Raw genomic sequence first — 72,089 nt, 5'->3', positions numbered from 1 at the left:
GAACCAACCCCAAATGTCCAAAAATGATAGACTGGATTATGAAAATGTGGCACATATACACCATGAAATACTATGCAGCCATAAAAAAGGATGAGTTCATGTCCTTTGTAGGGACATGGATGAAGCTGGAAACCATCATTCTGAGCAAACTATCGCAAGGACAGAAAACCAAACACCGCATGTTCTCACTCATAGGTTGGAATTGAACAATGGGAACACTTGGACACAGGCCCCCATCACACACTGGGGCCTGTCGTGGGGTTGGGGGAGAGGGGAGGGATAGCATTAGGAGATATACCTAATGTAAATGACAAGTTAATGGGTGCAGCACACCAACATGGCACATGTATACATATGTTAACAAACCTGCATGTTGTGCACATGTACCCCAGAACTGAAAGTATAATTTAAAAATAATAGTAATAATAAAAAAGAAATTTACTTAATAAGAAACAAATATTTACTCATGTAGCTGTAATTTCTGATGCTTTTCATTCCTTTGAATAGAGGTAGATTTCACTGGGTATCATTTCCTTCTGCCTGAAGAATTTCCATTAACATTTCTTTGTGGTATGGTTCTGGTACTGATTTCTTTTAGCTTTTGCATGTCTGAAAAGCTCTTTATTTTGCCTTCATTTGTGAAAATCTGATTTCCCTGAGTACGAATACTATAGAATTACTTCAGTACTTTTATTTTCTTTCCAAATTACAGAAAAGCTATACTTGTTTTCTTGATTGCATTTCTTTCAATGAGGAATATGCTTTCATTCTTATCTCATTCTTTGTTAGTTTGTAACTCATGTGCTCCACATCTGGATGCATTTAATGCTGTCCATCAGTAGTCTTAAACAATCTGACTTTAATGTGCCTTGTAATTTTTTCATGTTTGAGTTTATCGAGATTTTTGGAATTGTGAATTCCATGAAATTTGTAAATATTCAGCCATTGTGTACTCAATATTTGTTGTTTTTTGTTTGTTTGTTTGTTTTTTGAGACTGAGTCTCACTGTATTGCCTAGGCTGGAGTGAAGTAGCACAATCTCGGCTCACTGCAATCTCCGCCTCGCAGGTTCAAGCAATTCTCATGCCTCAGCCTCCCAAGTAGCTGGTATTACAGGCACCCACTACTACGCCCAGCTAATTTTTGTATTTTTATTAGAAACAGCGTTTCACCATGTTGGCCAGGCTAGTCTTGAACTCCTGACCTCAAATGATCCACCCACCTCAGCCTCCCAAAGTGCTGGGATTACAGGTGTGAGCCACTGCACCTGGCCCTCATTTTTATTATTCTCCTCTTTACTACTTTTTGGGAACTCCAATCTTACATATATTAAGCTGCTTGCAGTTTATCTAGCTTACTGATTCCCTCTTCATCATTTTCAGTCTTTTTTTAAATCTGTGTGTGACATGTTGGATAGTTTCAGTTGCTATGATTTTTATTCATGAATCTTTTCCTTTGCGATGTTTAATCTGCTGTTAATCTAATCCAATGAATTTTTATATCAGATATTGTATTTTTACCTTTAGAAGTTTTATTTTAGTGTTTGTATCTTCCATGTCTCTCCTTAATGTATATAGCTTTTCATCTACCTTAAGCAAATGGAGTAGTTACAATAGCATTTTTAAACCATTCATAATTGAAGTGATTATTGATATAGATGGAGTGATATCTACTATGTTTGTCATTGTTTTCTGCTCATTGAATTTGCGGTTTGTTATTTCCTACTCTTTTTCTGTCTTCTTTTTAATTGATCATTTTATATGATTCCATTTTATTTCCTTTCTTAGAATAGTAATTATACTTCTCTTAAAAAGGTTATTAATGGTTGCTCTACAGTTTACAATATACGATTCTCAGTCCACTTTCAGATGTCATTATATTACTTTGTGTACAGTATAGGTACCTCATACAGAGTATTCTCAACTTCTCTCTCGTGTCCCTCGTAATACTGCTATCATTAATTGCACTTATCCATATTTGATAATCATGCAATACATTGTAATACTATTATTTTTAAATGTTATGCTTTACATAGATTAAGAATAAGAAAAATAAAAGATTTAATTTTAATACCATTTATTCCCTCTCCAGTGCATTGCTAGGCATTCTTCATTTCTGTTACTATATTTTTATTTCTAGAGTTTTCTTTCTTATTGCGGTAAAATATGCATAATATAAAATTTATCATTTTAACGATTTTTAAATATTCAATTCAGTGGCATTAAGTGTATTCACATTATTGTGCAATTATCATAACTATCCACCTTCAGAACTTTTGTATCATCCCAAAACTGCCCATTAAACAATAACTCCACATTCCTCCAACCCTTTCCCCAGGCCTTGGTAACCACTCTTCTACTTTTTGTCTCTGAATTTGACTATTCATGTATCTCATGTAAGTGTAATCATACAATATTTGTCCTTTTATGTCTCATTTATTTCACTTAGCATAATGTTTTCAAGGTTCATTTATGTTGTGGGCCGAATTGTATATCTCTAAAATTCACAGGTTGAAGTCCTGATCCCCAGTACCTCATAATGTGATATTTGAAGAAAGAACGTTTGAAGCAGTAATCAAGGTAAAATGAGGTCATACAGATGGATATGAAGCTAATATGAGTGGTGTCATATTGAAGAGATTAGGACACAGACACACACAAAGGAAAGACCACGTGAAGACAGACGGAAAAGACAAATACCAATAAACCTTGAAGAGTCCAGGCACAGTCTGTAATTCTAGCACTTTGAGAGGCCAAGGGCAGGTGGATCATGAGGTCAGGAGATCGAGACCATCCTGGCTAACACGGTGAAACCCTGTCTCTACTAAAAAAATACAAAAAAAATAGCCTGGGCATGGTGGTGAGCACCTGTAGTCCCAGTACTCGGGAGACTGAGGCAGGAAAATGGCGTGAACCTGGGAGGCAGAGCTTGCAGTGAGCCGAGATCGTGCCTGGGCGACAGAGGGAGACCCCATCTCAAAAAAACAAAACAAACAATCAAAAAAACCTTGGAAAGAGGCCTCAGAAGAAACAACCTTGTTGACGCACATGATTTTGGACTTGCAGCTCCAGACTATGGTAAAATAAATTTCAGTTGTTTAAGCTGTACAATCTGTGGTACTTTGTGATGGCAGCCATATCAAGATAATTCTTTTTAAGGCTGAATGATATTCTATTGAATGTTTATCCATTTATTCATTGATGGTCATTTGCATGGTTTTCATCTTTTGGCTATTGTGAATAATGCTATTACGAGTATCAGTGTACACACATCTGTTGAGTCTCTGCTTTCAATTCCTTTGAATATATATCTGGAGGTAGAATTGGTGAATCATATGATATTCTATGTTTAATTTTTGAGGAACCACCATACTGTCTTTTGTGGCAGCTGCACTATCAATTTTTCCATTCTCATCAAAAATGTGCCATCAATTTTTTCATATCCTTGCCAACATGTATGATTGTGTGTGTGCATGTGCACATGTATATTGGCCATCCTAGTGGGTATGATGTGGTTTTCATTGTGGCTTTGATTTGCATTTTCTTAATGATCGTTTTATGTTCTTACAGGTCATTTGCATATCTTCTTTGGAGAAATGTCTATTCAAGTCCTTTGCTCACTTTTAAGTTGGATATTTGAGAGTTTTTTGTTGCTGTTGAGTTGTATGAGTTTTTTATATATTCTGATATTAATCCTAACCCAATTTTAGTATTTCTTTTATTTTTCCTTTCTTAGAGTTTCCATCTCTTTTTTTATATCACCTATCTGTTCTTGCATGTGGTCTGCTTTTTCCATTAGAGTCCTTAATATATTAATCACAATTAATCTACATTTTCTGTCTGGAAAATTCCAATAGTTGTATCATACTTCAGTCTGCTTCTGATAGTGTTTTGTTGTGACTTTTTTTCTTGTCATTTGTCATGCCTTGTAATTTTTTTCTTGTCTGTATTGGGTAATATGGACTGGGGTAAATAGACCTGCAACGTGGGGATTTATAGCTAGGAATTAAGCTATGTTTAGTATTTTCTCTACCTATACATCTAAAACGCTGCAAATTTCTCTGCTGCCCACCTTTTTTGTCTCCTCTTGACTTTGGGCTTCCCGAGTTACTGCTCTCCAGAGACAGTCTGTTTCTTGGAACTCTTTTGGCTATAATTCACTGTAATGCTATGGGATTGTGTTGGGATAGAGGTGCGGTCTAGGGGAGAGAGAGTGCTCTGTAATCTTCCATTTAAATCTCAGTTTTTTATGTGGCTATGTCCCAGGACTGTGAAATTTACAAGTATTTCTGACTCTTCTCCAATGGTGTATAGCTTTTCTTATCCCCAGCCCTCAATCCTTTCCCAGGCTACAAAATCTTCCATCTATTTTTTTGAAGCTCTGAATTCTGTTTTTCCTCCTTAGGTGATACAAGAAGGCTGAAATTGGCTGGAGTGGGAAGAATTTCCTTCCACCAACCAGGATAAAGCTCTTACAAAATATTTTCTCCTGGTGAGTATGCTTTTTTTGGAGAAGTTTCTAGGTGTATTTTATAGTGATTCCTCTTCCCCTTTCCAGCTATAACCATGAGAGATCTTTCTTAAATCTCCACCCTGAGCCCTGTTGGAGTTCCTACAAGTAAAACCTATTAAAGTGTTAGGGCCATCCTAAAACTGGGGCCCTTAGAACTAAGAAGTTTCTCCTACTCAAAGTAATCGAAGCAGGCCCCCTTCACAGGCAGGAACTGGAGTGCACAGAGGCACTGGCAGGGGCAAACTCCACTCACTTGGCCTGCCATGCTCCACCCCCATGGGAGGGGAGCATGCAGGAGACTGGGTGCCGGAGCTGGAGCTAGCGCTATTGGACATCGGCAAGCACGAACTCCATACCAGCCCCCGACAGCATCTACAGGAGGGTGCCCACAACCCCTGATGCCCCAGAAGGAGTGTTACAGTGCCCTTTTAGCTTTGCCATCAATGGATGACTTAAGTGTTAACAGCTCAGTGGAGGCTCAGTGAGACAGCCTTTATACCTGCACTCATGCCCCTGACTTCTTGTCTGGCATCCAGGAGGAATGGAGCCGCACAAATGAATTAAGGATGGTAAATGTGGGGGATTTTATTGCCGATGAAAGTGGATCTGAGCAGGAAGGGGAGCTGGAAAGGGGACAGAGTGGGAAGGTATTCCTCCACTGAAGTCCAGCCATCCCAGGCCAGACTTCTCCTTCTGGCCTATGCGGTCAAGCTGTCCCTCTGAAGTCAAACTGCTTCTTTTCAACATCAAACCATAGTTTCTAAAGTCCAGCTGCTGCTTCTCTTCTCCTCTCTCTGCTGGCTGAGCCTGGGTTTTTCTTTTTTTTTTAATTGAGATGGAGTCTCGCTTTTGTCACCCAAGCTGGAGTGCAGTGGCATGATCTTGGCTCACTGCAACCTCTTCCTGCTGGGTTCAGGTGATTCTCCTGCCTCAGCCTCACAAGTAGCTGGGACTACAGACGGTGTGTGCCACCAAGCCTGGCTAATTTTTTGTATTTTTAGTAGAGACAGGGATTTGCTGTGTTAGCCAGGATGGTCTCAATCTCCTGACCTCGTGATCCACTGCCTCGGCCTCCGAAAGTGCTGGGATTACAAGCGTGAGCCACCGTGCCTAGCTGACCTCGTGACCCACTGCCTCGGCCTCCGAAAGTGCTGGGATTACAAGCGTGAGCCACCGTGCCTAGCTGAGCCTGGGGTTTTTATGGGCACAGAATGGGGTGGTGAGGCAGGCCATGGGTGGTTTTGGAAAAGGCAACATTCGAGTGGGAAAACAGGGATGTAAGTTCTCACTTTGGACCATGGTATTAGGCTTTTTGGCTTCAGGGTGGGGTTTTTGCCAAGGACTCACCCTCTCCAGCCCAGAATTTCTCTGCCTCCTGTCCCTATCACATTCACACTAAGCCTCCAATAATGCATCAAAATTACCACTGAAGAGTTTCTACCAGCTTATGGTTTTTGTGGCCTCTGCTCTAGGTAAGCAGGTCTCCGTTGTGTATCTCTAGAAGTGCTTATCTCTCTAGATTTTTGGGTAACAGTTTGCCCTGTGACCTCAGTTCTGTGATGGCTTTAAAGAAAAGCTTTGTTTCTTCTGGCTCTACTTGTTGTAAGAACTGAAGTGACAACTTGCAATCTATTTACACATTGTTGCTCAAGCAAGAAGTTTGACAGTAACTTTCTAAGAGTTCTTCTCTACTAATTCTATCATCTGTGTTAATTATGAGTCTTCTGTCATGATTGATTTTATCCTCATTATGGATCACATTTTTCTCCCTTGAATTCTTGGTAATTTTTCACTAGATATCACACATTTTGAATTTTGGTATCTGAATATTTTTATTTAAATATTCTCCAGTGAAACAACTATAACTGGTTTAAATTATCTTAAAAATAACAATCTTTTAAAGTCTCTGAAAATCAACTTAAGAGGATACAGAAAGTGAAAAATGTCTTCATAAAATTCTCAGTAAGAATAGTGAGAATTGGAGACTTGGGCCCTGACCTGCTCCCTCTCTCTACTCCCTCTCCACTGCTCAGTGTAACACAATCTCTACTCTGGATAGGTATGGCCACAAAGATGGAGTTCTCTCTATACTCAGCTTTCAGTCAAGAGCTATGATGGCTCCTTTGGAGGCTAAGGCCACCAGCATAGCTCATTCTCCCAACTCCTTAGCACAGAGGCTAAATTCCAGGTGAGTGTAGCCAAGAGGTCAGGAGCTTCCTTCTATCCCCCACTCAGAGGCTCCTCTGTCTCCCACTCAAAGGCTCCATTTCATGCATGGCAGGGTGAGAATGCTTGACACCTTCACCCCAGCTTGCTCAGAGGGAAAGATTCCAGACCAGAGAGGTGAGCTGAGAAGTTCAGAGACTACTGCCCTCACCAGCACCTTCCACCCACAAAAACAGCAGTGTCACTTTGAGAAAAATGGGCCACTGTCTCCAGCCCCAGCTCTAGAGAAGTGGCAAAGAGATTTTTTTCCTGGGGGAGAGGTTATAAAAACAGAGAGCTCTGATGCTCTTCCCAAAGGTTCTGACTTTATTTAAAACAGAGTTGGGGGAGTTCCACTCTAAGGGAACTCTTGAAAACAATGGAGATTTTGTTGGTAAGCAGTTAAGAGGAGGTTTGCAGCTCCATGATAATAAGCCAAACTACAGGCCAGCTAGTTAGGAAGACCAGGTAAAGACCCCTCCTGGGGTCAGAACAAACTTCAAAATCTACCCCTGAAAAGGAACCCAAATTTAATTGGATTAAACATGGGGAACTTCTGGCCCAGGATACTATCATGCACAAGAAAGAAATCAGCTGGAAATTAGTGAACATTAACAGCTGGGTATGACCAACAGAGTCAGACAGCTTAACAGAGAGAACAGGAAAAGAGGCATCCTACCTGAGTTCTGCTAAAACTACTGTCTTCCCAAGGTGACTGTGCCAGTGCCCAAAGCTGTGCCCTCTGAGGAGTGACATTAGAGGCTTGCTACTGTTGGGGAATAGATTTCACCAAAATAGTCCATCCAAGTCACTCAATAACCAAGCAAACAACAAAACAACCAAGCCCCGTGATCAGGGGAATTCGTATCCAGAGTTGCTAAAATGTATTATTTAAAATATCCAATTTTCAACAAAAAAATGGTAAGACATGCAAGAAAATAGAAAAGTATTACCTATAGGTAGGAAAAGAGAAGCAGATAATATAAACTGCTAATGAGAAGGCCCAGATGTGGGATTTGGCAGACAAAGACTTCAAAGCAGTTATAAATTTTGTTCAGAGAACTAACAGTTACCAGAGACTGGGAAGGGTAGTGGGAGGGTGGGGTGAGGGTTGGGATGGTTAATGAGTACAAAACAAAATAGTTAGAAAGAATAAATAAGACCTACTATTTGGTAGCACAACAGAGTGAGTACAGTCAATAATAACTTAATAGCATATTTTAAAATAACCCATTTCCCATTTGCCCCAAGAATACTGCACTGGCAGTGAGCTGTAACTTTCTTTTTTCCTAAATGCAAAATGGGTTAAAGAGTGTAACTGGATTGTTTGTAACTCAAAGGATAAATGCTTGAGAGGATAGATACCTCATTCTCCATGATGTGCTTATTTCACATTGCATGCCTGTATCAAAACATCTCATGCACCCCATAAATATACACACCTACTAGGTGCCCACAAAAATTAAAAATTTTAAAATGTTCAGAGAACTAAAAGTAACCAGGTTTAAAGAGGTATAGAAAGATATGATGACAATGGCTTATGAAAAAGAGGATATCAATAAAGAGAAATTATAAAAAGAATCAAAAATTCTTGAGTTGAAATATACATTAACTGAATCAAAGTTTCACTTGAGTGTCTCAACAGCAGATTTGAACTGGCAGAAGAAAGAATCAGAAAACTTAAAAGATAAGTGGATAGAGAGTATGCAATCCAACAAACAGAAATGAAGAGGACCTCAGCAGAAGGTGGGACACCATTAAACACACCAATATATGCATGAAAAGATTACCAGAAGGACAAGAGAGAGAGAGCAAAAAGCAGAAAAATGTATTTAAAGATATAATATCTGAAAACTTCCCAAATCTGAGAATAAACATTAAACATCTACAAAATTCAACAAACCCCAAGTAGGATATACACAAAATGCTTCACACCAAGACACATCATAGTAAAAATGTTGAATGCTACATGGAGAAAATTTTGAAAGAAGTAAGAGAAAAATGGCTTATCGTATATAAGACAACTCCAGTAAGAGTAACATCTAAATTTTCATTGGAGGTTCTAGTAACTAAGTGTTAAGTATTGCTTACTCTTGGTATAGTTAAATGAGTATTGATTGTTCTGAATGAAGTTAATCAGATATTGACAGAACTTGATACATTTTCTGGGGTTAGCTTCAAGTACCCAATGACTGAATGCTTCTGATATTATCAAAGGACCAGTACAAAATATTCTGTATCAGTTTATCCTGTTTGTTACATTTCTTCAGATGAAGTGACTCACTTGACTGCCCATGCAGTGTGATGCTGTGGAAAGAAATATTGTATTCCATATTAACCTCAAAGTAATGGTTTGATAAACAATTGAAATGAGTAATTAAAATATTTGCTTAAAAATAGGAGATCTGACAAAGGATTGGAGAGCCGAGAGCTGATCTACGAATCTCCAGTATAGTGTTTTTTAACTCATCATGAGAGGACTAAGGATGGGTCTTGGTTGGATAAATGGGTATGTTTTTGTGGTGGCATTGGAGAAGGTAGAAAATAAAAGGGAATTTATATACAACTATTCTCTACTTCACAACAATTTTGTTGTTTCCAATGCTGGATCTGGAAGTCCCTATAATGGGGCTAAAATTAAGGTCCAAGTGTCTGGTAATATTACAAAACCAGACAGTATGCCCACTTTGACTAATGACAAGAATTCCAAAGAGATTAATGGGGTGGATGATACTCTGTCTGCATCTCGGCAAGTTGGGACTGCCTATGCAAATGTTGTGCTGCCTATTGGGTGGAATAGCCATTATTTCTCTGTACTTATCCAATCCATCCCCATATGTGTGCGAATGGACAAATGAAGCAGTTCTGGCATGTCTCATCTTGCTACTGTCACTATAGCCAAATGAGTTACTGACTTCAGGAGGAAAGGTTTGTTTTAAAATTAATGATAAATGAGAGAAAAGTGAATCAGGCTGAGTGAAGAGAGCCAGTAAGTGTGTGTTACAAAAGGGAAAAATCAAAGATAATTTTGATGTCCTAAGAGAGGTTTACAACAAGTGAATAACATGCTCTCTTAGCTTTGACTCAGATGTCCCCTAGGGCAAAAGACTGCCAAAATGTCTCCACTTTAAAAAAATGAAGAAGCTGTAAAATGACTAATCTAATAAATATACTTCCACTATTGATCTATGTCCTTCTAATCAATAAGCAGACTGGAGCTCAGGCCATGACTATGTGAAACAATACTAATGTGGCTGTCTCATATGGTTCGTTTCATAGAGAATTCAATTAGTATAAATGTATACTAATAGAAGTATAAATCTCAATTGATGTATATCATACAATACAGATAGCTGAAGATCAGGGAGAAAAAAATGTACAAAATATGTAGCACTTCCTGTTGGCATTACAGGATGGTTTAAATTCACAACCCCTCAGGGGTGATTACAATTCTTTCAAATCTGTATGTGTGTTTTGATTGCCTATTGATTATATGCTGTTGAAAGCCAAATGATTCCGTCAAGCTAAGACTGATTGTTTTGTTGTAAAAGGCTCTGACCAAAAATTATGGGGGTGGAGTGGAATGCTGTAAAAGGTAAGCCCAGCAGACCTGGAATTAGTGTGAACTGAAGTGTTTGCATATCACTGAACATTGGTCAAGGAATAAAACATACTGATTAATAGTGCTGCTTTTCATCCATGAGTCCAAGATGTTTGGGAGCAGTTTTTAACAGTGCATAAGCAGTGTTTACCGTTAACAGTGAGACATGATTTATGCCTGGTCTCATTGGAACCTTCAGAGTCCTCTGCTGTTGGGGCTTGTTGCCTAGCAAGAATATGCCTATGTGTCCAGCAGGGTATAAGAGACGCCAGCAGAGAATCCATTTTGGGGTTTCTGATGTGTTTTGTGCACATGTTGAATCCTTATGTGATTGTGAAATTGTGTCCATACAACACTTGCACAAGGAAAAATGGAGTTCGTGTATGGCCCTTACCCAGACCCCTTGCTGTTACGCAGCCTTTGGCTGTGATGTAAATACTGACTTTAGTGGTATTGCTATGTTGTACCCGTTCCCTTAATAAATGGTAGATATTTAAGCACTGTCATTTTGGGCCTTGTGAGCCTTCATTAGCAATTGACTCTTGTTTAACTGCCACTGTTAAAGTACCACATTTTTTTGTAATGTGGCAGTTCTGTAGTTTTAGGCCTTGTGGCCATTTCTCAAGGTGTCACTTGCTTCACTGCCTAGGGAGTTACCTGTCCATAACTGACAGAGAAAACGTAGCTTCTGAGGCCTTCACTTTAGCGTATCCTTTTCTGAGCCCAAACATGATCATGAAGTAGAAAAGCACAATAGGGAAAAACTAGTGAAATCTGAAAAAAAAAGTGTCTAGTTAATAATGTTATCAATGTTTCTTAGTTATAAAAACATACCATAGTAATATGCTAATAGGGGAAACTGGGTGAGGAGTATATACAAACTATCATTGTAATTTTTCTGTAAATACATTCTCAAATAATTTTTTTAAAAAAGAGTACTCCTTTTCATCTATACTTTTCTGAAAATTAAGCATGCAGAAAGGCATGCTTTTTGACCCTCAATTCCCTTGGGCACTGTGCAGTAAGCTCAAGTAGCATCATGGTATCAGAGACTAAGGAGAATAAAAAAGAAGGAAACATATTTCCATAACAGATGGCACCTTTCTGCCAGGAGCAGTAAGTATCTGAGGAGGTAAGCAGCGCCAGGGCCAGTCCCACACCAACTCCTTCATCATTCCTCCCTTTTTCCTCATGAGCTGCCCAAAGTAGTCCCTCAGTGTCTGATGTGCCAGCCCTGGAGGTGCTGATATGGTCCTCGTCCGAAGGTGGGCTCTTCTTTTATGGCTCATCTTTGCAGTGATGCTACTCAATTAACTGTTAACAACAGTGTCAAGGAGACACCTGTCCTCTAACTAATTCTAAAGATGCCATCATTCTCCCTCACACTATCCTTGCCCACAATATAACAAGGGATGGGCATTAGAGACATTTTTCTTGGGTCAACTGATTTATTGTCCTCATGCTTAACCTATCAGATCAAACTTGCAGAAAGCAAGATGATCAGGGCTGGGAAAAATTGTTACTGGTCTAGGTTTTAAAAATGATTTTGTCTACTTTCTTTTCTGTGCTCATCAAACCATAGGCTAAAGTGATGGCACATTAACTAAATGCTTTCTTGGCTAAGATTATGCCACACTATATTGTTTTACCAAAAGTGAGTCTGCTTTCTCGTACCAGGACTGTACTTCTGGGACAAAGTAGCCCTTTTCATTCCAATTCCAAAACCTGCTGTCTTCGTTTGGTAGAAATACCACTGGTTTGCAATGCAGTGTGAGGAGGCATCATGATGTTGGAGGAAAATATTCCAAACAGGATGCTGAGGCTATATGCATACAACGGAGGAGAGGAGACCACTTGCTTTATAATCATCCTGTGCAAAATGAGCAAGTGGAGTGGGGTAAAATAAAAATAAAGGCAAACAAAAAGTATGTAAGAATCACCCTGTCCTCCCCAGCAACCCCCCTCCAAACACACAAACACACAAGGTGACTGGGGAAATCTCAGCTATCTCCAAGGTCCTAGAAGAATAGGCAAGACTAGTTTTAGGACAAAACTAATTAATATCTAGACATAGCAGGCAGGCCAAAATCTAACAGCATTGAGGGAAGCCAACAGAGGACACAGTCACTCAGAAAAGGAAGTGAACATGCCCAGTGCAGATTTGGCTGTTGGCGCCCACTAGAACTCACCAGTGAGTTATAACGTTTATATACAGACTAAAAGATCTTCCACAGAGCTCGGACTATTCACATTTATTCATATTCTCCATAGAATTCAAATTATTCCATTTTTAACTTCACATTCTACAGTGAGTTTTTCTATAGGTAAATATTTTCTTATATATGTTCTATAAAATTTTTGATATTACAAAACAGAAGCTTGGTACATCAGTTCTAGGTGAATATTTTATCTCCAATTCTAAAACTGACATATTTCCTCAGAAAAAAATACCTAGGAAAAATGTCATTTATTCAAAATATGAAATTTTATTATAATTGATGTTTAATGCAATTCACTTTAAGAAGGCTTTTGTGGTTTTCCCTAAAATTTGTTTTAATGAAGGCTCCTGATCATCCTGGATGTTGACAAGTTTTCTTCTTCATGTGACGTCTCTGATGCACAATAAACTGATTAGTTTTTTTAAAACTGATTATACTCATAGGGTTTCATCTCACTCTAACGGAAAGTTTAAGCTAAACTATATCCATTTAACTAATTAGCCAAATTTGTAAGAGCTTAACAGACTATAAACTTAACTCTTGCTTTAAAGCAACAAAAACAAAACCCTGGTGAAGACCTGGAAGTGAATTCTGTTCGTTTTTCAGACTCTAGCGTCCTTGACCTTGTGCTCTATGGTTTTTAACACACAGGACCCAAGTTTGCTGCAGAAATAACCTCCAAATCCATCTTATGAACCAGGAAGACTGTGAGGTGGTTTTTTTTAAGGGCCAAGAGTAAATGTAATATATATCATTAGCACCACATCCCATGGTCAGCCCCACCTGAATAAATGGCATATTGGGATTTTTTGACAAGCTATGAGCCTAATGAAAAAGGAAAATGGATAAGGGAAACAAGTTCCCAGCCTATGTCACATGAGTTTCTGCACTATGTGTTACGTGGTAAGGTATGCATTCCCTTAGGACTTCCCAAATCCATTACATGCTAGGGTTTTCTCTCTGGTATGCATTCTGGTGTGATGTACCCTAAGAGCTGCCTTACGGACAAAAGTTTTCCCACATTCATCACATTCATAGGGTTTCTCCCCTGTGTGAATTCTCTGGTGTACTCTGAGAGTTGAATTCTGGGCAAAAGCTTTCCCACATTCATTACACTCATAGGGTTTCTCCCCTGTGTGAATTCTCTGGTGTGCACTAAGGTGTGATTTCTGGGAGAACATTTTCCCACAATCATTACATTCGTAGGATTTCTCCCCTGTGTGAATTCTTTGATGTACTCTGAGGGTTGAATTGTGGGCAAATGGCTTCCCACATACATTACATTCGTAGGGTTTCTCCCCTGTATGAACTCTCTGATGTGCACTAACATACGACTTCTCAGAGAAGGTTTTCCCACATTCACTACATTCATAGGGTTTCTCCCCTGAGCGAGTTCTAAGATGTGCTCTGAGATGTGATGTCTTGGAGAAAGTCTTCCCACATTCATTACATTCATAGGGTTTCTCCCCTGTGTGAATCCTGTGATGTGCCCTGAGGGCTGAATTATCAGCAAACGTTTTCCCACATTCATTACACTCATAGGGTTTTTCCCCAGTATGAATTCTCTGATGTGCACAGAGGTGTGTTCTTTGGGAGAAAGTTTTCCCACATTCATTACATTCATAGGGTTTCTCCCCTGTGTGAATTCTTTGATGCACTATGAGGGCTGCCTTATAGACAAAAGTTTTCCCACATATGTTACATTCATACGGTTTTTCCCCTGTGTGAATTCTCTCATGTCCACTGAGGTATGATTTCTGGGAGAAAGTTTTCCCACACTTGCTACATTCATAGGGTTTCTCCCCTGTGTGAATTCTCCGATGTGTACTGAGGCGTGTCTTCTGGAAAAAAGTTTTTCCACATTCACTACATTCATAGAGTTTCTCCCCTGTGTGGATGTTCTGATGTGCTCTAAGGGCTGAATTATGGGCAAACGTTTTCTCACATTCATTACATTCATAGGGTTTCTCCCCCGTGTGAATTCTCTGATGTATTTTGAGGGCTGAATTATGGGCAAAAGTTTTCTCACAGTCACTACATTCATAGGGTTTTCTACCTGTGTGAATTCTCTGATGTGCTCTCAGGGCTGAATTGTAGGTGAAAGATCTCCCACATTCACTACATTCATAGGGTTTCTCCCCTGTGTGAATTCTTTGATGTGCCTTGAGAACAGAAATATGGGCAAAAGACCTTCCACATTCATTACATTCATAAGGTTTCTCCCCCGTGTGAATTCTATGATGTGCTCTGAGGGCTGAATTATGGGCAAAAGTTTTCTCACAGTCACTGCATTCATAGGGCTTCTCACCTGTGTGAATTCTTTGATGTGCTCTCAGGGCTGAGTTATAGGTAAAAGATTTCCCACAGTCATTACACTCATAGGGTTTCTCCCCTGTGTGAACTCTCTGATGTACACTGAGGTGTGTCTTGTAAGAGAAAGTTTTCTCACATTCAACGCATTCATAGGGTTTTTCACCTGTGTGAATTCTCTGATGTGCTCTGAGATGTGATGTCTTGGAGAAAGTTTTCCCACATTCAATACATTCATAGGGTTTCTCCCCCATGAGAATTCTCTGATGTCCTTTGAGATGTGATGTCTTCCCATATTCACTGCCACCACAGAGTTCCATCTCTGCATCTGTTTTCTGCTGTCCTATGAGGGGTGACTTGTAAGATCTCCCACAGCCATTGTTATCACAAGGTTTCTCTTTTGTGTGAATTCTCAGATGTTTACTGAGGTTTGAATTCTGACAGAAAGCTTTCCCGCATTCATTACATTCATAAAGTCTGAATCCCACATAAGTTCCAGGATGCTGAATAGGAAGTGAACTTGAACAAAAGGATTTTGCACATTCCTCATATTGGTAAGTTTTCTCTCCTGAGTGGGGCCTCTGATGCTGAATGAGGTGTGCTTTCTGGTAAAAGGATTTTCTGCATTTCCCATGTTCATCCAAAAGGTAGAATTTATCTTGTGTATGAATCCTCTGATGTGCTGTAAAGTCTAATTTCTGGTAGAGGGCATTTGTACATTCATTATGTTCACCAAATTTATCTCCAGCTTGTGTTTTCTGATGTACTATATGGGCTGAGCTCTGGCTAAAATTTTCTTCACAATTATTGCTTTCAAAAGCACTCCATCCCATAATAGTTCTCTGAGATTGAGTGAGGGGTGACTTCCTACTGAAATTAATCCCCCTTTCATTACACTCATAGTGTGTCATAGCCATGTGAACTTTATTGTATTCAACAGCAGTGGTTTTGTCACAGGATGTCCCATATTCATTAAGATCAGAGCATTTCCCCCTTGTGGCAGTTCTCATGTGGTTAAATAAAGTGGTTTTATCAAAGTTTTTTCTAAATTCATCATCCTTACAGGACTTTTCTCCTGTTAGAAAACTCTGAGGTGTAATACAAATTGTCTTATCATGTAAACCTTGTCCAGATCCATCACATTCAAAAGATTCCTCCAAAGTTTGAAATTTCCAATGCTGATCTTTCTTATAACTGAAAGCTTTCGCATTTTCACCATGTTCATAAGATTTCTCTCCAGCATGAGCTTTCTCATGCTTAATATCAAGCTGCAATTTCTCACACACATTCATGTATTCAGTCTTCTTTCTTGAATATTTTCTCTCACTTATAATTAATTCAGAAGCAATTGGCAAATTCATTCTACGTGAGTCACATTTACAGGATATTTTTTCTGAGAACTCTGGAGCTATTTCCAGATTAAATGGTTTTTCTAAAACTTTCTGTCCTTCTTTACTCAATGTTTTGTCAGCATCATTGATGAATATTTCTTGCCACAGAGGTTTTTCTTGTTTTTCCCAGATCCCTTTGATGTGATCAACTTTAAAATATCCTAAAATGAGAAAAATTGAAAATATACTATAAATCTTACATTTCTCATGGAGAAGAACTTATACTGATATTTTGATTTTGGTTTTGGTTTTTGAGATAGGGTATTGCTATGTCACCCAGGCTGGAGTGCAGTGGTGTGATCATAGCTCACTGCAGCCTTGAACTCCTAGGCTCAAGTGATCCTCCCACTTCAGCCTCCCTACTAGGTGGGACTATAGGGATATGCCACCATGTCCTGTTAATTTTTTTTATATTTAGTGGAGACAGGGTCTTGCTACATTGCCCAGGCTGATCTTAAACTCCTGAGCTCAAGCGATCCTCCCGCCTTGACCTCCCACAGTGCTGGGATTACAGGTATGAGCCACTGTGCTTGGCCCATGTTTTGTTATGTATTTTATTCTATTGTTTCTGGTCATGTTTCCAAATATTAAATAATTCATGCACACAGACAGATTCTCTCCTCATCCATGCTGTTTATAAAACAGGAATTATTTCCGGGGCCAGTCAAGGTGGAGTAGTAACCCCTTTCCTCCCACCTTCCCTCTTACAATTAAAAATCCCTAGAGAAAAAAACAAAACAACAAAAAAAATTAACAAATATACAAAGACTACAAAATGGAAAGAAAGTGGACTTCAGGACTTAAGAAATGACACAGTATGGAATTCCAAGGCTATTCTATATCCTAGACTGGGTGCTGAAGAAACCTACAATCCTGCACTGATGGGCACAGACAAAAAGAGCACAAAGAAAAGCCTGCTTCTTCCAGCCAGAGGTCTGAGAAAATGGTGGTCTAACAGAACAGGAAACACTTTTGATGTTTTCTCATGCTCAGGCCAAACCAAAATGATACACTCCTGTGGTTCCATGGAGACTGAGCAGGGAGCTAATGTTCCCTGCCATAGATACACAGGATCTGCATGCTCTTATATGTTTTCTTCCATGAGCCATGAAGAATCCTGAGAAAGTTCCATTCTTGGCATATGCTGGGAGATGGTCACAGCAGCCACTACCAAAATTCTGCCTGGAACCAAATTATCATCTATTTATGGAACAAATGTCTTAATCTGCAAGGGCAAGAATATAATAAGTTGTTTTAGGGCACTGACAGGAACTCATAGCAGCTATGGGAAGGAAAGAAGAAAAAAAGCACAGAAGTAAGAGCAGAGGCAGGAATACACAGTAGGCCCAATACTCAAGCAGAAGAGATAAGATAAAGTAGCACTTGTGATAACCATGGCTTCAAACCTGAAGACACAATGCATTCAACAGCTGAATTCACATTCTTCTCAAATGCACATGGAACAATAATCAAAACAGACTATATTCTAGACTGTAAGACAAACCTTCACAAATATAGAAGAAATAAATTATACAGAGGATGATCTTAGGCCACAGAGAAATTATACCAGAAATCAGTAAACACAAATTTATCTGGAGAAATACAAAAGAACTGTAAGTTATACATTCCTAATTAACCCATGGGTGAAAGAAGAATTCTCAAATGAGATATTTTGAAGTGAATGTAAACAAAACAACTTAGAATACAGAAATTTGTGGATGCAGCTAAGGCAGTATACAGAGATAAATTTGGGGTTGAAATTTTTTTGGCCGGATGGGGTGGCTCACACCTGTAATCCCAGCACTTTGAGAAGCTGAGGCATGTGGATCACAAGGTCAGGAGTTTGAGACCAGCCTGACCAACGTGGTGAAACCCCTTCTCTACTAAAAATACAAAAGTTAGCCAAGCATGGTGGTGCACACCTGTAATCCCAGCTACTCAGGAGGCTGGGGCAGGAGAATTGCTTGAACTTGGGAGGTGGAGGTTGCAGTGAGCTGAGACTGCGCCACGGCACTCCAGCCTGGGTGACAGAGTGAGACTCTATCTTTAAAAAAATTATATTTGAAAAGAAAGATCTCCAGTCAGATGCTTGTTTCCCCCTTAGGAAACTAAATAAAGACAGGACATTAAGCTGAAAGAAAGTAGAAGGATGACAAAAGAGTCAAACCAAAAGCTTAATTTTTTTAAAAGTTTTTTTTAATGATAAAAACCATCAGAGAGAAAAAAAGAGAAGACACAAATTATCAATACCAAAAATTCAAGAGAGGACTAACTACTAACAGACATTCACGAGATAATACAACAACATTAACAATAACTCTGTCTTAGTTCGGGCTCCTGCAACAAATTACCATAGACTAAATGGCTTAAAGAATACACATTTATTTTTCCCAGTGAAGGAGACTGGAAGTCTGAGATTAGGGTGCCAACATGACTGTGTTCTTGTGAAGACGTCTTCTGGTTTACAGACCACTCACTTCTTGTTATATCCTTACATGGTGAAAAGTGAAGTAGCTAGCTCTGACACCGTTTTGTAACAGCATTCTAATCTCTCTTTTTTTTTTTTAACTATAACGGCAAACTAACTTTATTTGGACAATCTAAGTGGAAAGAAGGGACAGGTGAATGTGTATTATAACCACAGAGAATATATTCTATGTCAAATGTTAAAACATAATGGCAGAATAATCTAAAAGACATTTTTTTCTAAATGAGCTGTCAGTGAAAAGGATATTTACGACAACATATTAACTTACTTCATTATGATGGAGGATATGTTAACTGAATGTCTAATTTACTCAAATTTTAACTATGTTTGCATATGTAAATAAGGCTTAAGAATGTAATGAAATCTTCCTCTATGTATGTGTGTGTGTGTGTGTGTGTGTGTGTGTGTGTGTGTGTGTGTGCGCGTGTGCAGTTCCAAAGAACAACTTCTGGACCAAATGGTTTTAACTAGTAAATTTTACCAAACATCCAAGGAAGAAATAATATCAATCCTACACAATGTCTTCTAGAAAATAAAAGATGGAATATTTCCCAAATCATTTTATAAGGCCTGCCTCATCCTCATAGCAAGATTAGGCAAATACTATTCAAGAAAAGAAACTTTCAGACCAATATCTCCCATAACATAAATGCAAAAATGTCCCAAAAAGTACACCAAAATATATAAACATAGATAATATATCAGTGAAATTTACCTCAAAAATGCCAAACAGTTACTACACTGCAATACTATGAAAACTATAGTTTTTATGCTGCATTTCAGGTCAATGTAATCTACCAGTAGTCTGAAGAACTAAAATCACACAATACACCAATGCCAAAAATTTTAACAAAATTCAAAATCCATTTATTAATTTAATAAAAGTAATCTATAAAAAGCCTATAACTAACATTATACTCAAGACAGACTGAATGTTTTCCCTCTAAGATCAGGAAAAAGACAAAGATGCCCACTACCAGTAGCTTTACACAAGATTGCACTGGAAGGACCGGCCAGTGCAAAAAGGTAAGAATAAAAACACAAAGATATAGAGTAAATTTACACAGAAAATAATTTAAAATCAAAAAAGTTCCTTGAACTAATAAAGTGTTTTTAGCAAGGGCAGAATCTAAGGCCAATATACAAATCTATGCCTACAAACATACAATGACGAATTGGAATTTCAAATCACAGAAACAATATTTATCACAGCACCAAAACAAAATTAAAAACAAAAATTTAAAAAGCCTCATTATCTGTGCTCTAAAAACTAAAAGACATTGATGAAAGAAATCAAAGAAATAGTAAATAAATCAGTAGGGATATTTTGTGTATGGACTGGAAGACTGTACGTTGTTAAGATGTCAGTTCTCCTAAGCTCTACAGATTCAATGCCACTCCAGTTTAAATGCCAACATGTTTCCTTTGTAAAGATTATGAACCTCACTTAAAAATTTATACAGAAGATGAAAACTGGAGAAGTACTTGACTTCAAAACTTAATAAGCTAGAGTAATCAAGTTAATGTGGTATTGGCATAAGCAAAGACATGTAGATGAATGAAAAGGAATAGAAACTACAAAAATAGACCCACAAATGTACAGCCATCTGTTTTCTAAGAAAGGTGGAAATGCTATTCAGTGGAGAAGTAACAGTCTTTTCAAAAAGTGATGCTGGAATAACTGGACTCCCTGTTCCAAAAACATTAAACTTGACACAGAACTCATACTTTCTATAGAATTTAACACAAAATGGATTATCAACTAAGTGTAAAAACTGAAGCTGCAAAATTTCTAGAAGAAAATAGGATTCCTAAATCTGTTACTTTGAGTTTCAAAGTTTCTAGACAGAACAACAAAAGCAGGTTCTGTAAAAGAAAATTAGTAAGTTGGACTTTATCAAAATTAATATTCAGTTTTAGTGAGCCTCCTCTGAAGTTATACTAGCGGGAGTGAGGTGCAGCATCACTGCCTGCTACGTGGGGATGGAAGTCCAGTTCCCCACTGATCTGATGCCCTGGGGGTGGAAGAGGAGGCTTCTACTTTTTTTTTTTTCCTTCTTTTTGAGACAGTCTCTCTCTTGTTGCCCAGGCTGGAATGGAGTGGCGTAATCTCGGCTCACTGCAACCTCTGCCTCCTGGGTTCAAGCGATTCTCCTGCCTCAGCCTCCTGAGTAGCTTGGATTACAGGCACCTGCCACCACGCCTGGCTAATTTTTGTACTTTTAGTAGAGATGGGGTTTTGCAACATTGGTCAGGCTGGTCTCGAACTCCTGACCTCAGGTGATCCGCCCGCCTCGGCCTCCCAAAATGCTAGGATTACAGGTGTGAGCCACTGTGCCTAGCTGAGGCTTCTACATTAACTCTGGGCATGGGTGAAAGATCAGGAGCCCCACAAGGACTCTGATAACACTAACCACCTTGTATTTTGTCAGATGCCAAGACCCCTAGTGCATCTTCATTCTTCTTTCCACCCTTCAGTAGTGTGATCTTGGCTCACTATAACCTCCACCTCCCAGGTTCAAGCAATTCTCATGCCTCAGCGTCCCAAGCAGCTGGGATTACAGGCACGAGCCACCATGATTGGCTAATTTTTTTGTATTTTTAGTAGAGACAGAGTTTTGCCATGTTGGCTAGGCTCATCTCAAACTCCTGGCCTCAAGTGATCTGCCTGCCTCAGCCTCCCAAGGTTCGGAGATTACAAGTGTGAGCCACTGTGCCTGGCTAGATATTGCATTTTTTACAAACTGAAGGTTTGTGGCAACCCTGAGTTGGGCAAGTCTGTTGGTGCCATTTTTCCAACAGCAAGTGTTCACTTTGTGTCTGACTCAGCAGTTTTTAGCAAACAAATATTTTAATTAAGGCATGCATACTGTTTTTTAGACATGTTATTGCACATCTAAAAGACTAAAGTATAGTGTAAACATAAAACTTTTATAAGCCCTAGGAAAACAAACATTGTGTGTAACCTGCTTTATTGTGAAATTCGCTTCACTGTAGTGGTCTGGAACAGAAACTGCAATATCTCTGAGGCATGCCTCTATATACAGATATTTAGCTGCACTTCGTGGGTAGAGTAGAAAGGAATACATTTACTCCATCCTTCCCCTGGGTAATGCATTCTGCATTTTATTAAATCCTTCCCTAAGAAGAGTCATTAACCTATTCTATATGATCTTCTAGAATATTTCTACTTTTGCTTTGATAATTAGGTCTTAAGCCAACTGAATTCGACTTTTTGTTTTGTTTTGATCTATATGGATACCTTAAGATCCTTTCCTCATTGTTCTCCAGTGTCGTCTATCTAAGATGTCTATCAAGTATATGTCTTCTTTTCTCTCTCTTTTTTTTTTTTTTGTTTTTGAGATGGGGTCTTGCTCTGTCGCCCAGGCTGGAGTGAAGTGGTGGAATCTCGGCTCAATGCAAGCTCTGCCTCCTGGGTTCACGCCATTCTCCTGCCTCAGCCTCCCAAGTAGCTGGGACTACAGGTGCCTGCCATCACGCCTGGCTGATTTTTTTGTATTTTCAGTAGAGACGGGTCTCCATCTCCTGACCTTGTGATCCACCCACCTTGGCCTCCCAAAGTGCTGGGATTACAGGCATGAGCCACCAAGCCTGGCCTCATATTTTTTTCTTGAACTTTCTACTCTGTTTCACTAATTTACTAAATCATCCCACCCCCCAGCTCCATGCTACTTGGCTACACAGCACTTTACATAAAGCCTCAATATCTGGTAGAGCAGCAAATCCTCCTGTATCACTCGTTTTTATGAATGGGATTGTGTTTGGTATAGCATTACCTCTTTACAAATGTATCCCGACTTGAATTTATTATATAGGTGTTTCCTCTCTTTTATCTTTGATAGGGTTAGCTGAAGTTTAATTCATTTTATTTTTCTTGTAAGAAACATTCCATTTGTTTTCCATTTTATTAATTTCTAATGTTACTTTTAAATTCTTCTGTTTTCACTGTTGTATTTTTGATGCTGTTCTTGCTTAATTTATTGAGACTACGAACTTCCTTCTGTCCACTACTTTAGCTACACCTGATGGTTTCTAACTGGCAGTTACAATTATTTCATTACAGAAATCAAATCCAAAATTGCATTACACTTTTTTGTATATTGTTTAAAAGATATACTTTAAAATTTTTTCAAGTGGATTTTTTTCATTTTATTATTAATTTCTAGATTTACCAAACTAGGTTCAGAGAATACTGTTTGTGTTTATTCTAATTTGTTAGATTTATTGAGGTTTTCTCTTTAGACTAATAGTATACTCTATTTTATCATTATTCCATTAAACCATGAAAGTTTTGTTTTTTGCATTAGCATACATATACACAAATGTATGGTTCACTTTAATACAAATGTAATTTATACCCTCTCTAGGCATATTTATTTAATGTCCATTGTACCTACTGTTTAATCAGATGAGACATATTATGATGTCCTAATTCTAATGAGTTTTAAGTTCTTAGAATTCCATTATTTTATGTTTTAGAAACATTGATATTATATTATTTGGTGCAGTCATTCAAATCCTTAAAGGTTTTCATTTCCCTGTCCTCTTGAATGAGAGCTTTTCCTACTTTAATGAATTTCTTGCCTGAATTCAAATCTGAATGATATAGAACATGAAACCTACATTATTTTATCTTTATTGACTCAACAACTTTACTGATTTTTTTTTTTATTTTTTGAGACGGAGTCTCACTCTTTCACTCAGGCCGGAGTGCAGTGGCGCTATCTTGGCTCACTGCAAGCTCTGCCTCCCGGGTTCACACCATTCTCCTGCCTCAGCCTCCCAAGTAGCTGGGACTACAGGCGCCCGGCTAATTTTTTGTATTTTTAGTAGAGATGGGGTTTCACCATGTTAGCCAGGATGGTCTCGATCTCCTGACCTCGTGATCCGTCCACCTTGGCCTCCCAAAGTGCTGGGATTACAGGCATGAGCCACCGCGCCCGGCCCAACTTTACTGATCTTTTATAATGATCTTTCTATGTTACTTATTTAGGGATATCCTTTTTAGACAATCAATATGATCCAATAATTTACATTTAGTGACTGAGCAACATACTTGATCTAAATTATGTCAATCTTTATGTGACGCTATGTGTTGGTACGGCTTCAAACAAAAACCTTAATTGTGCTTCACTTCTAATAAGATGATTTTACTTTTTTATTCTAAAAATGACATTGAAAACTCTAACTTTTTAAGATTTCTGGAATCATTTATTCGTACAAAGGCTAATAGGCATATAAAAAGATGCCTGATATCATTAGTGACCAGGGAAATTGTTATAGACTTATTTGTGTCCTTCCCAAATTCTTATCTTGAAGCGCTAACCCCCAGTGTAACTGTATTTGCAGACAAGGCCTTCAAGGAGGCAAAAAGGGTAAAAATGAGGTCACAGGGAAGGACCCTAATCCAGTAGTACTGATACCTTTATAAGAAGAGGAAGAAACACCAGAGTATTCTCTCTCTCCCACTGCATGTGCACAGAGGAAAGGCCACATGAACACACAGGAAGAAAGTGGCTGTCTTCAAGCCAGGGAGAGACGCTTCACCAGAAACCAACTTATTAGTACTTTCATCTTGGACTCCCAGCCTCCAGAATCATGAGAATTTCTGTTGTTTAAGCTACCCAGCCTACGGTATTTTATTATGATAGCCCTAGCTGACTAACACAGAAATGTGCATCAAAACCACAGTGAGATATCACTTCACATCCACTGGGGTGGCTAGAATCAAAAAGTCAAATAATAACAAGTATTGGTGAGGATGTGGAGAAATCAGAACCGCCATATGCTGTTGTTAGGAATGGAAAAATGCTGCATTTAGAAAAACAGTCTGGTGGTTCCTCAAACAGATAAAGACACAGATACCATATGACCCAGCAGTTTCACTCCTAGGAATATACACAAGAGAAATAAAAACAATTGTCCATGCAGAAACCTGTAAATAAATGTTTATATTAGCATTATTTGTAGGTGGAATCCCAAATATCTACTGACTGATAAATGGACAAACAGGTGGTGTATCCATACAACGGGACATTATTTGGCCATAAAAAGAATGAAACCTGTATTTTATATCAGTTGTAAACATTATGCTAGGCAAAATAAACCAATCACAAAAGACCACATATTATATATGATTCAATTTATATAAAATGTCTAAAATAGGCATATCTATAGACACAGAAGTAGACTGTGGTTACCTAGGGCTGCAGAGGGCAGGGGGGATGGGAGAGTGATAACTAAAGGGTACAGGTATGTTTGAGGTGATGACAATTAACTGTGGTGATGTCTGCATATACAGTCATCCCCTGGTATCCATGGGGAATTGGTTCCAGGATTCTCTTAAATACCAAAATCCACAAATGCCCAAGTCCTTGATACAAAATGGCATAGTATTTGCATATAACCTATGCACATCCTCTTGTATACTTTAAATCATCACCATATTAATTATGCTACCTAATAACAATCTAAATGCCATGTATATAGGTGTTATACTGTATTGTTCAGGGAATAGTGACAGGAAAAAAATGTCTATACATGTTGAATGAAAGTGCAATATTTCTTCCCTGAATAGTTTTGATCTGTGGTTGCTTGAAGTCACTGACCTGTACACTTTAAAGGAGTGAATTGTAGGCATGTGAATTATATCTCAATAAAGCTGTTTCAAAAAAGCTTTCAAAGGTGCTCTCCCTCTAAAGTCTAAGTACCCCCAGGGGGCTCCTTCTGTTAATGCCCACTCACCTGGGTACCTCTGGTTCAGGAATTCATCTTCTAAGGACCACGGCTCTTCTCCTTTCTCCAACTTGGAGATCACCTTGGGTTTAGTAATGCAATATCCTGTAAACAAAATAATTGAGGGTATACATGGACCAGATTCACAGGCTTTTGGGTTTCCAAAAGTAAAAAAAGATATGGCAGCAAAGCATTAACTGAGGGTATTCATTTGAAATTTTTAATGGGAAAGTAATGACATGTTGCTTTTGTTTCTGTAAAGGTTTCAACTACTTCAGACCTTTTAATCCAAAGCCCTTTAATCTCTATATAGGGTCCATGTGTTTTGATACTTTTTAAAAAGGGACATATATTCTTGAGAGAGCCCCATGGTAAGCTGTGCTCACCCACTGAGACGAGGTGGCTGTAGTTCTCCAGCATCACATCTCTGTACAGGGTCCTCTCGACAGGGCCCAGGTGCTGCCACTCCTCCTGGGTGAATTCCACAGTCACGTCCTGGAATGACACTGATGCCTGTAACAACATTTATCACAACAAATATAACAATGGTTTGTTCAACGGTTCAGAATTGGGTGACACAGAAAATATCTTTGAGAGCTACTACTCAAATGAATGGTTATAAAGACCTATTTTAGACCCAAAATTATCTTAACATATGTAACTCAATTAAAACATTTTTTAACTTGCCATAATTTCTCTATGTGTTTATGAATTCTAGGTTTTTGTAAGACAAAAAAAATTCAATGTAAAACAACTTCCTTCCAACCACCTCCTTCCTTCTTCCACATCTCCGCAAATTATCCGGGGTAGTCTCTGGGACGTTCACACCCTCCCTGGACATCATCACTGTAAATTCTGGGGGCTAAGAAAGGGATATATGTGAAGTCTGGAGATACCCTGACCAAACTTATGTATAAATAAATGTATAGAAATATATAAGGGTAGAGCAGGTGAAGAGCTGAGAACAGCTACAATAGTTGTAACCAAAGAGACTCGCATAAAAGAACACTTCCTACACTGAGGTCACAGCAATGGATGTAAGAATAGGGATATAATCACAGAAGAGAAGCAACACCCATTTAATACAATACTTTCTTGTACAGCTACTCAATCTAGCTGTATGAGAAGCTCCTTTTAAAAAAATTTTTTAATTGACAGAAAGACAAATATTTCAAATTATATTCACTTACATGTGGAATCTAAAAAGTTCAAACTCATAGATGTAGAGAGTAGAATGGTGGTTACCAGAGGCTGGGGGTGAGGGGTGAGGAATGGGGACACATTGGTCAAGGGCACAGAGTTTCAGTTACATAAGAGGAATAGTTTTTGAGCTATTGCACAGGATGATGACTAGAGTGAAAAACAATGTAATGTATATTTCAAAATAAGCAGCTGCTTGGTGGTGCCAAAATTGGTATTTGGGAAAGAAGAAAGCATGTGTTAGAAGACTCAGTGAGAGTTCTGTTCATGTTGATACGTAGCTAGAACTGTTCCTTCAACGAGGATACACATGATTTTAGAGCACAGAAGGTAAGATGGGGATGAAGATAAGCATTTAGGAGTCACTAGCAATTTAGGTGGTGAGTAAAGTTAGCAGAGACAGACAGACAGCTCCTTGAGCACACAGGGATTGAAGAAAGAAAAGAACCAAAAACAACACCTGAGGAACCATAAAGCAGAAAAAATACAGGCCACAAAGCCAGAGATGTTTTCCGAAAAATAATAATAGAATCAGGAGGGGGCAGAGTCTTAGAAATTGAGAAAAGAGAAAGTTTCCACAACAAGAAGACTTCAAATTCAAATTAGCAAGTGATGACAGTGAAGATACTGAAGATCCAAGAAAATTCCTTCTTCCATAAAAGCAATGAGAAGCCGGCAAAAACTGCACAATCAACTTTTTCAGAACTCTAGAAGCTACCAAAGGCTTACAGCAATCTGCAGAACACTGACATGAGAAAAACAGCTGCATCACAGTAAGAACAATGATCTTGTGTCATTTCAACCTGCCCTATTTCCTTCCCTCTCACTGCCACTCAGCATTAGGTTTGAGAAACATCTGAAACAACAGGAGAATCCAACGGCCTGGTATCCACTGGATGAGGCAGACTGGGTCAAAGGTTGGCCAAAGCCTCATTCCCAGAAAACCCTCATTATCTGACCTAATCTGTGGTTCCCTGGAAGAGCTGACTTGCAAGGCTGATTGTCTGAATTAAGTCAGAGTTCCCCAGTGTGAAAAGCCTTGTTTTTGAAGGCATTTGCCAAAAACATTCAAAGGCAATTGTTTAACTTAGCAGCTACCTGAGGCGGTGGATAACACCTGACATAAATAACAGCCTAATTGAAAAGCTTTTTAGAAAGGAAAAACTAGAGAATGGGATGTTCATAAAGCTTTCGAAAGGCTCCTATAAATTCTAGAGACTCTAGGTCACCTACATGCATAGAGCTGAGCATATGCCCAGGGCTGTGATTATGCTCTGGAAAGATGTGAGAAGGCCCTAAACTGTCACCCTGGGTGACCCTAGGGTTTGGGGTGAACTGGAAGTGAAGGAAGTGAAGGTTAACATGGGGTTATAAATTGCCTGGATGTCTGTTGAAGGAATGCCCCAGCACTCATGAGGCTCTTTGGCAAAGACTGAGAGCCTTACTTAAGGTTTCAGGCATTTAAGAAAATTTCTGCAGATTTCTGCGGCCACACATGACAATAAACACAGGCTCTACTGAATCAATTAAAAAGTCACTAGACAAATTTCAACAACAACTCCTGCAAATTGAGAAAGTTTTCTAGAGTTGCCACCTTATTTTATTTAAAATGTATAGTTTTCAACAAAAAAATGCAAAACAAGAAAAGAAACAACCAAGTAAGACCTATATGCAGGAAAAAAGTACAATCAACAGAAACTGCTCACGAGGAAGCAGGCATTGGACTTAAACAGACGATGACTTTAAATCAACTATGTTACATATGGTCAAAGACTTAGAGGAAATGATATGTAAGGACCAAAGGAAAGTATTAGAATAATGTCTCACCAGATAAAGGATATAAATGGACAGAAACTATAAAAAGGGACCAAATAGAAACTCTGAAGTTGAAAAGTACAAAACTAAAACAAACATTTTACCAAAAACACCTGTTCAACAGCAGGTCTGAACGGGTAGAAGAATGAAGCAACTGGACAACATGCCCACTGAGATTATGCAGTGAGAAACAGAAGGAAAAATAACAAGAAATGAACTGTTGGACAGCATCAAGCTTATCAACATATGCCAAATAGACTAACAGAATAGAGACAGAAAGGGTCTAAAACAATATCAGAAGTAGTAATAGCCAAAAAACCCCACAAATCTGATATTAATGATAAATCTACATGCCCAAAATGCTTCACAAACTTTAAGTAGGATAAACTTGGAGAAAGAAATCCACACTGGCTGGGCGCAGTGGCTCACGCCTGTAATCCCAGCACTTTAGGAGGCAGGCAGATCACTTGAGGCCCAGAGTTCAAGACCAGCCTGGCCAACATAGTAAAAGCCCATCTCTACTAAAAATACTAAAATTAGCCAGACATGGTGGTGAATGTCTGTAATCCCAGCTACTTAGGAGGCTGAGGCACAAGGATTGCTTGAACCCAGAAGGTGGAGGTTACAGTGAGCCGAGATCATGCCACTGCACTCCAGCCTGGGTGACAGAGCGAGAGACTGTCTCAAAAAAAAAAAAAAAAAAAAAAAACAGAAAAAAGAAAAGCAAAAGAGAAAAGAAAAAAGAAAAGAGAAATCCACACCTGGACATGAGAATCAGACTGTTAAAAAGACAGACAATCGGAAAGCTGCAACAGAGAAACAAGTCATCATATTACAGGCTGATTTCTAATGAGAAACATTGGAGGACAGAGGGCAATGGGATGACATATTCAAAGTGCTGAAACAAAGACTGTCAACCAATAACCTCTATATCCAGGAAAAATAGAGAAACTGTAATTTTCCCAGGTAAACAAAACCTGAGAGAATTCATCACAGGCAAGACTGCCTATAAGAAATAATAAAGGGAGTGGTTCAGCAAAACTATGGAGACAGAGGAGTAGGTTAGTGGTTGTTTGGGGCTCAGAGGGAATCAAGTGGTACTTACAGTGTACACAGCTTCTAAGGCAATAAAAATGTTCTAAAATTGACTGCAGTGATATTAGCACATTATCTGAGAATATACTAAAAAAAAAATCACTGAATTCTACACTTTAAATGGGTACATGGTAAGATACATGAAATGAATCTCAAAAAAGTGGTTTTAAAAAAAGAAAAAAACAAGGGAAGACAAAATCATTTGGAGACAACAGAGAAGACTAAAGAGCCAAGGACAGAAACTGAAGCTGAGCCGAGTGAAAGGACGAGGAAGGTGGCTCCATGAAGGCATCAGCCGGTGAAGGACCGGTGAGGGGCAAGTATCACTAACGGAAATGTTCCAGGACAGAGTGAAACACTGAGGCAAGTGCTGCGGAAAAGCCAAGCAAGTTAAGGAAAAGACCACATCCACTGGATTTGATTATACTCTGGGTAGGGACACTGGAGGTCCCAGGCAAGTGGCAAGAAAAAATCAAGGCATCCCATGGAGAGTTGATGTTAAATGCTAAGTGTGGAAATATCTGAAAGAGAACAGAATTTTGGACCATCTGCTGAGCAACCTGAATATCATGGGCACTCATTTATGGAGAGTGATTTTAAAGACATTCAGTTGATTCATCAGAAAAATGTTAAATTCAACCCTTGCATTGGAGTACTTGAAAAATAGTACTGAACGTGTTCAAATTTAGCATTACAATTTCTACTTCTATTGAAGAAGTAATATTCTGTTATTTGGCAATTTATTAACTAAGTCACCTACTTGAAGAACAATAGATACATTTTGTTATCTTTATGTTTATATTCCATGATAAATCAGTTTGCTTTATCTTTCTCATCAATGTAAACCTTTGAGTATTGTCTGTCTGACACTCCACCATGACTGTCAATAACCTCAGAAATAAATCTGAAACTTAATTTGGTAAATTTGTAATATCGGAGGATCTGCATCTATCCACATGCCACTTTGCTCTGCTATTCATCTGCATTTCTACATCTTCTATGAATGTGTCTGATCCATTTCTATTTCTACTTTTCCATGTTAATGTACAGACACATAAACCCTTACAAAACCTATTGTAAAATACACTAGTTTTTAAAAACCGAACTTACCTGATACATGTTCATTTTCTGCTGCTCCTGGAAGAGTGTAGAGAACTGTGGAGGTTCAGCTGAGGAGGAGGAAAGAGCAATGGGGTCATGAGAGACCTGGTCTGCCTCACAGTTCTTACAGAGGTGGTCCCTGACATGAGATGGTTCGACTTGATAATGGTTTTACTGCGACATATCCCTACTGTAATCAAGGAGCATGTAATCCTATTCATGTGCCTAAAAAAAAAATATCATTGCACTCAGCTGGAGAAAAGGATTCCCAATGCAGAATATCCCTTTGACTCTTGAAAAGGGACAGGAAGGACCACTCGAAGATAGCCACACCTGAATATGTGCATCTCTGATACGATTATGTGTGCTTAAACTTACATTTTCACTGAGTAAAGTAATACTGTTTTTTGTTGATTTTATAATTATGTTGATTTATTAACAATTATGTTCCCTTTTGACTACGAAAAAAGTAAAAAGAAAACAAAGGATTAAGCAAGTTCAGGTACACAGAGATGAAGCTGTTTACCTTCATTAAAGCTAATGTCAAAGAACTACTCAGCCGGGCATAGTGGATCACGCCTGTAATCCCAGCAATTTGGGAGGCCGAGCGGGGGTGAACTGCTGGAGGCCAAGAGTTCAAGACCAGCCTGGTCAACATGGCGAAATCCTGTCTCTACTAAAAATAGAAAAAAATCAAAAATAAATAAATTTAAAAATAATTTTTTTAAAAAAGAACTACTCGGGCTGACTTATTAACCAAGTTCTTACTGTCTTTACACCCAGAATTAGCGCTTCCATGGAAAAAATAAAGATGGGATGTTTCATGCAAGGAATTTCAGGCCCCATATTTTTGGGCTTCCAATATAGGAAATTCTTCCTCTACTACCAGGAAAGAGGGAGCATTATTATCACTCTAAATGCCACATGTGGTGATGAACACGGTGTGAGAGGGACTCACAATGTGGAAGAAGTGAAGGCAGAAAGGAAAATAGGCTGCTGTTTGGGATCTGGACAGCTGATTACGTCTTCCCTGGATATCATGACCTAACCAGCCCTCCAGTAAAGTGTCTTTTTCCACTCAGCTTGATAGTCACTCATCCCTCTCAACCCCAGGGAATTGCCTTCTGCAAGTTAGTCCACAGCAAAGTCACACGGTCTGTGATGGCTTCTGGATGTGGCGACATCACGAAATCTGACGCATATATAGGCAATCAACAACCGCCTCTGGGGAAGCAATCAGGACCTGCTTCTTTCTAGAATCTTCTGCCTCTGCTCTGATGCTCTAGAAGAGGTCTCCATCATATGGGCTGTTCTTCTATGGCAGTAGTCCCCAGGACTCCCTCTTGACTGCCTCATAGGAGCTGCTTTGCTCCAGAAGGGCTGGGACTTAGGCCTGAGAAACAAACTCAATTGAAACCTTCACCTAATACCCTAAACCTGACTCTTGAGATTCACTAGAAATGTGCTATCCAGCACTGCAGCCATCAGCCACATAGAACCATTGAACACCTGAAGTTTGGCCAGTGCCACAAGTCGAATATTTAGGATGCAATGAGTTAAGTAAAATAAAGCAGTAAAACTGACTTTGCCTGCCTCTTCTTTTTTACTGTAGCTACCGAAAAATTCTAAACTCTTTTTTTTTCTTTTTTGAGACAGAGTCTCACTCTGTCACTCAGGCTGGAGTGCAGTGGTGCAATCTCGGTTCACTGCAGCCTCCGCCTCGGGTTCAAGTGATTCTTGTGCCTCAGCCTCCCAAGTAGCTGGGATTACAGGAGTGCACCACCACACCCGGCTAATTTTTTTATTTTTGTAGAGATGGGCTTTTGCCATGATGGCCAGGCTGGTCTCGAACTCCTGGCCTCAAGTGATCCACTGGCCTAGGCCTCCCAAACTGCTGGGATTACAGGCATGAGCCACCGCGCCTGGCTAAAAATTCTGATTTATATTTGTGTTTTGCCTTATCTTTCTATTGGACAGCACAGCACCAGAATACCAATCTGTGCCTTTGAGGAGACAGCGGGAACAATACAAGAGGATTCAGGAGCCTAAGCCTGAATCAGAGGTTCTGTAGAGACCGGACAAATCACAGAATGTATCTACCACTTGGTGAGATTCTGTCCACATTTATTTCACAATCATCTACACAGATCTGGTAACAGGCCACTCTGCATAAGTGCTCTGAAGGCTTTAGGCAGGTACTGGCAAGTCTGGGTTTCAGGCAGACAGCATATTAGAACGAGCAGGAGAGGGAGTCACATCTCTCAGCATTTGCATCTCACCTCTCTCACCTACTAGTGTGTGCCCTGGGGTACCCATCCCCATGAACTTTCGTCCATTTTTTAAAAAATGGCACGTTTATACCAAAGAGGTTGTCGTGAGGGTCAGGTGGAATACCAAACGATGAGAATAAGTGTCTCATAATTGTGAGAGCAGCTTACATTTCACACAGTGACTATTACAGACACTTGACAAAATGCTTTACAGGTGACAACTTACTTAATTCTCAGAATAGGAACACGAGTTACTAGTAACCTCCTCCTGTTCGCCGTCAACCTTATCCACGCACATTCCTCTTCCCGGCCTGCAACCCCGCAGGGCCCAGCAGGGCCCAGCAGCCCCTACACCTGCGGACAGGACTCGGCCTGGGCCCGCGGACTGGGCCGGGGAGAAGAGGGGAGGGCCATCCTGGGGACTCCTGAGACTGCCTGCTGCTGTCCTCCGCACACAAGCCCGCCCGTCCCCAGGTTCCTGGACCGCGCGGAGCCCTGTCACCGACGCTCTCACCCCAGGTGCGCAGCCTCGGCTCCCGCGCAGACCTAAAGACTCGGACACCGCGTCCCTTTCAGGCCCGGGAGGGTGGACTGCAGGAGGTAAGGCTGGGTTTACACATGCGCAGAGCGAGCGCCGAAGCCCCATTCCCAAAGTGCTGCGCGGTAGGCGCGTTAACATTGAAAACTACAATTCCCGTAAGCCCGTGCGTCCGAAGGAAGTACTATAATTTTTTCTGCTGCTTTGACTGGCTGGGAGGAACCTTCGGAGCCCGGGGATTTCCCAAATTCCGGGAGGTTGTCAGCATGACCACAAACTGCGAAGCGTGGTTCTTGATGCGGTCCTGGTTGGAGAAAAAAGCACTTCAAACAGACATTAACAATTGGGGAAACATGACTATCGACAGGACATTAGAAATATTAAAGAAAATTACCGTTACTTTGAGAATAATGGCTAGAAGATGTAGGACATTGTTCTTATATTTAAAAGATATGTACAGAAACATTTACAATTGTATGCTTGTAGTTTAATTGAAATACTTTAAAAATAATTTCTCAAAACAATGAAAGCAGATATAGTAATAAGTGAAGAATTGTTAAATCTGTATAATACGTGCATATGATGCTCATTTTACTATTTTCTATCATTCTGAGGGTCTGATTCTTTTTTTTCATACTCAGTAAAAGACGTGTGGGGCAGTGCAGTGCAGAGGGAGTGGAGAGGCTTTACTATCCCTTCAGAAGTATGCCGTTAAACTCAAAGTTGCCAAGGGAAGTAAAAGTACATAAAAATAGCTTTATGAATAAGGTTATGAAATCGAACAAATACTAGAATACATAAACGAGTAACATCTGTGATCAGCAGGGTTTATGGGGGTTGGAGGAGGAAGCTAGCTGTTCAAAATACATACGTAACGCGTGAAAACACATGCAACCCAAAATGTGAAAATGGCACGTTTATACCAAAGAGGTTGTCGTGAGGGTCAGGTGGAATACCAAACGATGAGAATAAGTGTCTCATAATTGTGAGAGCAGCTTACATTTCACACAGTGACTATTACAGACACTTGACAAAATGCTTTACAGGTGACAACTTACTTAATTCTCAGAATAGGAACACGAGTTACACCAACCTTGCATTTTCATGAGGAAACCTTTTTTGAAACGTGTATACCCATCTGACTGTTTAAAGAATTAGGAATCGATAGGTACTATAACTGTTTTTTTTAATTAATAGACTTTTATTATTTTTATTTTATTTTATTTTATTTTTTTGAGATGGGTTTTGCTCTGCCGCCCAGGCTGGAGTGCAGTGGCGCTATCTCGGCCCACTGCAACCTCCATCTCCGGGCTCAAGCTACTCTCCCACTTCAGCCTCCTGAGTAGCTGAGACTGCAGGTGCGGGCCACCATGCCTGGCTAATTTTTTGTTTCTTTCGAGACGGAGTTTCACTCTTGTTGCCCAGGCTGCAGTGCAATTCTCGGCTCACCACAACCTCTGCCCCCTGGGTTCAAGCGATTCTCCTGCCTCAGCCTCCTGAGTAGTTGGGATTACAGGCATGTGCCACCACGCCCAGATAATTTTTTGCATTTTTAGTAGAGACAGGGTTTCACCACGTTGGCCAAGCTGGTCTCAAACTCCTGACCTCAGGTGATCCACTTTGCCTCGGCCTCCCAAAGTGCTGGGATTACAGGCGTGGGCCACTGTGCCTGGCCTTTTTGTATTTTTTTTTTGTAGAGATGGGGTTTCACTATGTTGCCCAGGCTGGTCTCAAACTACTGAGCTCAAGCGATCTGTCCACCTCAGCCTCCCAAAGTGCTGGGATATTAATAGATGTACAGAGCAGTTTTAGGTATACAGAAATATTGAGCAGAAAGCATAGAGTTCCCATATACCTCGGCTCATCAACCCACACACAGTTTCCCCTATTATTAATATATTGCATTAGTTTAGTACATTTAAAATACATAGTTTATATTAGCTTTCATTCTATCTGCTCTACAGTTCTGAGTTTTGCCAAATGCATGTCTTTTAGTGCGATTTCCACTAATGCAATGATGTAATATCCACCATTACAGTATCATAAAAAATAGTTTCACTGCCTGATATGGTTTGGATTTGTGTCCCCGCCCAAATCTCATGTCAAATTAAAGGAGGGGCCTGATGGGAGGCGATTGGATCATGGAGCAGATTTCCCCCTTGCTGCTCTGGTGATAGTGGATTCTCACAAGATCTGATGGTTTAAAAGTGTGTGGCACTTCCCCCTTCGTTCTCTCGTTTGCTCTGCCATGGTAAAGATGTGATTGCTTCCCCTTCACTTTCTGGCATGATTGTTAGTTTCCTGAGGCCTCCCAGTCATGCTTCCTGGTAAGCCTGCAGAACTGTGAGTCAATTAAACCTCTTTGCATCATAAATTACCCCATCTCAGGTAGCTGTTTATAGCAGTGTGAGAATGGATTAATACAGAAAATTGGAACCAGGAGTGGGGTACTGCTATGAAGATACCTGAAAATGTGGAAGGAAATTTGGAGCATAGCTTTTTTTATTTCACATTGTGCCAGCAACATTTGTAGAAAAGGCTATCTTTTCTCCACTGTATTGCCTTTGTTCTTTGGTCAAAGATCAGTTGCTGAAACTTATGTGGGTCTTTTTCTGGGTTCTCTATTTTGTTCCACTGATCTATTAATACTTGTCAGTTATTTCACCAATATGACACTGCCTTGATCACTGTAGCTTTATAGTAATTTTTGAAGCCAGGTGGTATTAGTCTTCTGACTTTGTTTTTCTTCAATATTGAGTTGACTATCTGGGTCTTTTGCATTTCCATATAAACTTTAGAATCAGTTTGTTGATGTCTACAAAATAACTTGCCGATATTTTATTGAGATTGTGTTGAATCTATCGATCAAGTTGGTAGGAACTAACATCTTAACAATATTGAATCTTCCTATCCATTAACATGGAGTATCTCTCCATTTATTTAGCTATTTATTTCTTTCATCTGAGTTTTGTACTTTTCCTCATATAGATCTTGCATGCATATTGTTAGATTTATACCTAAGTATTTCATTGTTTTAATGATAATATAAATTGTGTTTTCAATTTCAAATTCCAATTTTCATTGTTGGCTTATAGGAATGTAATTGACTTTTGTATAATAAGCTTGTATGCTGCAATCTTGCTAATAATCACTTAGTTCCAGATGTTTGTCTGTCAACTCTGGAGTTTCCTACAGGGACAATCATATCATCTGCAAACAAAGATAGTTTTATTTCTTCCTTCCCTATCTGTAGGCTTTTTACTTCATTTTAGAGTTTTGTTCCATTAGCTAGGACTTTCAGTATGATGTTGAATAGGTGTGGTGGGAGGGGACATCCTTCCCTTGATTACTATCTTAGGGGCATTTTCTTTCTCAGCATTTAACTATGATGTCAGCTATGAGTTTTCTGTAAATGTTCTTTATCAAGTTGAGGAGCTTCCCTCTATTCCTTGTTTGCTGAGAGTATTTATCATAAATGGGGATTGGATTTTGTCAAATGCATTTTCTGCATTTATTGATATGATTATATGATTTTTTTCTTTAACCAGTTGACAAGATGGATTAGATTAATTTATTTTCTTTTTCTTTTTTTTTTGAGATGGAGTCTCATTCTGTTGCCCAGGCTGGAGTACAGTTGCGATCTTGGCTCACTGCAACCTCTGCCTTCCAGGTTCAAGTGATTCGCCTGCCTCAGCCTCCTGAGTAGCTGGGATTACAGATGCACACCACCACGCCCAGCTAATTTTTGTATTTTTAGTAGAGACGGGATTTCACCATGTTGGTCAGGCTGGTCTCAAACTCCTGACCTCGTGATCTGCCTGCCTCGGCCTCCCAAAATGCTGGGATTACAGGTGTGAGCCACCATGCCCAGCCCAGATTAATTGATTTTCTATGTTGAAACAGCTATGCATACATACCTGGGATAAATCCAAATTATGGTATATAATTCCTTTTAAATATTGTTGAATTCTATTTGCTAATATTTTGTTGAGGGATTTTGCTTCCATATTCATGAGAAACATTGATCTATGGTTTTCTTATCTTTTAATATCTTTGTCTGATTTTAGTCTTAGGCCACTGCTGGCTTATAGAATTAGTTAGAAAGTATCCCCTCTGTTTTACTGAAAAGATCGTAGAGAATTTCTGTCTTAATGTTTGGCAGAATTCACCAGTGAAACTATATTGGCTTGGAGCTTTTTATAAAAAGTTATTAATTATTAATTCCATTTCTTTAATAGATATAGGCCTACTGAAGTAGTCTATTTCTTATTTGTGTGAGTTTTGGTGTATTTGTCTTCTAAGGAATTGGTCCATTTCATCTATGTTATAGAATTTGTGGGCACAGAGTTGTTCATTGGATGTGAAATTCTAAGTTGATGAATTTTTTTCTGTCAACACTAAATATTTCTTTTTTTTTTTTTTTAGACAGAGTCTTGCTCTGTCACCCATGCTGGAGTGCAGTGGTGCGATCTCAGCTCACTGCAAGCTCCACCTCCCAGGTTCACGCCATTCTCCTGCCTCAGCCTCCCGAGTAGCTGGGACTACAGGTGCCCGCCACCACGCCTGGCTAATTTTTTTTTGTATTTTTAGTAGAGATGGGGTTTCACCATGTTAGCCAGGATGGTCTTGATCCCCTGACCTCATGATCCGCCCACCTTGGCCTCCCAAAGTGCTGGGACTACAGGCGTGAGCCACGGCCAGCACTAAATATTTCACTCCACTGTCACTCACCTGGTTTCTGAAGGAAGTCTGATGTGGTTGTTACTCTGTTTCTCAACATGTAACATCCCCTCCCCCCACCTCCTTTCAAGATTTTCTCTGTTTTTTATTTTTCTACAGTTTGAATATGATATGTTTAGGTGCATGTTATCTGATATTTATCCTAAGTGTTCTCTTAGTTTCCTGGTCTATAGTTTGGTGCCCGTTATTAATTTTCAAAAATTATCAGCCATTATTACTTCAACTATTTCTTATCTTCATTTTTCCTCTCTTTTTGGTATTCCCATTATATGTATGTTACTTTTGTAATTATCTCACCTTCTTGGATATTCTGTTCTGTTTTTAAAAATCTTTTATCTCTTTGCGTTTAACATTTGGAAGTATATATTGCCATATCTTTGAGCTCACGGAGTCCTTCTCAGTTATATGCCATCTACCGATGAGCACATGAAAGCAGTCTTCATTTTTGTTTCATCGTTTTTGAATTGTAACATTTACTTTTGATTCTTTCTTAGAGCTTACATCTCCCTGTTTACATTATCCATCAGTTCTTGCATGGTATTCGCTTTTTCCATTATAGCCCTTAGCATATTAATCAGAGTCATTTTAAATTTCAAGTCTAGTAATTCCAAAACCTCTGCCAATTCTGAGTCCAGTTCTGATGCTTGCTTTGTTTCTTCAGATTGTGTTATTTTTGCCTTTTAATGCACTGCAATTTTTATTGGAAGCCGAATATGATGTATCAGATAAAAGGAACTGCAGTAGATAGATAATGTAAAGTTTAATGTTTATCTGGCTAAGAGTTAAACTGTGTTTCCTGTTTGCCGTAGCTGTGATGTTAAAAGCAAAAATTTCCTCTAGTGTCCTTGTTTCTGTCTCCCCTCTTGTCTTTGGGTGTTCATAGACTCCGGAAATAGGGTCTGAGCCTTCAGTTCTTTTAACTGTAATTCCAGGCTATCATGCAGGAGCACTATTGATGCAGTAGTAATGAGTGGGAGGAGGGCAAGCCTTCTATAACCCTCTGGTTAGATCCCAGTCTTTTAGTGAACTGAAGTTATGTATTTCTTTTCGTCCCTGTTAAAGTCTGAAGGGAGCTGGGGTTGGGGATTGCCTTCCCCAGGTCACTTAGGTTTTCATAAAACCCCATTAGGCTGGGTTCTGGTAAAGTAGTTCCCCTGAGTGTGGGCCTTGTTAAGGGGAGCAGAGAGCTCTGAGCACGTCTCAAAAATGGTTACTTTTCCCCTCCACCCTGAGAAAAATCATCAAAGGAATTTTCTCTGATCTCTATACTGAGAACCTGGTAGGGATCTTGCAGGTAAAACTCTGTGAAGTATGGGGGCTGCCTCCAAGACCAGGTTTCTTCTGAGGTTTTAACTCTAAAGTTAGTCCACATTGAGCCTCTAGCAATTTACGAATTACAGTTTAAAAGGTTGCTGCCCATACTGCTGTGGACATCTGCCTCTGGGCATCTGCTCCTGGTAAGCTGTGATTCTCTGTACCTGCCTGTCTGTTTCTCCAGTTGTCCTGATAGCAGTTTGTCCCATGATCTCAATTGTCTACTTGAGCTAAGAAGAGTTGTTAGTTTTCAGTTTGTTCAACCTTATTCTTGCTAGGAAGATAAGAATAATGACTTCCAAACTCTTTGCATCAGACCAGAAACCAAAGTCTGTTTATTGTGTTTTGAATTGCATTGCTTTATGCTGTAAGAACAGGTCTTTGTGAAGTTTAGTCAGACTTGCTTCCAGGCTTCTACTTTATTCCATGAAGTATCTTATCAAAGAATTTAAGCTAATTGAGTCTGTGACCATCCATAGTAGCACTACTCACCTCTGTTATTATCTTTCTTTTTTCTCATAGTTCTCTCACTACACAAAGTATCCTAAGTATGTTGACTACAACAAAATGTCAACTTCCTGAGGACAGGAAGCTTGTCTTTGTCTCACTGAGCATATATGTGCGCAAAAATTTCTTGAGAAAGGAACAAGGACCTAAATCTGCTAGATACTACTAGACAGTGGATTTCTGGTAATTAACAAGACATTACCTACCTTCCCCTAGCTTAGCATCTAGAGGTGGAGATGATAAGGACTATGATGAGAGACAACAGAGCAGAAGACAAGGACAGGAATTCTCGTGGTAGTTGGCAGGGGCTTCTCTGAAGGGGTAACACTGGCATTCACGCTCAAAAGGCGGGAAGAGATCACGCGCAGAATGGAGGGTAAGCCCCCACTCAGGAAAACCAGCGCTCGCTATGGGAAAGATTTTATCCCATTTGAGGAAGACATAAAAGTCAAGTGCAGACACTTGAAGCCATTAAGAATGTTCCTTTGGCTTTACTCTGAGAAGTGCCTACCACAAGCCAGGCTAGCAACCACCTTCTCTTTTGTCTGAGCTAGACTGTCAAGCAAACCTCAGTGATGAAGAAGGCAAAGTGATATGGGTCCTTTCCTTCTTTTAAAGTAATTATTTATTATTCAAATCAAGAAGTTAATTTATGAAAATATCCGTCACTCCCAGGCCAACTAGACCAAGACAAGAGTAATCAGAGCAATGGAGAGTGCGACTGAGAGAGAATAAGAATGACTATCCCTTTACACACCCACCAGAATGGCTGCTTACGAGTCTGGCTGGCTAGAATAACTATTTTCTTTTTCTTTCTTTTTATTTTTTTGAGACAGAGTCTCGCTCTGTCACCCAGCCTGGAGTACAGTGGCATGATCTCGGCTCACTGCAAGCTCCACATCCCAGGTTCACACCATTCTCTGCCTCAGCCTCCCAAGTAGCTGGGACTACAGGCGCCCACCACCATGCCCAGCTAATTTTTTGTATTTTTAGTAGAGACGGGGTTTCACCATGTTAGCCAGGATGGTCTCGATCTCCTGACCTCGTGATCCACCTGCCTTGGCCTCTCAAACTGCTGGGACTACAGGCGTGAGCCACCACGCCGGGCCTAGAATAACTATTTTCTTGTTATTCTGAAGCTACTTTGGGTTCTTTTCTCAGTTAACAAATATTACACACATTTTTCAAATAGCAGAGATTCTTAAATATTCTGAATTTGAAGCCATATCACCCGATGCTCATTCAAACTGCATGAAACTGATTATCATTAAAAAATCATGACTATTATTAAAAATGATGCAGTACAAACTGTTTTAGGGTAACAGAGTTAAAGAGGAAAAGGCCTTCTTTGTAGGAAAAAATAGAGTTAATAATTTCACAAGGATTAAAAGACTATCACCACCGTGCTGATATAATTGTTGTAGACGATAATCATCAGCAGCTGCTAAATCCATTCATGATAGCTTAATAAGAATTTCTTGAGATAAAATAACATAAAATTTATCATTAACTAAAGTTTATCATTTTAGCCATTTTTAAGTGTACAGTTCAGTGGAATTAAGAATATTCACATTGCTATGCAACCATCCCCACCATCCATCTCCAAGATTTTTTCATCTTCCCTAATTGAAAATCTGTACCCATTAAAAACAATAACTTCCTCTTCCTTCCTCCCCGTAGCCCCTGGCAACCGCCTTTCTAATTTCTGTATCTATGGGTGTGATTACTTTAGATACCTCATATAAGTGAAATCATACAATATCTGTCCTTTATGACTGGATTATTTCATTCCCTTAGCATAATGTCTTCAGAGTTCACTCGTTATATCAACTATCAGAATTTCATTCCATTTTAAGGCTGAATATGCACCGTTGCATGTATATACCATATTTCATTTATCTATTCATTCATTAATGGACACTTGGGTTACTTTCACATGCTAGCTGTTGTGAATAATGCTGTTAGGAACACGAGAATATAAATATCTGTTCAAGTCCCTGCTTTCAATTTCTTTAGATATATTCCCATAAGTGCCATTTCTGGGTCATATGGTAATTCTCTGTTTAATTTTTGAGAAGCTGCTATGCTGTTTCCCACAGCAGCTGTAGCATTCCAGCAATGTGCAAGCATTCAAATTGTTCTTCATCGTGACCAACACGTTATTTTTTTTTTAATTAATAACCATTCTAATCAGTGTGAAGTCGTATCTCATGATTTTGATTTGTATTTCCCTCATGACTGGGGATGTTGGCTATCTTTTCATGTGTCTCTAAGCCATTTGTATATATTCTTTGGGGAAATGTCTCTATTCATGTCCTTTGCACATCTTCAAGCTAGATTGTTTCTTTTTGTTGTCACATTGTAGGAATTATTTATATATTCTAGATATTAATCCCTTATCAGATATGTGATTAGTAAACATTTTCTCCCAGTCTGTGTATTACCTTTTCACTCTGCTGAGACTGTTTTGATGCACAAAAGTTACCAATTTTGATAAATTCCAATTTATCTATTTTTCTTTTGCTGCCTGTACATTTTATGTCAGATCTAGAGAACCATTGCCAAGTCCAGTGTTGTGAAGAGTTTCCTCCATTGTGTTCTAAAGTTGCAGAGTTTTAGCACTTAGTTTAGGTCTCTGATCCATTTTGAGTTAATTTTTGTATATGGTGTAAGGTAAGGGTCAGCTCATTCATTTGCATGTAGATATCTACTTTTCCAGCACCATTTTGCTGCTTCTAGGATAGGTAGATTCATTTTAAAAAATCAAATTTGGAAAGTTTCAGTCATTTTCTTTCCCTCCTTTTTTTCTCTCAGTATGCATACATTAGTATGTCTGATGATGCCTCGCAGGTCTCTCAAGCTCTGTTCATTATTGTTTATTCTTTTTTCTTTCTGTTTCTCCAACTGAAGAATTTCAAATGACTTATCTTCAAGATTGTTAATTCTACCTTCTGCCTGCTCAAATGTGTTGTTGAAAGCCTCTGGTGACCTTTTCATCTTGCATATTGTACATTTCATTTCCTAAATTTTTATTCTGTTCCTTTTATGTTTCCACTTCCTTGATGATATTTTCTAGTTTTTATACATTGCATTCTGCTTTCCTTTTGTTACTTTTCCATGGTTTCCTTTAGATCTTTGAGCATCTATAGGACATTTGATTTAAAGTTTTTGTCTATAAAGTTCAATGTCTGTTCTTGTTCAAGGATACTTTCTCTTTTCTCTTTTCCTGTAAATTAGCCATTTTTTTCTTATGTCTTTGCATGACTTAGAATATTTTGTTGAAAACTGGACATTTTAAATGTTATAATATGGTCACTCTGAAAATATGTTTTTCTCTTTTAAAGTTCTGTTACTGTTGTTCGCCATGGTTTGTAGTTGCTTATTTGTATACTGACTTTTATAAACCAGTTTTTTAAAGACTGTATTCTTTGTTTTTTATGGCACCCGCTCTGGTATATGTCTTCCCTCAAAATTCCTATGTTGGAATCCTAACCGCCAAGGAAATGGTGTGAAGAGGTGAGGCCTTGGGAAATGATTAGATCTTGAGAGCTGATACTTCGTGATTGGGATTAATGTCCTTATAAAAGAAACTTCAGAGAGTTAAGTAGCCCCTTCCATCATGTAGGGACACAGTGAGAAGGCACTGTCTATGAAAGGGCAGGCTGGCATCTTCATCTTGGACTTTCTAACCTCCAGAACTGTAAGAAATAAATTTCTGCTGTTTATTAACTACCCAGTTTATTGTATTTTGTTACAGAAGCCCAAATGGACTAAGATAGCCTCTGAAGTTTTTTGTTCCTTTATCTTGTGGTCAGCTAGTGGTTTGACAGAGATTTCCTTAAACACATGTTTCAGTTGCGTCTGTTTTGGCTTAGCATTTGCTCGGTTGCTGTAAACTGTGACTATTTTTCAGAGTTCTGACAAAGTTGATTCTGACAGATTTTGCTCTGTTTTTGTGTGTGTGTTTCTGTGAAGGATGAGCCCTGATGCTTTCTACCTTACCATTTTCCCTGGCATCACTCAACAGCTCTGAGGGCTTTCAAGTTTTGACAATTCTTACAGGATATCTTTCCAGTGTTTGTTCTCTGATCTCTAATATTGGAGAGCCATGTCTTTTTCTTAAATATTGATAACACAAGGCCAGTGAATTCATACTCAGGTTATGAGGGCCTGCAGTGCATACTTACAGGGCATTTTTCTTGAAGAAAATATATTTATGCCCAGATCTCATAGTTTCCTAGAAACATACTTTTGCTCTTTAGGGAGCAAGTATACTCTCCAAAGTTGTGAATAAAACTGAAATAAATTTTTTTTAATTCTTTACTCTTTTCTAAGATGTTATCAAGTTGATGGTCCTCTAAAAATGAGAAAAAATAAGGTCTCTTAATCCTTTCTTATAAAATAAGACTTATATACATAAGCCTTATTACAGATTAGATATTTTGGTTTCTGGCATATTGTCCACAGAATAAAGTGATTCCAAGTGTATATTTTCTATATTTTCTTCATTTGGAAAAAAATATGTTCAGAAAAATTGTCTTTGGGAAACTGGCATTGAATGTACACAGGTATTTTGGTATTTTAAAATGTGATTTTTCAAAACTCAGTGGTAAAGAAAAATAAAGAAATAGTGAATAGAGGACAATAGTCTTTAAGATTAATTCTAGGAACTGGAAAATCAGATAACGTAGTGAATTAAGAAATGTGAAGAGTAAGTAGAATAAAAAGGAAAATCAGTGCACAAAAATTGTCAGGACTTTATCAGAGACAGGGTTTAGATTAGAGAGGGATAACAGGGTCCAGATTCTCCAACTGTCAATTATAAATTACAATGGTAGGATACTCATTAGTCCATATACTTCCAGTTGGACTTCTCTTTTCCATTCCACTCATCATGAAAATAAATTTAGGATGTCAACAGTTACCTATATTTAAAGAACAGACTTATAACCCAGGCTGTAATATCCCTATCACATCACAGACATAAATGCACAAGCAGAAGTATAAAACTGGTGGGACTAAAAGTCACTTTCCACTTCTCTGGATTGGGTTCATTACTGTATCTTGGCTCCGTTGTCTATTTATGATATCAGTGTTGTTCAACAGTGATCATCCTCACCATCAAATTGCAATTTTCCTCTTTCCCATCTGTTCACTTATTTTTGCCAAAACAGTCATTTCCCTGATGCATCTTCAACTCATATTCCACCTACTTTTCAAGATATTTATTTTCTGTTGATTCAAAGAGCCTTAGACATACTCCTTAGAGTTTTTAGTTTTTATCTCTTATAAAAATTCTTGTGTGTACTCTACTGTTATCATCCTGCTGCTACCCACATTCCAGGCAACAATGTTAGGCCAGTCCTGTAAAACCTAATATGGCCTCGAAATCACTGCTTAAGATACTAGTAGATAAAAGAATTAAGAGACAACATTCTGAAAACAAAAGTTTTACCTCAATTGCATGGACATTTGGTGTTCACACTACCACTCTACAAATCCATAGTGTGGTCTGCTTTAGTCTAGACAAGCTGTTAATCCCTTTTAAATGTTTTGTTTCCAAAAATAATTTTATACTGAAAGCTTGTCATACGTGTACCCTGCATGCCATCACAACACAAAAAAATGCTGGTGCCCTGGATATGGTTGTGGCTGTGAGCAATAAAATCCTTTGTCTTTGACCCAGAAGTCTTGTATCTCCTGCCAGAATCCATGAAACTTGGCAAGCTAACATGTTAGCTTGCATATAGGGTAAAATGTCATGCCCTTTATAATTCTTGACTAGAATCTTATGTAATTTCCATAATTATCTATTTAGTTGGAGCTCCGTGGCCTGATGAGAGTCATGAACCGCATGTAACTGTTTGCCTTTATTATTTAATATAACAACAAATCAGTTCCTCAGTCACTTTAGCCAGATTTAATGTGCCCAATAGCTACTTGTATCAAGTAATTATTGTGCTGAAAATGCAAGTATAGAACATTCCCATTATTTGGAGCAATTTTAACAGGACAATGTTTATTTAAACATTATTTAATAATTCCTATTGCATAACCAATGACAAAATCAGTATGTTTATCTTTCTTTTTTTTGAGATGGAGTCTCACTCTGTCACCCAGGCTGGAGTGCAGTGGCGCAATCTCAGCTCACTGCGAGCTCTGCCTCCTGGGTTCACGCCATTCACCTGCCTCAGCCTCCCGAGTAGCTGGGACTACAGGCACCCACAACCACGCCCGGCTAATTTTTTGTATTTTTAGTAGAGACAGGGTTTCACCGGGTTAGCCAGGATGGTTTCAGTCTCCTGACCTCGTGATCCACCTGCCTCGGCCTCCCAAAGTGCTGGGATTACAAGCGTGAGCCACCATGCCCGGCCTCAGTATGTTTATCTTTCAACTCATTCTTCAACCTCCAATTTTAGTTTCCTTTATTTCTTAGTTTTTATATTTGTAATGTTAATTATAATTTTACTAATTAGTTTGTCAGCTTTAAGTAATATTGCCGGTGCCTAGTTACATTCTGTACCTTACTTTCCACCTTACTCTCCCATATTAGATACATCATTTCTAAACTTCCCGAAGTAAAGTTCTCTAAAAGCAGAGTCTTGAAAGAAATGTTTTCAAGTGCCCACTTATGATTATCTAGGATTTCCTCCTGGATACTTTTTGATGGTAATCAATAACGCCTGGGGCCCTTCTGTTCACACACTTCCTCTAATAACAATGGAGGCAGAGGGCGGTGTATCACCTGAGGGGTCAGGAGCTCGAGACAAGCCTGGCCATCATGGCAAAACCCCATCTCTACCAAAAAATACAAAAATTAGACAGGCATGGTGGTGCGTGCCTGTGGTCCCAGCTACTCAGGAGGCTGAGGCAGAAGGATCTCTTTAGCCCAGGGAGGTGGAGGTTGTGGTGAGCCAGGATTGTACCATTGCACTTCAGCCTGGGCGACAGAGCGAGACTGTCAAAAAAAAAAAAAAAGGAACAATGGAGGTTCTCTTTGTTTCAACTTACCTGAAGATCACTTCTGGTTTTGTAGTGCAGTACAATTTAAATGAAAAATAATTTAGAATGTAGGCCAGCCACATGGATTTTAATGCATCTGAAGGTAGAAGAAAAGACAATTTTAGATTTGGTCAAATGAAATCATCATATTAACTTCTTTTGGGCAAAACTGACAACAAAAGTATTCTTTCCATTACCTAAATGGGATCAATCGCTGTAGACACCCCTGAATCATAAGCCTAAATGACATTAAACTTTAATGAGTCTGTTAAACTTTAATAAAAGTTCAAACAATATACTATCTAAAAGAAACTATACTATTTTGACAGAAATACGTTAGAAGTAAAAGAATGCAAAAAAATTACAACATGAAAATACTAAACATAATAAAGTTGGAGTGGCTACTTCAATGTCAAATAAAATAAAGTTCAGATAAAGCAATATTACCAGGCATGAAGAGAATACTGCTTAACAATAAAGGGGACAATTCAGAAAGAGTACATCGAAATCCTAAATATTTATGCACCAAATTACAGAACTTTAAAATGCCTTAAGCAAATCTATAGTGCAAAAAGAAAAAATAGCCAAACCTACAATTAAAGGGTGGAGATTTCAACACTCTTTTGTCAACAATTGATAGCAAAAATAAACAGAACTGTGTAAGGAAAGAGCCCCATCATAGTGGCTGTTTTTGTTTTCGTTTTTGTTTTTGTTTTTGTTTTTGTTTTTGTTTTACAGTCTTACTCTGTCACCAGGCTGGAGTAAAGTGGCACGATCTTGGCTCACTTCAACCTCCACCTCCCAGGTTCAAGCAATTCTCCTGCCTCAGCCTCCCGAATAGCTGGGACTACAGGCACCCTCCACCACGCCCAGCTAATTTTTGTATTTTTAGTAGAGACGAGGTTTCACCATGTTAGCCAGGATGGTGTCGATCTCCCGACCTCGTGATCCACCCACCTCAGCCTCCCAAAGTGCTAGGATTACAGGCGTAAGCCACATGGTGGCCTTTCTATATGTATCCCTATAGGACAAGCAACAAAGATTTGAACTGCTGGCCAGGCACAGTGGCTCACACCTGTAATCCCAGCACTTTGGGAGGCCAAGGCAGGCAGATCATGAGGTCAGGAGATCGAGACCATCCTGGCCAACACGGTGAAACCTGTAATCCCAGCACTTTGGACTGCACTCCAGCCTGAATGACAAAGCGAAACTCCATCTCAAAAAACAAAAAACAAAAAAATGGAACTGCCTCTAATCTGAGTCTTGCCATAGCAGCTTACAATTCTCCTGGAACATAAGAAAAAGGCTTGGGAGGAGCTGCCTCAACACCATCACCCATTTGCCTCCCTATCCCTCTTAGGTGGTTGTTATAAGACAGTTGCTCATTACCTGCTGGTATGTGGAATGATGCTTTCTGCTGTACTCCTACCTAGGGTTTAGCTACAGACCATAATACCCCTTACTGTCATCTAGAATTTGTTCCTCAGGAATGTGGTCTCCCACGAGTTATGTTGCAGTTATCTGACCCTTTTTACATTAGTGGTGCCCTTTTAGGCATGTGGCACAAGGGCTGGGAGCTGTCACCTTTGGCTACTCTTCCTTTCATTGTCTCTGTAATAAACTCCTTGAATCTGTAAGCAACTTGGTGTGTCTTTCTAGACCAAATGACTTCGTTGTTGGCCTTGCCTGCTGTGTGTGCCTGACTCCACCCTACATGGGCCAATACAGCTTCAATGTTCCTCTGGAAGACATGGGGCCATGTGAACAAGGTTGGGGATAAGATAGATTACCTGCACAGGTTCTCATCTACACGGTGGGATAAAAGGGGAGGGTGATACAAGCTCTCCAAACAAAGGATGGAATGGAGCAGTTTAGGAGAGATAAGACTCTCCAAGATTTAGCGTTAGATGGGATTGCATGAGACAGATTAGGGGATGACATAAAAATTGCTGAAATCTGGTTGCATATGCTCTCTCCTAAAGGTCAGGCAAATCCTACTCTACCTGTTTAGGGCCTGTATGGGTCAAGTTAGAGAATATGAGAAGACTCCCTGGGATCTGATAGCATACGCTGTCTGTTGATACAGGTTTGGAGTCAGGCAGCTGGAGATGGGATTGAAACCAGCTACCAACTTGTGCCTTACATTTAAGTGTATTAAGTATTTCTCTTGACAAAGAAAAGCCTGGATCAGAGGGCTATTCTGGTAAATTCTAACAAACATTTTAAAGAAAGATTTACATCAGACTTTCTCAAACCCTTCCAAAAAGTGGGTTTTTTGGAAGCCAGCATTACCCAGATACCAAGGCCAGAAAAAGGCAGTATAGGAAAAGAAAACTACAGACCAATATCCCTTAGGAATATTGTCACAAAATCCTCAAGAAAATACTAGCAAACTGATGGCCAGGTGCAGTGGCTCACGCCTGTAATCCCAGTACTTTGGGAGACTGAGATGGGTAGATCACGAGGTCAGGAGTTCAAGACCAGCCTGGCCAATATGGTGAAACCCTGTCTCTACTAAAAATATAAAAAGTTAGCTGGGTGTGATGGCACAGGCCTGTAGTCCCAGCTACTCGGGAAGTTGAGGCAGGAGAATTGCTTGAACCCAGGAGGCGGAGGTTGCAGTGAGCTGAGACTGTGCCACTGCACTCAAGCCTGGGCAACAGAGTGAGACTCTGTTTCAAAAAAAAAAGAAAATACTAGCAAGCGAAATTAAAAGAAGGAAGGGGAAAAAACCATATGACCATCCCAATTGATTCAGGAAAAGCATTTGAAAAAGATCAACATCCTCTCATAATTAAAAAAAAAAAAACTCAATAAACTACAAACAGAAGGAAACTTTTTCAACATAATAAACACTATATATGTAAGAAAACTCCCTGCTACCATCATAGTTGATGCTAATAGACTGAACTTTTTTTTTCTTAAGTTCTGGAACAAGATAAAGAGGCCCACTCCTACCACTTCAATTAACGTAACTCTGGGTGTTCTGTCCAGAGTAAATGAACAAGAAAAAAATTTAAAAAGGAATTGAAATTAGAAAGTAAGAAGTAATGTTATGTCTGGTCACTAAGGTGATCTTTATGTAGAAAACCCTAAGGATTCCACAAAAACAAACAAGGAAAAAGTATTAGATCTAACAAACACATTCAGCAAAGTTACAGGTAAAAAATCAATCAGCAAATCCAGTTGTGTTGCTATACACTAATAATGAACAACCTGCAAAGGTAATAAGAAAAACAATCCCACTTACAATAGCATCACAGAAAATACCTAGGAATAAACTTGATCACGGAAGTGAAAGACTTGTACACTGAAAACTACAAAATATTGCTGAAAGTAATTAAAGAAGACATTAAGCAGATGGAAAGACATCCCATGCTCATGGTTAAAAGACAAAAAACCCTTTCTAAGATTCATATGGAATCTCAAGGGAACCTGAAGAGCCAAAACAATGTTGAAAAAGAGAAACAACGCTGGAGTTCTCACACTTCTTGATTTTAAAACTTACCACAAAGCTATGGTAATGAAATATTGTGGTCTGCCATAAGGGTAGACACAAAGATGAATGCAATGGAATACAGCACTTAGAAATAAGCCCTCACATACATGATCAAATGAGTTTCAATAAAGGTGCTGAGACTATTCAGTGAGGCAAGGACAGTCTTTTCAACTAATGGTGTGGAAAATCGGGATATTCACATGTATATGAATGAATTAGACCTTTGCCTTACATCACATACAAAAATTAAGTCAAAATGGATTAAAGACATAAATTTAGGAGCTAAAACTATACAGTTCTTAGAAGAAACCATTGGAAAATCTTCATGACATTAGATTTGTCAGTGTTCTCAGATATGACACCAAAAACACAGGCAACAAAAGGAAAAATGTAGAGAAATTGGACTCATCAAAATTAAAAAATTTCTGCATCAAAGGATACTACTAGCAAGAGAGTAAAGGCTGGGCGTGGTGGCTCATGCCTGTAATCCCAACACTTTGGGAGGCCAAGGCAGGTGGATCACGAGGTCGGGAGATCGAGACCATCCTGACTAACACAGTGAAACCCCATCTCTACTAAAAATCCAAAAAATTAGCCAGGTGTGGTGGTGGGCACCTGTAGTCCCAGCTACTTGGGAGGCTGAGGCAGGACAATTGTGTGAACCCCGGAGGTGGAGCTTGCAGTGAGAGGAGATCGCACCACTGCACTCCAGCCTGGGGGACAGAATGAGACTCTGTCTCAAAAAAAAAATTAAAAAAGTAAAAACACAACTCACAGAAATACTTACAAAGCATATATCTGATAGGAGTTTAATATCCAGAATAGATAAACAACTTCTGCAATTCAAAACAACAATAAAACTAACTGAATTTTTTTATTGACCAAATACTTGAATCAACATCTCTCCAAAAATATATAAATAGCCTGTAAGCACATGAAAAGATGCTCAACATACCTCGTCACTAGGGAATTGCAAAGCCAAACCACAATTAGAAACCAATTCATACCCATTTAGGATGGTCGTTATTGGAAAAAAATGGAAAATACCAAGTGTTGGTGAGAAGTTGGAACCCTTGTGCAACTGTTGGGGGGGATGTAAATGATGCATCCTCTGTGAAACACAGTTTGGTGGTTCCTCAAAAAATTAGAATTACCATATGATCCAATAATTCCACTTCTAGATACAGACCCCAAAGAAAGACCCAACCAGATACTCGTATACCATCGTGCACAACAGCATCAGTCACAACAAACAAAAGGTGGAAGCAACCCAAGTGTGTGGACAGATGAATGGATAAACAAAACGCGGCATGTACACACCGTGGAATATTATTCAGCCTTAAAAAGAGAATGAAATACCTGGTGCTTGCTACAACATGAATGAACCTTGAAACATTAGGCTAAGTGAAATAAGGCAGAGGCAAAGTGACAGATATTTTATGATTCCACATGTATGAAGTGCCTAGAATAGATAAATTCACAGAAGCAGAAAAGTAGAACGCAGATTACCATGATGTATGGGTCTGCACCCCACCCACCACCAGAGATCTCTACATGTTTTCACTTGGGTAATACCAATGACAAGAGGAGGAAAGTAAGGAGTCTTTTATCCTATCTCTGAAGCCCTATAAGAGGGAAGTGTCAACTTCCATGCTGGAAGTATGGGGTATGGGGACTTTGACTACACAGTTTCTGTTTGGGATTATCCGCAATTTCTGGTAATAGATAGCAGTGATGCTTGTGTAACATTGTGCACATGCTTAAAGTCACTTAATTACACACTTTAAAATGGTTAAAGTGGCAAATTTTGTGTTATGCATATTTCACCACAGTAAAAATAAATAAATACATAAATAAATAAATGAACTTTGGAAAAAACAAACAAATCAACCTGGCCTGCATCCAGTCTTTCTTTTCCATAGCATCTATGTAGACTGCCCGAATTTTCATGCTTTCTTTACTGGGGGGCAGGGGGTGCAGTCTTGCTCCATCATCCAGGCTGGAGTGCAGTGGCATGATCTTGGCTCACTGCAACCTCTGCTTCCAGGGTTCAAGCAATTCTCCTTCCTCAGCCTCCAGAGTAGCTGGGATTACAGGTGCCTGCCACCACGCCCAGCTCATTTTTGTATTTTTAGTAGAGATGCAGGTTTCACCATGTTGGCCAGGTTAGTCTCGAACTCATGACCTCAAGTGATCTCTCCACCTCGGCCTCCCAAAGTGCTGGGATTACACGCGTGAGCCACTGTACCCTGATTTTTCATGCTTTCTTTTGCCCATTTTCAAGTTATTTTCCTCCCAGAGACTGCAAGATAGAGTTCACTTAAATTCTGAGACATCTTTAACAGATGAGCAAAGTTTCCCTTCATGCTAGGTAACGCTTTGATCTTCAAGGTACTCATGGTTAAAAGAGCATATGCATTTCAGAACTAAAATAAGATGAAAACTACTGATTATTTGTTTAACCTTAGCACTAAAAATAGGCCTCTGATGTTAGAGACTTCACAATATGATTTCTTCATTAATCTGAATATGTGTGTGCATGTGTCTCTGCATGTGTATCTCAACTTATTGTAGCTTTAAAAAAAAATTCAAAATCCCATTTACCATAAAAACAAGGTTATGCTTCGGTTTTCATAAAGCGTCTTAAGGTCTAAGCAGAATATTGCATATTTGTAATTTAAAATATTGTCATTAAAAAGTGCATTTGGTGAGACCTAGAAAGTGGTCACTTAAAACCAAAAGTAAATACAATGCTTTGTTGACAGGTAGGAGCTGCTTCCTCTTTCTACCTGCCTCCTGCCATGCCCCTTCTCCCAACAACCCCTTAGCTTCTAGCTGAGTAGAAAGGATGTTCTAGCAGCTACTGAGTAGCTCCTGAAGCGCCTGTATGAAGTGCTTGGTCTGTGTGTCTGTTAAAAAATGTCTAACAGAGGTTTAGGTAAAATTTATCCTAAAGGAATAAGAAAGTAAATTATTTTGTGAATGAGGCTCTGAGCTGACTCACTGTATGCATTTTTGTAATAATGTGTAACTGGGATAGTATGTTGCTTGTTTGAACTGTAAGTGCTTACAAAGTATTTTTTAAAATCTCTCTAACATTGAAATGTTTTACTGTGTAAGTGATGTCTTGTTAGTTGGCAAGTTAAAAATCTTTTTCAGGGTCCTTGGCTGCACATCAGCAGGAATAACTGATAAGTCCCCAAAATTCGAGAGTGTTGCTTTGATTTTTCTTGTAACATTTCTTGAAACAATGTAGGTAGAATCACATCACTGAATCCCCCTGGCAAAGAAAAAACTGTTGCCTTTTACAAAGAACAGTATGTTCCTGATCTAGAAGTTGCAGCTTTTGGAAAAGTTGCCCCATTTGTGGCCGGGCGCAGTGGCTCACGCCTGTAATCCCAGCACTTTGGGAGGCGGGGGCGGGCTGATCACGAGGTCAGGAGATCGAGACCATCCTGGCTAACACAGTGAAACCCCATTTCTACTAAAAATACAAAAAATTAGCCGGGCGTGGTGGCAGGCGCCTGTAGTCCCAGCTACTCGGGAGGCTGAGGCAGGAGAATGGCATGTACGTGGGAGGTGGAGCTTACAGTGAGCCGAGATCACGCCACTGCACCCCAGCCTGGGCTGCAGAGCGAGGCTCCGTCTCAAAAAAAAAAAACAAAAAACAAAAAACAAAAAGTTGCCCCATTCGTGATGCAGTTCTGATGGAGAGATATTTGAAGTTGATATGGAAATTGAGAAATAATCTGTGATTATCAAGACCATGTTGGAAGATTTGAGTGGATGATGAATGATGAAGGATATGATGACCTAGTTCCTCTAGCAAATGTTAATGCAGCAATATTTAAAAAGGTCATTCAGTGGTGCACTCACCACAAGGACGACCCTCCTCCTCCCCAGGGTGATGAGAACAAAGAAAGGGGAACAGACCATACTCCTGTCTGGGATCAGGAATTCCTTAAAGTTGACCAAGGAGCACTTTTTAAACTTATTCTGGCTGCAGACTACTTAGACATCAAGTTTCCTTGATGTTACATACAACACTCTTGCCAATATGATCAAGGGGAAAACTCCTAAGGAAACTGACAAGTCCTTCAATATCAAAATGACTTTATGGAAGAGAAGGAAGCCGAGGTGCACTAAGAGAACTGTGGTGTGATGAGAAGCAAAATGTGTCTGACACTGTAACACTATAAAGACAGTTCCAAACACTAGTTGTCCTGCTCTGTTTACAGTTGCTAATGTTAGACAAATGCAGCAGCAAATCAATTCTGTTAGCAGAATATTGTCGTCGTTGCATGAGCAATCTGAGTGGTTTCCAAGTGTATGGCTAAGTTTCTTCTGGTATGATTGAAAGTTTCTTTCTTTTTCCTCTTAATAAAACTAAACTGTGGGTTCTCTATTTAAAAAAAAAAAAAAAGAAAAAATTAAAACACTCCCAGTTTGTAGATGACGTGATTTTCTGAGTAGAACTAGTTAAGTGAATTCAGCAAGTTTTTAGGATATAAGATCAACACACAAAAACGTACTAACAAAAGACATGTGGAGATGGACTTTAAAACACAATATGATTTAAAATTATTTCATAAAAAAGGAAATATTTAGGTACTAAATTATGTACAAATTTTAACAAAATACATAAAAGATCTGTATCCTAAAATTTAGAAAATGCTGATGAAAAGAATCAAAGAAGACCTAAATAAATGGATATATACCATGTTCATGAATTGGAAATTTCAACATATTAAAGATGTCAGTACTTCAAAAGTTGACCTATAGATTTAGTACAATTTTTATGAAAGTCCCAACAAAGTGTTTTGTAGACATAAACAAGTTTCTTTTAAAACGTATATGGAAAGGCACAGGACCGAAAATAGTGAAAACAATTTTCAAAAAGAGTAAAGTGAGAGGAATCCCTGTGCCTGGTGTTGCTATATGTCTACAGAAAACAATGCAATGTGTTGCTGGCAGAGGCAGAGACGCCTAGAACACAGGAACAGAGTAGAAAATCCAAAAATAGACCCACACAATTATGCCCAACGAATCTGTAAAAACAATTAAATGGAGGAAGGATAACCTTTCAATAAATTGTATTGGGACAATTATTATGCATCCATGGATAAAATAATGAACTTTACATTCAACCTCACATTTTACCAAAAATGAACTAAACATGAATCACAAATTCTCCCTGGCTGGAGTGCAGTGGCGCCATCTCGGCTCACTGCCACCTCCGCCTCCCGGGTTCAAGCAATTATCCTGCCTCAGCCTCCCAAGCAGCTGGGATTACAGGCGCCCAACACCACGCCCGGCTAATCTTTGCATCTTTACTAGAGACGAGTTTCACCATGTTGGCCGAGCTGGTGGCGGTTAATTCCTGACCTCAGGTGATCCGCTCTCCTCAGCCTCCCAAAGTGCTAGGATTACAGGTGTGAGCCACCGCACCTGGCCTAAAACTATAAATATTTTAGAAAAATAAACATAGGAGAAAGTCTTCAGGACTTAAGACTAAGTGGTGTTTATAAAATAGACGGTGCTTTCATAAAATTATGTGGTTTTTTTTTTAAATAAAACTGAACACATATCTATCATACAGCCCAGCAATAAAAGTTTTAGGCATTACAGTATTACGGAGAAATGAACATTTCTGTTCACATGAAAATGTGTACAGTTGTTCATAGTGGCTTTATTGTATTAACCAAAAGCTGGAAATAACCCAAATGTTTTCCTATAGTGAATGGTTAAACAAACTGTGGTAAGTTCATAGAATTATCTTTCCTTTGAGATGCCATTCCTGAAACTATAAAAACTTTTCTGGAAAACCTAAGCAATGAATTTATCGCTGTTTCGTTTGTATTGCCTATTTAAGGAAGTAAAATGAACGATCATTTTTGCCCTCCTTTACCTATGGTCATGTGATAAGCCCTTAATAGAAGTCAGTTTTTGCCAGCCGCGCCCAGTGGCTCACGCCTGTAATCCCAGCACTTTGGGAGGCCGAGGTGGGCGGATCACCTGAGATCGGGAGTTACAGACCAGCCTGACCAACGCGGAGAACCCTGTCTCTACTAAAAATAGAAAATTAGCTGGGCGTGGTGGCGCACGCCTGTAATCCCAGCTACTCGGGAGGCTGAGGCAAGAGAATCGCTTGAATCCGGGTGGTGGAAGTTGCTGTGAGCCGAGATCACGCCATTGTACTCCAGCCTGGGTGACAGAACTGGACTCTGTCTCAAAAAAAAAGTCAGCTTTTATTATATGGGGCTCTCCATCTCCAGATGCCTGTAAGGAAATGAGTGAGCTAAGCATCTGGAACACCGTGGGTGTGGGTTTTGGACTGAGTGCATACGGTGTGTTGGGCCCTGTGTAGGGTTTCATATATATTATTTTATAACACTATGGCTAGCTCTTACTACCCAAATTTTACAAGTTCGGAAACTAAGGATTAGCATTACTTACTCAAAGAAACAGTGGGTGAGTGGGGAAATTGGAATTCATATCCAGATGTCTCTGAGTACAGAAACCATATTCTCCATACCACACTTTTTGTCCCTTCATAACTTCATCTGTGTGAGTGGCCAGGAGTAACGGATTATGCAACTGCCTGAAGCGCTGTGGTCTTGCGTTCAATGCACAGGATGGGGAACATTCATTTAAATCTTCCTGCCCATTCCACGGATGAGTCTCATCTCTAGCCAGCAGAAACCCATTTTTAGTGGCTGGTAAGCCACTAAATTTACTCTTTGTCCCCAAAATGACTATCACTGCATATTTAAGTACATTTTATTTCTAGTTGCCTGATTCATTTCAAGTCTATGTAAATTGTTAGTTTCTTATGAACAATTAAATTTAGAGTTTACATATGTCAACAACTTTTCTGTTAGTGAAACTGTGAGATCCTATCACTCAGTGTGACATCGCTGAAAATTAAGGGATTCGCAATCTTTGCTGACTTGGGTTCCAAGTCTGGGTCAACTATTTGCTGTATGACGTTGGCAATATTATTTAACCTCTAATAAAGTTCATCTGTTTATCTATTAAAACAGTGAAATGATATTTATCTGAAAGAATCCAGTATATTAATTTAGAGGTACACCCATTAACAAACACATTACTTAATGTAAATTGGTAATCTATATCTGCTTCTGCTTATTCATTACTTTAAATAACAACAAAGAAAATATTCAGACCCAGGGACATAAAATAAGCACTCCAATAACATCTGTTGAAAAAAATGAATGACACTTTTGTCAAACTATTTCTAAAAAAAAAAAAGGTAACTTATTTAGAAAATCTCAAATCTACATTAAGGACCTTGTATTTTAGCATCGTCACCACTTTTACTGAGAGTCAATAGGGACTATTCCTGATTCGGAAAGGCAGAACATACATAAAGAGACCCACAAAATTGGAGTCTGATCTGGGTCACATTTTCAACATTTAAAATTACCGTGTGACTTTGGGGAGTCATTTGAATTCTCCATTCCTGTTCTCTATCTATAAATAGAAATAATAAAGACATTTATTCTTAAATTAAGTTTCAATTTTTCATCTATAAAATCAAGTGCTAAATATACACATTTAGCAATTATAATGCTATAGAGAGATGTTTCTGTAATTTCTATTCCTCTTCCAACTTTGCACCATTTTGCAAACATCCTCATGTTAAAGGTTGCAGTTTCTTCCAATTTCTTACTACCATGGTGTGCTCATAAATGCTTGAAATCCCATTTGAATAGGATTCAGGACAGCGTAAGGTGTTAATCTGACTGTTTGTTTTTAAGAGTCTATCCTGTTTAAGGCCATGAGATACATTTCTAAGTGTTTGGAACTACATCATTTAAATCTTCTCATATCCTGTTTTTAAAAAAGTGGTACTCTTGGGTGAAGCCACTTGATCAATAATTTTTTAAGGTCCTTAATTTTCTCAACTCCAGGACATTTTCCTATCCATTGGACCACTTGAATTTCATCTTTATGTTTTGTAGGTGTTTTTGGTAATTTCCTTTTTACTGCATTCCATGACTTTTAATGTTTCCATTTAGGGAACTGTTCTCAAAGAATTTGAATTGAAACTCATACTACATATTTATAAAATGTATAAATTATTTACAACTTAGCATTAAAAAATCAAATATGCCCAATTCAAGTAGCTGGTACAGAATCACTTATTTGCTTAAATATGATACATTACAATTATATCATGTTTTAAATCTCTAACAAACATGACTCCATAATATTTGACTACAAGTTTATATAATACAAATGCTTATATGATGGCTGAGAAAACAAAAATTTTCATTCTTACACTTTTTAAATTGTTATTTTGTCTTCTTCTTTTAATGGAGACTTGGTACAGTTTCACCTGGATGCTCTCTATATTCAGGGGAATTGCAGAGTTACAGGGATACTATACTATGTGGAATTGCCCCATCAATTAAATGCAGGATCATGACAATGAGCAAGTAAGGAGGATTTGATGCCACTCCTTTACAAGAACGCCTTGCTAGGGTTTGGCTGTGTCCCCATTCAAATCTCATCTTGAATTGTAACTCCCATAATTCCTGCATATTGTGGGAGGGACTCAGCGGGAGATAATTGAATCATGGGGGCGGTTTCCCCCATACTGTTCTTGTGGTAGTGAATAAGTCTCACGAGATCTGATGGTTTTATAAGGGGAAACCCTTTCACTTGGTTCTGTTTCTCTCTGCCTGGGTAAGGCATCCCTTGCTCTTCCACCATAATTCTGAGGCCTCCTCAGCCATGTGGAACTGTGGGTCAGTTAAACTTCTTTCCTTTATAAATTACCCAGTCTCGGGTATGTCTTTATGAGCAGTGTGAAAACAGACTAATATACTACTCCACGGGAAGAAAAGGTTTGAGGGTCTTTGGAGAACAGGGTATGAGAGAAGGATGCCCAGTAAGGGGGTACCAGTGCCTGCATCTGGAGGCAAATCTCACAGGCATTTATCACAGTCAGACATTAAATTATGTTGTATTATTTTAAATGTAAGCAGTTGACAATTACGCCAAACTACAAGCTACTGCTTCTTTTAGAAGTAGGTAATAAAATAATTAACTCTGAAGCAACGTACTGTTCAGAAGCAGAGCAGATGTACATAAACCTAAACACTAAGAGCTGGGTCTCCAATACTAAAAGAACGCTACTTTGGCACTCCCTGAGAGAGGGAGCGCTATTAATAATGTGGAAACATTTTTGCTAAAAGAGAAGGATTAACATTCATGCCAGCGTCCAAATTGCTCTTCTTAAGATATTGTATATTTATATTATAAAATATGTCCTGTTTCTGATTTTATTAATTTATTTCATTCATTAAAGATATATCAGCAAGTGGCAGACTAGGAAGCTCCAGGGCCATATTTTCCCATAAAAATGTCAAATAAAAAATATATAGACCAAAGTCACTTTGTAAGAACTCCTAAAATTAGCTAAGAAAGAAAGCAAATGCCTAACTGAAAAAAAAGGCCACACTGGAAGCAGTATGAAATTTCATGGCATTTTTCTTGCCGTTAACCCACCTCCTCTTCAACGTAGTGTGATGTGATCAGGAGGAATTTGCCCAATCCAAGTTCCAGCTTCAAGCTGGAAGAGGAAGAGAGGAGCTTATCTGGAGATTGACTGGAAGACTATTTCTATCTTACCTGATTTAAAAAGCTGATGGAAGTGCTGGCATAGTTTGAATAGCAGGTTCAAGGTCATTTAAAACAGACAGGCACCATGGTGACTAAGAGCCACAAGCGGTCAGAAGACCCCCAGTGGCACAGATTATAGACAAAGGAATACAATAAAAATTCCCTGACCTCTAAGAAGCAGCAGCAATATGCCTGTTTGAGAAATTAAGACATTTAAAGCAGCCTTGTATGTGGTTAACTGGAACAAAAGCATACACACAAGGCAAGGAAAGACACATCTCCAGTAAAGGTATGAAAGAAGCTTGCACCTTTATGCCAGGATGATTAGTAAAGGTCTTCCCCTGCACAGAGCCAGTCCACAAAAAGCTAGGAGACAAGGCTACTTTTTTCAAATGCTCAATTTTCAACAAAAGATCACAAGACACACAAAGGAACAGGAAAACATAGCCCCTTCAAAGGAACAAAATAAATCTCCAGTAACTGATCTTAAAGAACAGCAGAGCTTGGGCTTATTTGATAAAGATGTTCAAACAATAAAGATGTCTAAAGTATGCTAAATGAGCTGAAGGAGAACATAAACAGACATACAAGCAAACTCAGGAAGATATTTTATGAACAACATGAGAATATTAACAAACAGATAATTTTAAAATCACAGGAAATAAGCAAACATTCTGAACCTGAGAAACAGAGTAACTTAGTTGAAAAATTTACTATAGGGAGACTTGATCAGGCAAAAGAAAGAATCAGTAAACTTAAAGATATTTGTCATTGTTGAATCTGAGGAGCAAAAAGAAAAAAGAATGAGTAAAAGTGAACAGAGTTTAAGGGACATATGGGACATTGTCGAGTGAACAATACGCATTATGGAATTACCATAAGAAGAAGAGATAAAGAGACAGGGAGCTTATCTGAAGAAACAATGGATGAAAAGTTCCCAAGTATGAGGAAAGAAATGAATACACAGGCTGGGCGCTGTTGTTCATGCCTGTAATCCCAGCACTTTGGTAGGCCACGGCAGGTGGATCACCTGAGGTCAGGAGTTCGAGATCAGCCTGGCCAACATGGTGAAACCCCGCCTCTACTAAAAATACAAAAAAAAGTTAGCCGTGTGTGGTGGTGTGTGCCTGTGGTCTCAGCTACTCGAGAGGCTGAAGCACAAGAATCATTTGAACCTAGCAGTCAGGGGTTGCAATGAGTCGAGATCACACCATTGCACTCCAGCCTGGGTGACAGAATGAGACTATCTCAAAAAAAAAAAAAAAGAATATATAAATACAAGAAGCTCAGTGAGTTTTAAATCAGATGGATCCACAAAGATCCACACTAAGACATATTATAATCAAATTGTCAAAAGTCAAAGAGAATCTTGAAAGCAGCAAGAGATAGGTGACTTAGTATGTACAAAAAATCTATAATATTAACAGTGAATTTCTCATCAGAAAATTTGCAGGCCAAAAGGCAGTGGGATGATATATTTAACTGATTTTTTAAAATCCTGTCAACTGAGAATACTACATTCAGTAAACTGTTTTTCAAAAAAATGAAGAGAAGTAAGACATTTCTAGACAAAAACTGAGGAGTTTGTTACTGTTGGGAAAGGCAGTCTTGTGCATGCAATCTTTTGACCCTCGCCTGGCCATGTGACAATGGGCCTAGGGTCTGGACCACTTCTTTATCACGAGAATAAAGAACCTTCATATCCTGTACTGGGATTATCACTTGTGTGGGAATATTTTAGCCTGTTTCAGACTCAATGTGTATTCCTTCGTTCAGCTTAAAATTGCACATATTATGGTACCCAGCCAAACCTGATACTATATTTGCCCCCTGCAGGGAGGGGAAGGGTTCTTCTGTAGCACAAGAGAGGTATGTACAGACAAATTGTTCTGTGTCAGCTGCTGGGCAGGACCTGCTGGCCATGGGAGACACATGACCACTAGTGGAGCTGGTCGTGCTCTGCCTCTACTCTATGTAAGTGAAGCATTAATCTATTCAGCGATTGGCTGTACTGTGTTTTCCTTGGCAACTCCAATACCAAGATGCAATAGGCAGAAATGTCAGGGTTCTCACTCCTGGTGATAGACAACTGATGTCACTTGCTTGATAGTAATCACTACACCATTCCTATTAGAAATGTTAAAGAAAGTCCTTCAACTTGCAACAAAGGACACTAGGCAGTAACTTCAAGCCCTATAAAAATGTAAAGTTCTTTGGTAAAGATAAATGTATGGACAAATATTTAAAAATTGTGTTATTATAATTTTCATTTGTAATGCCACTTTTAATTATTTAATAGGATTTAAAGTTTAAAAAGCATAAGTATAAATCTATATTAATGGGTACACAATATAGAAAGATAATTTGTGACATAACATAAAGTGGGAGTGTGAAGAGAGTTATAAAGGAGTAGAGTTTTTGTATGTGATTGAAGTTGCTATCAGTTTAAAATTGATTTTTCTAACTTAACTGTTTTATATAATCCCCATGGTAACACAAAAGATATATCTAGAGAATGTACACAAAGAGAAATAAGAAGAAAATCAAATAAATGTCACTGAAAAATCAACTGAACATAAAGGAAGGCAGTAAGCGAGGAAATAAGGGGAAAAAACCTATAAGACATAGAGAAAAAATTAGCAAAATGGCAATAGTAAATCTCTAATCATAAGATATATTTTGGCAGAATGGATAAAAAAACAAGATGCAACTATATACTGTCTACACAAGACTTGTTATAAATCTGAAGACATGCACTGGGGAAGGGAAAGAATGGAAAAAAGATAATTCATGCAAATATTAACAGAAGAGCAGCAAGTGGCTATATCGATATTGGATAAAAGAGATGTTAAGTTGAAAGCTGTCACAAGAGAGAAAGAAGGACACTATGTAATGACAAAAGGGTCAGTTCACCAAGAAGATATAACATTTATAAAAATATATATATATTTTTATATATATATATATACACACTAAGCATCAGAGCTCCTAAATTTATGAAACAAATGTTGACATAACTGAAAGGAGGAAAATACTGATGTACAAGAATTATAGGGACTTTAATATCACATTTCAATAATTGACTAAACATCCAGAGAAAAGATCAGTAAAGAGAGGACTTGAAAAACATTATAGACCAATTGAAACTGACAGACATATACAAAACACTTCACCCAACAACAATAGAATACACATTTTTTTCTCAAGTATACATGGAGCATAATTCAGGGTAGACCATAGGCTAAGCCCCCAAAAAAGTCTTAATACAGTTAAAAGATTAAAATCATCAAGGTATCTTTTTTATTATGATGGAATGAAACTAGAAATCAATAGCAGGAGGAAAACTAGAAAGTCTACAAATATGTGGAAATTAAACAACAAACCCTTAAGTAACGAATGGGTCAAAGAAAAAAACACAAGGAAAATTAGAAAATATATTGAGAGAAATAAAAATGTAAACACAGTATACTGAAACTTGTGAGATGCTGAAAAAGTAATACTAAGAAGGAATTTTATAGCTGTAGATGTTTATACTATAAAAGAACTAAATCAACAACCTACCTTTATTCCTTAAGGAAGTAGAAAAAGAAGAAACTTCACACATCTGGCGCACAAAAAGATACAACAAAGATTACAGCAGAGATAAACAAAATTGAGACTAGAAAAACAATAGAGAAATTAGCGAAACATAGGGTTGATTATGTAAAACATGAACAGAATTGTCAAGCATTTAGCTAGAACAACTGTGAAAAAGGAGGAAGCTCAGGGGCCGAGCGCAGTGGCTCACACCTGTAATCCCAGCACTTTGGGAGGCCGAGGCAGGCGGATCACGAGGTCAGGAGATGGAGACCACCCTGGCTAACACGGGGAAACCCGGTCTCTACTAAAAACACAAAAAATTAGCCGGATGTGGTGTCGGGCGCCTGTAGTCCCTCCCAGCTACTCGGGAGGCTGAGGCAGGAGAATGGCGTGAACCTGGGAGGCGGAGCTTGCAGTGAGCCGAGATGGCGCCACCGCACTCCAGCCTGGGCGACAGAGCCAGACTCTGTCTCAAAAAAACAAACAAAAAAAAGCCCCCAGTTTACATCACACTCAGTGTTGAAAGACTGAAAGGGTTTTCTCTAAGATCAAGAACAAGGCAAGGATGTCCACGTTTGCCAGTCTATTCAACATAGCAATTAAAGTCCTAACCAGAACAATTAGGCAAGAAGAGGAAATTTAAAAAGATATCCAAAATGGAAAGGGGAAAATTAAATCATCTCTCTTCTCAGATTATATGATCATACATGTAGAGAACCCTAAAAATATCACAAAAACCTATTAGAAGTACAATTTACCCAGAATTCTACTACTCCTTACCAAGGAGCATCTATTCTTATACTGATGTATGACATACTTTCAAACTTTCTCAATATCAAAGAGATTGTCTCACCAACAGCTAAGGTTGTATTGTACTGATCTGTAATATTTGTTATTTCTAGCTAGAAGATATTATCTGAGAGTTTGACATATATTTGATCTTAAAGAATCTCACAGAAAAAGGCCTCTCTTATACTGTCAAATTTTGAAGTAGGAAAAAGACTTTCGAGATTGCTAAAAAAATAACCTGTAACAGACCTGAAATGCTTTGTATCCTGATAATCCCAGAATTCAGGTAAAATGTTGATTTGATGTTCACAAAGGGAGTAATATTTTAGTTACTTAAATACTAACATGGGTATAATTTAAATTACTCTGGTTAAGGATAGTACAAGACTCTGTGACTGTAAACACTTCAACTGAGCCAAGTTTGAATTATTTAATGTGTTATGTCATTTATTTATTTTCCACAAAGAAATGTCCTTCCGCCTCAGGCTGAAAAAAAAAAAAAAAAAGTCTAGAATATGAAGGAGAACCATGGGAAGAGAAAGCAGGCAAAGAACTACAAAGACAGATCTCACAAAATGGAAATGAAATTTATTGGAATTAAGAAGGAACACCTTCCTTTTAGTAATATCATAGTACAGCCAACGTAAAACAAGAACATATTATTGTATCCAAAGTCAATGGACTGTGTAATGCCCAGGACAATCCATAACTCATCACATCCCACAGCCATGTTAACAGATGCCAACAGGCTCAGCGGTGCCCCCGATGCTATGCCTGCTAGAGGACATAGCTTAAAGAAAGTGAAATACAATAATCTATGACAAAGTGGAAAAAAACAAGGAAGTGGAAAAAACAAGAATGTTCTTTGCTGATCCATGTGCTCCATGAGAAATCTTATCAAGGATCTTATAAAAGTGATAAAATCATAGATGAGAAAGACAGTTGCAGAGGTCAAATTGCAATTTCACATTTTGTTTAATTTGTTGAAAGTATTTGGTAAACAATCTGTGTACTCAAATAAGAATAATTCAAAATGTTGCCACCACGTTTTACAAATTATTTTCAAGCATAAGCTATCTTTTCTTCTAATGAAGTTAAACAACAGTTATTAATAGTTAGGCATTTCTATAATAGTTTTATCTTTGTTGATTGTAAAGTGAGTCCTCACAACATAAACCAAAATGCCAGCATTTCACAAGTGCAACATAGCAGAACTTTTTTTTTTTTTTGAGATGGAGTTTCACTCTGGTTTCCCAGGCTGGAGTGCAATGGCGTGATCTCAGCTCACTGCAACCTCCGCCTCCCGGGTTCAAGCGATTCTCCTGTCTCAGCCTCCCTAGTAGCTGGGATTACAGGCATGCACCACCATGCCTGGCTAATTTTGTATTTTTAGTAGAGACGGGGTTTCTCCATGTTGGTCAGGCTGGTCTCTAACTCCTGGCCTCAGGTGATCCACCCTCCTTGGCCTCCCAAAGTGCTGGGATTACAGGCATGAGCCACCGCGCCCGGCCAAAACACAGCAGAATTTCTATTGCTTTACGGGGAGGGGACTTCCATAATTAACATGGACTGAAGAAATGAATTTAAAATAAGTGTGAAAGGGGACATCTAACATGTGCAATGATCATTAATCTCATTGCAGGACCTTTAAAATCCACCTGCATGCGTGAGGGAAGTGTTTGTCTCTATATTTTTGTTCCTCTAAGTAGGTCTGAATCCCATTAGGGTGAGGCACCTGGGGAAGCAGCTAGGAATAGTGATTCCTGACATGTTTCTTACAATTTAATACTTCATAATTTAGAAAGTTTTCCCATACATTCTCTAATTTGAGTTTCACAGAGATCCTGTGGAAGAACTCTGGGCAGATAGAAGTCCAAAAGAGAAACAACAGCTCAGGAATGTCACATCATTGATCCAGAAGCTGTTTCCTTATTTCATCTGAACCTAATTTTACTGAGAATATTTTTTTCCTTAGAAAAAATTCTAAAGACCTCACTTTTTTTTTTTTTTTTTTTTTAGATGGAGTTTCACTCTTGTTGCCCAGGCTGGAGTGCAATGGTGCAATCTCGGCTCACTGCAACCTCCACCTCCCGGGTTCAAGCAATTCTCCTGCCTCACCCTTCCGAGTAGCTAGGATTACAGGCATGTGCCACCACACCCAGCTAATTGTGTATTTTTAGTAGAGATGGGGTTTCTCCATGTTGGTCAGGCTGGTCTTGAACTCCTGGCCTCAGGTGATCCACCTGCCTCAGCCTCCCAAAATGCTGGGATTACAGGCGTAAGCTACTGTGCCCGGCCTGCATCATATTTTTAATTTCTGAAAATCATACTTTGAAAATAAATATTCTAGTAATAAAAATAGGTAACTCAAGGGACACAGAGATTCACTTTTGGTCAGAGAAACCGTACTTCCCTTTACTGGAAGACTGATTTTTTTTTTTTTAACTACTGAACTATGACAGGAATGTTTTGAACTGGAGCACTAATTATGGGCTACTTGTGTATCTAGGCCCTTCCTCAATAAATTTACAATCTATAAAAGAAGAAGACAACCAGATAATACAACTTGTAAGTAGTATTGTGAGAGATTTTAGAGAAAAACGTGCTGGCATATAAAAGGGTCATGAGGCTCTATTGACTTAAACTTGTTCAAGAAGAAAACAAAAGCCTAAAAGCCTAATGATAACAAAAATGTGCATTTATAAGTACGCAGTTTTAAAAAGAATGCTACGTTGATTTTCTGCCACCACTCTCTAAGACTCCCTTTTGTAGGTTGCTATGCTGGGCTTTATGACAGCTCTAACACCTGCTCCTCCCCAGTTCTCCTTTGCCTAATTTCTGATGTAGGTGTTCACAAAATCCTACCCCAATCTTCTTTGCTTCTCATTTCCATCCTCTGCTTGGCAATTCTATCCATTTTACCAGCTTAAGTAACTATCACTGCTATGTGTTCATGCTCAATTTCTCTTCTTAGCTCCAGAATAGAAGCTACTGTGGATTATTTATATGTGGGTAACTTTGTGTGTGTGTGTGTGTGTGTGTGTGTGTGTGTGTGTGATGGAGTCTCACTCTGTCACCCAGGCTGGAGTGCAATGACGTGGTCTTGGCTCAGTGCAACCTCCACCTCACGATTTTAAGTGATTCTCCTGCCTCAGCCTCTTGAGTAGCTGGGATTATAGGTGCCTGCCACCATGCCTGGCTAATTTTTGTATTTTTAGTAGAGATGGGGGTCTCACCATGTTGGCCAAGCTGGTCTCAAACTTCTGACCTCAAATGATCCACCTACCTCGGCCTCCTAAAGTGCTTGGATTACAGGCACCAGCCACCATGCTCGGCCTATATGTGGGTATCTTACAGATTACCTCAAGCTCAACAAGCACAAAACTCTTCTAGGCAGCAAATCTCTAAAACCTGCTCCTCTCCTACTCATAATTGCCCTGTTATCACTCAGGCTTGAAGCCCTGGAATTGTCTTTATTTTTCAAACATCCTCTTCTTTGATTCTCTTTCTATATGCATTTAGATTTCCTCTTTGAAATTGCCAAAGGTACCTTTATATTATATCATGTAAATATTTTTGATATTTTACTCTTCTAAATGATTAAGTTGTTTGGTAAAGAACAAACATCCATACTCTTCAATCTTCTATCCTTAGCTTTCATGATTGGAGCCAATTCTATGATTTCGTATTCATCCAATCAGTACTTTCAATGCTTCCCCGGCACATCCTGCTGAAATCTCTATGTCGGCCTATCATATAGGATAACAGTCCTGTGTTCTTATTATAAAATACAGAATGTGGGGGATTTAAAGAAGACCATCTTTTACCTCCTGTGAAACTTAAAGGGAGCACAGTCTACAAGACCACTCTCACTTCTAACACCAGTTGCAAGTTCAAGGGATTCCCAAAACTACTTTCAGGTTTGATAATTCACTAGAAGGGCTCGCAGAACTCACTGAAAGGTGTTAGACTCATGGTTATGATTTATTACAGTGAAAGAATACAAATTAATATCAGTCAAGAAAAGGGAAGCATAGAGAAAAGCCCAAGACAGTACCAAATGTGAAGCTTCCTATCATTCTCTCCCTGTGGAATCAGGACAGCATTTCCTGGCATCAATGTGTGACATTGCTTAGGTAGTATTGCCAAGCAGGGATGCTCACCCGAGCCTTGATGTCCAGAGTCTTATCCATTACTAGATAGTTGACTGTGCGTGTGGCTGTCTTGTTTTCAGACCTACAGGACGTGTAATTGGTAGCCTGTGACTCAAAGCTCCAACCCCACTTTAAATCACATTGTTAATATCTTGCTGGTTCAAGGTCCCCAGGAAAGCAAAGATGTTCCTATCAGGCATGATGTTCCAAGAGCTAGAGATTACCTCCAAGAAGCCAAGGGTAAAACCCAGACCTTTCTTTAGGCAAGACTAGCCTGGGCAACATAGGCCCCATTTCTACAAAAAAAAAAAAAAAATTATCTCACGGTGGCACACGCCTATTGTCCCAGCTATTCAGGAGGTTGAGGCGAGAGGGTCCCTTGAGTCCAGGAGATTGAGGCTGCAGAGAGCTCTGATCATGCTGCTACACTCCAGCCTGGGTGACAGAGTGAGAACTTGTCAAAAAAAAAAAAAAATCTTTACTATGGACCCTCCTACTTTCTTAGGTTTTCAAGATGTGTATGTAGATAAAAATGGATTTGTAGCTGGGCTGAAAAACCTCTGTCTTTGAATCTGGAAACACCTGGATGTCTGGTTTTTTACTCTTGGCTAAGCTAGGGTCAGTAAGATTTATGTAATTCTGTTTAAGTTCTGACCTGGAGACTTTGATACTTACTTTCTTTACTAATGGTTTGCCACTGACATAACCAGGTGAAAAGCGTGGCTTGCTTATATGACTTCAGGGACTTATAACACCCCTATAAGGGCTTCTCTGAACTCCCACAAAGCCAAAATTCCTGGTCCAGATCTTAGAGGTTCAAATTAGAGACCCAGCCTCGTCCTGTGTATGAAAAGAAGGTGGCCCTGGAGAGTTGGGATGTCAAAATGTCTCTTGGACTCCCAATGTTTGCTTGCTTTTTCTTTCTCTTGTTGTATCACATAATTTGCATTTTTGTAAAAAAAAAAAGTACACTTTGTGTAATCTGGTGAATCCTTTCAAATATATGAACTGTGGGAAGAAAATATACCAGAGTTTATTACACTTGCAGAAATTTTACTAAGGATTAGAAAAATTTCAAATATCATAACCTGAACCAAGAATTTCATATGTAATTAACATCACTATCTCCTTCATAGTTCAGAAAAGTGATAAGATGAAATTCAGTAAAGAAGTCTGGGGTTTCAGTAAATATAATGTCAACCACTTTCTTACTATTGAATAACAGTTTAAATTTTAGTTACTTTTATGATTTTAAGGTACTTCATTAATTTAACTACTAAAAAATATTTGTTAGACTGCACAGTAAGTTTCAGACTCTCAAAAATGATGAAAATTAATAAAAACTATATTATAAAGAAGTAGTTAACCACAGCAGAGACAGAGGTATAGAAAGAAAACTGAGCAAGTCTGGTCAGAGGCTGACCTGGCACAAGGACCTGAAGAAGGCAGTGTCACCGAGAGCCAGTGGAGGAAACGAGGCTCCATAAACAGAACTTTGGTTGTGATCTCTGGTTTTCCAGCCAAACTGTCCTATAATTTTTCTCTCAGATTCCTCAAAGAAATGGGCGGCAATTGTAAAGTGACAGTAATGATTAAGCTAATTACCAGACAAAAACAAATGATGACTTAAAAGCACCATCTCTCAACAAGTATGATTTAGGCCTTCTATGGTCATGGATTAAAATACTTAATATTGTTGACATGTCAATACTCCTCAAAGTAATCTATAGATTTAAGCAATCCCTATAAAAATCCTAATGGCATTTTTTTACAGAAATAGAAAAGTCCATTCTAAAATTCATGTGAAATTTCAAGGACCCAAAATAGCTAAGACAATCTTGAAGAACAAAGTTAAAGGACTCACACTTTCCTGACTTTATAATATGTTATAAAACTACAGTAATCAAAACCCATATATTTCTGGCATAAAGACAGGTATATAGACCAATGTAATAAAACAGAGGGCCTGGAAAGAAACAATCAAATATTTGATGATGTCAGATAAGGATAACAAAATCACTCGATGGGGAAAGGGCAGTCTCTTTAAAAACGGTGTTGGAAAAACTGAATATCTGCATGCAAATGAGTAAAGGTAGGGGCTTGTCTTACACCATATATAAAAGTTAACTCAGATGGATTAAAAGCCTAACTGTAGGATACAAGTCTATACAACTCCCAGAAGGAAACATGGAAGAAAACTTCACAATATTAGATTCGGCAATGATTTCTTGGATATGCCTCCAAAATCACAAGCAACAAAAGTGAAAATAGACAAATGAGATTACATCAAACTTAAAAGGTTTTCTGTACCAATGGCGCAATCAACAGAATATAAAAGTAACTTATGACATGGGAGAGAATATTTGCATTATATATATATATAGAGAGAGAGAGAGAGAGTAGGGTTAATATTCAGACAATCTAAAGAACTACAATTAAACAAGAAAAAAATCAAATAACCTCATTAAAAAATGGAGAAAGGGGCTTCAGGAGACATTTCTCCTAAGATGATATACAAATGGCCAACAAGCATATAAAAAGATGCTCAATATCACTAATCATTAGAGGAATGCAAATAAAATCAATGTAAATAAAATGATAACTGCTATGGAAAACAGTATGCCAGTTCCTCAAAAAATTAAAAACAGAACTACCATATGATCTAACAATCCCACTTCTTATGGTTAATTTTATATGTCAGCTACACTGTGCTATGGAGTACTCAGATATCTGGTTAAATATTTCTAGATGTGTCCCCGAGGATGTTTCTGGATGAAATTAACATTTGAATCGATAAACTGAGTAAATCAGATTGCCATTTGCAATGTGTGTCGGCCTCATGCACTCTGTGAAGGCCAGAATAGAATAAGAAGCTGACTAAAAAAGAATTCCTTCTTTCTTCCTGTCTTTGAGCTGACACATTGGTCTTCTCCTGCCTTTAGATTGAAACTTATACCATTGGCTCTCCTGGGTCTGAAGCCTTGAAACTTAGACCATAACCATACCATCATCTCTCCTGGGTCTCCAGATTGTCAACTTTAGATCTTCAGCTTCTCAGCCTCCATAGCACATAAGCCAATTCCTTATATTAACTGGATAACCTAGATTAGTACAGTATATAACCAAAGGTACTGAACACAAGGTCTCAAAGAGATATTTGCACACTGATTTCATAGCAGTACTATTTTCAATAACCAAGAGTCGGAGGGAACCCAAATATCCATCAGTGAAAGAAATGGGATAAGCAAAATGAGGTCTATTCATATAATAAAATATTATTTCACTCTAAAAAAAATGAAGTACTGATATATGCTACAACATGGATGAACTTCAAAAACATTATGCTAAGTGAA

General features: G+C 38.8%; 1 protein-coding gene and 1 pseudogene across 3 annotated transcripts; one reads left to right on the top strand and one right to left on the bottom strand.

The window, feature by feature from the left end:
• Nucleotides 1-12,555: 12,555 nt before the first annotated feature.
• Nucleotides 12,556-33,607, bottom strand: LOC129044590 (zinc finger protein 658). 3 transcript variants are annotated; one of them, XM_054502593.2, is made up of 5 exons: nucleotides 33,478-33,607; nucleotides 30,703-30,761; nucleotides 25,869-25,995; nucleotides 25,492-25,587; nucleotides 12,556-16,399 (listed from the first exon to the last, which is right to left on the bottom strand). In XM_054502593.2, exons 2-5 carry the CDS (start codon nucleotides 30,715-30,717, stop codon nucleotides 13,458-13,460), a joined length of 3,180 nt encoding a protein of 1,059 aa, XP_054358568.1. In that variant the 5' UTR covers nucleotides 30,718-30,761; nucleotides 33,478-33,607; the 3' UTR covers nucleotides 12,556-13,457. The 3 variants fall into 3 exon arrangements, with proteins under 3 accessions (XP_054358568.1, XP_054358569.1, XP_054358570.1); XM_054502594.2 differs by having other exon boundaries at nucleotides 33,190-33,577; XM_054502595.2 differs by lacking the exon at nucleotides 33,478-33,607 and adding an exon at nucleotides 31,652-33,167.
• A 6,824-nt stretch (nucleotides 33,608-40,431) lies between these two features.
• On the top strand, nucleotides 40,432-54,762 carry LOC129044431 (S-phase kinase-associated protein 1-like; annotated as a pseudogene).
• The last annotated feature ends 17,327 nt before the right edge of the window (nucleotides 54,763-72,089 follow it).

This window comes from Pongo pygmaeus, chromosome 13, assembly GCF_028885625.2.
Source record: "Pongo pygmaeus isolate AG05252 chromosome 13, NHGRI_mPonPyg2-v2.0_pri, whole genome shotgun sequence".
NCBI classification, from domain to species: Eukaryota; Metazoa; Chordata; class Mammalia; order Primates; family Hominidae; genus Pongo; species Pongo pygmaeus.
The sequence above is the reverse complement of the archived record's forward strand: the minus strand, read 5'-3'. Positions and strand labels throughout refer to the sequence as shown.

Bases quoted from the DNA above. Each gene is read 5' to 3' on its own strand.
- LOC129044590 (XM_054502593.2), bottom strand. The intron at 25,588-25,868 runs GTGAGCACAGCT...TTTTGTTTACAG, and splicing joins CAGCCACCTCGTCTCAGTGG to GATATTGCATTACTAAACCC. The intron at 16,400-25,491 runs GTGAGTGGGCAT...TTCTCATTTTAG, and splicing joins CCTGAACCAGAGGTACCCAG to GATATTTTAAAGTTGATCAC.